The 72,089-nt window shown below is 40.6% G+C and overlaps 1 protein-coding gene and 1 pseudogene across 1 annotated transcript; both read right to left on the bottom strand.

Moving 5' to 3' along the window:
- On the bottom strand, nucleotides 23,988–63,706 carry LOC102176872 (alcohol dehydrogenase 4). Its single transcript, XM_018049290.1, has 9 exons — nucleotides 63,573–63,706; nucleotides 60,962–61,063; nucleotides 59,864–60,005; nucleotides 57,957–58,044; nucleotides 42,066–42,297; nucleotides 34,653–34,913; nucleotides 29,923–30,058; nucleotides 29,297–29,435; nucleotides 23,988–24,406 (listed from the first exon to the last, which is right to left on the bottom strand). Exons 1-9 carry the CDS (start codon nucleotides 63,588–63,590, stop codon nucleotides 24,382–24,384), a joined length of 1,143 nt encoding a protein of 380 aa, XP_017904779.1. The 5' UTR covers nucleotides 63,591–63,706; the 3' UTR covers nucleotides 23,988–24,381.
- LOC102180123 lies at nucleotides 65,428–66,120 on the bottom strand (annotated as a pseudogene).

Below are 72,089 nucleotides of genomic sequence, written 5' to 3'. Positions count from 1 at the left end.
GACTCTCAAGACTTCTCCAGCACCACAGTTCAAAAGCATCAATTCTTTGGCACTCAGCTTTCTTTATAGTCCAACTCTCACATTCATACATGCCTACTGGAAAAACTGTAGCCTTGACTAGATGGACCTTTGTTGACAAAGTAATGTCTCCGCTTTTTAATACGCTGTCTAGGTTGGTCATAACTTTCCTTCCAAGGAGTAAGTGTCTTTTAATTTCATGGCTGCAGTCACCATCTGCAGTGATTTTGGAGCCCCCCAAAATGAAGTCAGCCACTGTTTTCACTGTTTCCCCATCTGTTTGCCATGAAGTGATGGGACCATGATCTTCGTTTTCTGAATGTTGAGCTTTAAGCCAACTTTTTCACTCTCCTCTTTTACTTTCATCAAGAGGCTTTTTTGTTCTTCACTTTCTGCCATAAGGGTGGTGTCATCTGCATATCTGAGGTTATTGATATTTCTCCCGGCAATCTTGATTGCAGCTTGTGCTTATTCCAGCCCAGCATTTCTCATGATGCACTCTGCATATAAGTTAAATGAGCAGGGTGACAATATACAGCCTTGACGTACTCCTTTTCCTATTTGAAAGCAGTCTGTTGTTCCATGTCCCAGCTCTAACTGTTGCTTCCTGATCTGCATACAGATTTCTCAAGAGGCAGGTCAGGTGATCTGGTATTCCCATCTCTTTCAGAATTTTAGTTTATTGTGATCCACAGTCATTAACAGGCTAAAGAAGAAAACTCCTGTGATCATATTAATAGATGCAGAAAAAGCATTTGACAAAATCCAACAGCCATGCATGATGACAACTCTAGGAGTAGAGGGGAACATTCTCAAATTGATAAAGAATATCTACAACAAATCTACAGCTAACAACATACTTAATGATGAGAATGTAGAAGCTTTCCTATTAAAATCAGGCACCAGGGAAGGATATCCTCTCTGACCACTCCTTCTCAATATTACACTGGAAATCCTAGTTAATGCAGTAAGACAAGACAGTAAAAGATATCATGATAGGCAAGGAAGAAATAAAGTTGTCTTTGTTCACAGATGATATGACTGTATAGAAAATCTGTTGTTGTTTTTCAGTCACTAATTTGTATCTGTCTCTTTGTGACCTAATTTGTAAGAATTCTCAAAAAACTCATGGAACTAATTAATGACTATAGCAAAGTTGAAGGATATAGGTGGTATGCAAGAGTCCATTGCCTTCCTATAAACCAGACTTTCCTATATACCGGACTTTCCTATATACCAGCAACGAACAAGTGGAATTGGAAATTGAAAACAATACAATTTACAGTAGTATGGGGAAAATGAAATACTTGGGTTTAAGTTTAATAAGGTATGTATAAGATCTGTGAAGAAAAACTGCAAAAATCTGAAGAAAGAAGCAAGAATGAAATAAATGGAGAGATAGTCCATGATCACAGATAGGAAGACTTGATACCATCAAGATGCCATTTCTCCCTCTCTTGATTTATAGATTCAACACAATTCCAATAAAAATCTCAGCAAGGTATTATTTTTTTAAATTAATTTTAATTGGAGGCTAATTCTTTTACAGTATTGTGGTGGTTTTTGCCATACATTGACATGAATCAGCCATGGGTATATATGTGTCCCCCTGTCCCCAACCCCCTCCCCCACTTCCCTCCCCATCCCATCCCTCTGGATTGCCCCAGTGCAACAGCTTTGAGTGCCCTGTTTCATACATTGAACTTGGACTGGTCATCTCTTTCACATATGATAATATACATGTTTCACTGCTATTCTCTCAAATCACTCCACCCTCACCTTCTCCCTCAGAGTCCAAAAGTTTGTTCTTTACATCTGTGTCTCTTTTCCTGTCTGCATATAGGGTCATTGTTACCATATTTCTAAATTCCATGTATGTGTGTTAATATACTGTTTTGGTGTTTTTCTTTCTGACGTCACTCTGTATAATAGGCTCCAGTTTCATCCATCTCATTAGAACTGACTCAAATGCATTCTTTTTTATAGCTGAACAGTAATTCATTGTATATATGTACCACAACTTTCTTATCCATTTGTCTGCTGATGGACATCTAGGTTGCTTCCATGTTGTAGTTATTGTAAACAGTGGTGCAATGAACATTTAGGTACACCTATCCCTCTCAGTCTGGTTTCCTCAGTGTGTATGCCCAGCAGTGGGATAGCTGGGTCTTATGGCAGTTCTATTTCCAGCTTTTTAGGAATCTCCACACTGTTTTCCATAGTGGCTGTACTTGTTTGCATTGCCAACAAAAGTATAAGAGGGTTCCCTTTGCTCCACACCCTCTCCAGCTTTTATTGTTTGTAGACTTTTTGATGGCAGCCAGTCTGAACCGACATACCTCATTGTGGTTTTGATTTGCATTTCTCAGATAATGTGATGCTGAGCATCTTTTCATGTGTTTGTATGTCTTCTTTGGAGAACTGTCTGTTTAGTTCTTTGGCCCATTTTTTGATTGGATCATTTATTTTTCTGGTATTGAGCTGCATGAGCTGCTTGTATATTTTGGAGATTAATTCTTCGTCAGTTGTTTCATTTGCTATTATTTTCTCCCATTCTAAAGGCTGTCTTTTCACCTTGCTTATAGTTTCCATCATTGTGCCAAATCTTTTAAGTTTAATTAGGTCCCATTTGTTTATTTTTGCTTTTATTTCCATTACTCTAGGAGGTGGGTCATAGAGGATCTTGCTGTGAGTTATGTAAGAGAGTGTTTTGCCTATGTTTTCCTCTAGGAATTGTATAGCTTCTGGTCTTACATTTAGAAATTTAATCCATTTTGAGTTTTTTTGAGTGTGTGTGTGTATGGTGTTAGAAAGTGTCAGCAGTTATTTTTGTGCTGTTGACAAACTGACTCTGAAGTTTATATGAAGAGGCAAAAGACCCAGAATAGTCAACTCAATATTGAAGGAAAAGAGGAAAGTTGGAGGACTGACACTACCCAACCTCAAGACCTACTATAAAGCGATAATAAGACAGTGTGGTTATTGGGAAAAGCATAGGCAAATAGATCAGTGGAACACAATAGAGAGCCCAGACACAGACCCACGGAAATACAGTCAATGATCTTTGACAACTATCTAAGAAAATGCAATGGAGAAAATGTAGTCTTTTTGGTTAAAAAAAAAAAAAAGGTAACTGGAACAACTGGCCATTCACATGCCAGAAAAAAAAAAAAAAGAAACTAGACGCAAACTTCACAAAAATTAAAACCCGTAATGGATCATAGACCTGAATGTAAAATGCAAAACTATAAAAGCCCTAGAAGATAACATAGGAGAAAATCTAGATGACCTTGGCTATTGTGATGACTTTTAAAATACCAAAGGCATGAAAAAAAGAACAATTAATAAGCTGGACATCACTAATATAAAAAAATTCTGCTCTCTGAAGTACACTGTCAAGAGAATAGGACAAGCTACAGACAGAGATAATATCTGATACAGGACCATTTCCCAAAATATACAAAACTCTTAATAAGAAAACTAAAAACTCAATTGAAAAATGGGCAAAGATCAGAACAAATTGTTCATGAAAGTCACACCATGTTGCAACTAAGCATATAAAAAGGTATTCAACATCATATGTCATTTGGGAATTGCAAATTAAAAGAATAAGATACTACTACTCACTTATTAGGATGGCCAAAATCCAAAATCACCGAATGCAACAGGAATTCTCATTCATTGTTGATAGGAATGTGTAAGGGGACAGCCACTTTGGAAGACAGTTTGTTGATTTCCTATAAAACTAAACATTTTCTTACTATACTATCCAGCAATCCTGTTCCTTGATATTTACCCAGAGGTTCAAAACTAATGCCCACAAAGATTTATAGCAGCTTTACTCATAGTTGCCAAAACTTGGAAGCAACCAAGGTGTTCTTCAGCAAGTGAATGGATAAGTTGTGGCTCATCTAGACAATGCAGTATTCAGTTCAGTTCAGTCACTCAGTCATGTCCAACTCTTTGAAACCCCATGGACTGCAGCACGCCAGGCCTCCCTGTCCATCACCAACTCCCAGAGTTTACTCAAACTCATGTCCATTGACTTGGTGATGCCATCCAACCATCCCATCCTCTGTTGTCTGCTTCTCCTCCTGCCTTCAATCATTCCCAGCATCAGGATCTTTTCCAATGAGTCAGTTCTTCACATCAGGTGGCCAAAGTATTGGAGTTTCAGCTTCAGCATCAGCCCTTCCAATGAATATTCAGGAATGATTTCCTTTAGGATGGACTGGTTGGATCTCCTTGGAGTCCAAAGGACTCTCAAGAGTCTTCTCCAACACCACACTTCAAAAGCATCAAATCTTTGGCACTCACCTTTCTTCATAGTCCAACTCCCACATCCATACATGACTACTGGAAAAACCATAGCCTTGACTAGTGGACCTTTGTTGGCAAAGTAATGTCTCTGCTTTGCTGTCTATGCTGTCTAGGTTGGTCATAACTTTTCTTCCAAGAAGTAAGCTTCTTTTAATTTCATGGCTGCAGTCACCATCTGCGGTGATTTTGGAGCCCAAAATACAAAGTCTGACACTGCTTCCACTGTTCCCCATCTATTTCCCATGAAGTAATGGGACCAGATGCCGTGATCTTCGTTTTCTGAATGTTGAGCTTTAAGCCAACTTTTTCACTCTCCTCTTTCACTTTCATCAAGAGGCTCTTTAGTTCTTCTTCACTTTCTGCCATAAGGGTGGTGTCATCTGCATATCTGAGGTTACTGATATTTCTCCCAGCAATCTTGATTCCACCTTGTGCTTCTTCCAGCCCAGTGTTTCTCATGATGTACTCTGCATAAAAGTTAAGTAAGCAGGGTGTCAGTGTACAGCCTTGACGTACTCCTTTTCCTATTTGGAACCAGTCTGTTGTTCCATGTCCAGTTCTAACTGTTGCTTCCTGACCTGCATACAGATTTCTCAAGAGGCAGGTCAGGTGGTCTGGTATTCCAGTCTCTTTCAGAATTTTCCACAGTTTATTGTGATCCACACAGTCAAAGGCAGAAATAGATGTCAATAAAGCAGAAATAGATGTTTTTCGGGAACTCTCTTGCTTTTTCCATGATCCAGTGGATGTTGGCAATTTGATCTCTGGTTCCTCTGCCTTTTCTAAATCCAGCTTGAACATCTGGAAGTTCATGGTTCTCATATTGTTGAAGCCTGGCTTGGAGAATTTTGAGCATTACTTTACTAGCGTGTGAGATGAGTACAATTGTGCGGTAGTTTGAGCACTCTTTGGCATTGCCTTTCTTTGGGATTGGAATGAAAACTGACCTTTTCCAGTCCTGTGGCCACTGCTGAGTTTTCCAAATTTGGGAGCATCTTGAGTGCAGCACTTTCACAGCATCATCATTCAGGATTTGAAATAGCTCCACTGGAATTCCATCACCTCCTGTAGCTTTGTTCATAGTGATGCTTCCAAAGGCCCACTTGACTTCACATGCCAGGCTGTCTAGCTCTAGGTGAGTGATCACACTATCGTGATTATCTGGGTCATGAAGATCTTTTTTGTACAGTTCTCCTGTGTATTCTTGCTACCTCCTCTTAATCTCTTCTAATTAGGTATGGACCTAATCTTATGTTAGGTCCATACAATTTCTGCCCTTTATTGAGCCCATCTTTGCATGAAATGTTCCTTTGGTATCTCTAATTTTCTTGAAGAGATCTCTAGTCTTTCCCATTCTATTGTTTTCCTCTAATTCTTTGTACTTATCACTGAGGAAGGCTTTCTTATCTTTCCTTGCTGTTCTTTGGGACTCTGCATTCAAATGGGTATATCTTTCCTTTTCTCTTTTGCTTTTTGCTTCTCTTTTTTTCACAGCTATTTCTAAGGCCTCATCAGACAGCCATTTTGCTTTTTGCATTCTTTTTCTTAGGGATGGTTTTGATCCTTGTCTCCTGTACAGTGTCATGAACCTCCATCCATAGTTCCTCAGGCACTCTATCAGATCTAGTCCTTGAAATCTATTTCTCACTTCCAGTGTATAATTTTAAGGGATTTGATTTAGGTCATACATGAGTGGTCTAGTGGTTTTCCCTACTTTTTTCAATTTAAGCCTGAAATTGGCAATAAGGAGTTCATGATCTGAGCCACAGTCAGCTCCCAGTCTTGTTTTTGCTGACTGTATAGAACTTCTCCACCTTTGGCTGCAAAGAATATAATCTATCTGATTTCGGTGTTGACCATCTGGTGATGTCCTTGTGTTGAGTCTTCTCTTGTGTTGTTGGAAGAGAGTGTTTGCTATGACCAGTGCGTTCTCTTGAAAAAACTCTGTTAGCCTTTGACCTGCTTCATTTTGTACTCCAAGGCCAAATTTGCCTGTTACTCCAGGTGTTCCTTGACTTTCTACTTTTGCATTCCAGTCCCCTGTAATGAAAAGGACATCTTTTTTGGGTGTTAGTTCTAGAAGGTCTTATAGGTCTTCATAGAACCATTCAATTTCAGCTTCTTCAGCATTATTGGCGGGCCATAGAGTTGGATTACTGTGATATTGAATGGTTTGCCTTGGAAACAAACAGAGATTATTCTGTCATTTTTGAGATGGCATCCAAGTACTGCATTTTGGATTCTTTTGTTGACCATGATGGCTACTCCATTTCTTCTAAGGGATTCTTGCCCACAGTAGTAGATATGATGGTCATCTGAGTTAAATTCACCCTTTCCAGTCCATTTTAGTTCGCTGATTCCTAAAATCTTGATGTTCATTCTTGCCATCTCCTATTTAACCACTTCCAATTTACCTTGATTCATGGACTTAACATTCCAGGTTCATATGCAATATTCTTTAAAGCATCGGACTTTGCTTTCATCACCCATTGCATCCACAACTGGGCGTTGTTTTTGCTTTGGCTCCATCTCTTCCTTCTTTCTGGAGTTATTTCTTCACTGATCTCCAGTAGCATATTGGGCACCTACTGACCTGGGGAGTTCATCTTTCAATGTCCTATATTTTTGCCTTTCATACTGTTCATGGGGTTCTCAAGATAAGAATACTGAGGTGGTTTGCCGCTCCCTTCTCCAGTGGACTGCATTTTGTCAGAACTCTCCACCATGACGTGTCCATCTTGGGTGGACCTACAAGGCATGGCTCATAGTTTCACTGAGTTAGACAAGGCTGTGGTCCATGTGGTTAGATTGGTTAGTTTTCTGTGATTGTGGTTTTTAATCTGTCTGCCCTCTAGAGAAGGATAAGAGGCTTATGGAAGTTTCCTGATTGGAGAAATTGACTGAGGGGGAACCTGGGTCTTGTTCTGATGGGTGGGGCCAAGCTCAGTAAATCTTTAGTCCAATTTTCTGTTGATGGGTGGAGTTGTGTTCCCTCCCTGTTATTTGTAAGTAAGTTAGTTGCTCAGTAGTGCCCGACTCTTTGTGACCCCATGGAGTGCAGCCCACCAGGCTCCTCTGTCTGTGAGATTTTCCAGGCAAGGATACTGGAGTGGGTTGCCATTTCCTTCTCCAGGGGATCTTCCCAACCCAGGGATTGGACCCGGGTCTCCTGCACTGCAGGCAGGTTCTTTACCGACTGAGCTACAAGGGAAGCCAACTATGACTGAGGTAATAAAGATAATGGTGACCTCCTTCAAAAGGTCCCATGCATGTATACTATACTATACTATACTATACTGTACTATACTATACTATACTGTACTATACTCAGTGCCCCCAACCCTACAGCAGGCCACCACCGACCCATGCCTCTGCTGGAGATGCCTGGACACTCACAGGCAAGTCTGGGTCAGTCTCTTGCAGGGTCACTGCTCCTTTATCCTGAGTCCTGGTGCACACAAGGTTCTGTTTGTGCCTTCCTGTGCTCTCCACAGGACTATTTCCCAGTCCTGTGTAAGTTCTGATAGCTCTATAGTGGGGTTAATTACGACCTCCTCCAAGAGGGCTTATGCCATACCCAAGTCTGTGTCCAGAGCCCCTGTCCCTGTGGCAGTCCACTGCTGACCCATACCTCTGCAGGAGACACTCAAACACAGTTCTGTCTCAGTCTCTGTGGGATCCCTGGGTCCTGCTGCGCACAAGGTTTGTTTGAGCCCTCTAAGCATCTCTGGCAGGAATAGGGTTTGATTTTAAACATGAATTCGCCCCTCCTACTGTCTTGGTGGGGCTTCTCTTTTACCCTTGTACGTGGGGTATCACCTTACGGCCGTTCCACCACATGCAGCCTCCGCTCACTCCAGACAATGCAGTATTATTGAGCATTAATAAAGAATGAGCTATTAAACCCTGAAAAGTCATGGAAGAATCTTAGATGTGTATTATTAAGTGAAAGAAGACAATTTGAAAAGCCTACATGGTTACCTACTGTATATAATATTCTGGTTAGTGGGGAGAGAGGGATGAACAGAGAGTTTTTGAGGCAATGAAACTATTCTGTATGATACTACACAGTGGGTATGTATCATACTTTTGTCAGAACCCATAGAGTGTGCACCACCAAGGTGAACCTTAGCATGGAAGTATAGACTTTGGGTGATAATGATATGTCAGTGTAGTTCATGTGGCAAAATACCAGTATGGTGGGGAATATTGATAGTGGGAGAGGTTGTGTGTGTGGTAGGGAGCAAGAGGTATGTGGGAATGCTGTACTTTGTGCTCAGTTTTGCTTTGAACCCAAAACTGTTCTAAAAAAAAAAAGTGTATGAAAAAATAATAAGTCATAAGTAGATGTGTAAGTCACATCTACTTCTATGAGAAGGAAAAATTGATACAAGGTGAAATCAGAGGCCCTCAGTCTCATTAGAGAATTTGCTGCTGCTGCTACTGCTAAGTCGCTTCAGTCGTATCTGACTCTGTGCGACCCCATAGACGGCAGCCCACCAGGCTCCCCCGTCCCTGGGATTCTCCAGGTAAGAACACTGGAGTGGGTTGCCATTTCCTTCTCCAATGCATTAAAGTGAAAAGTGAAAGTGAAGTCACTCAGTCGTGCCCAACTCTTAGCGACCCCATGGACTGCAGCCTACCAGGCTCCTTCGTCCATGGGATTTTCCAGGCAAGAGTACTGGAGTGGGTTGCCATTGCCTTCTCCGGAGAATTTGCTAGTATGGACTAAATTAGAAATAGCCTGACCAGGTAGGAGATAACAGGTGATATTTTCCAAATACAGATAACAAAATGGGTGTAGCAGAAAAATATAGAAGTATTTGGGAACTTCACCCTCCTGGTGGCATATGGAAGCAGGCTTTTTGTTAAATTCTTGACCTACTATTCTCTCCAGTTCATTTAGTAGAAGAGAGGAAACAGTGAGTGACAGTGCTAACTTGTACTTAATTCTGACTCTTAAGAAAATAATTCAGCATATTTAAAAGGAAGGGCTTATTCTAGACTGTGACATGCAAGTAAGTGTTCACTAGACATAGTCAAACAGAATTCAAAATTTGAAGCATATTTCATAGAGCTTATAAGAAAGAAAAGTACTGAATGCATTGAAGGAACAGTTCATGAAGCCATAAATGTCTGCTACATCTTGAGGGGGACTTTTTTTGTTTTTCCAGCTTCAGTTGCCATTGCTTGGGTACATATTCCATCACAGGTGTAGAGACAGCCCTCACTATAGCCCCTATGAATTGGAACAGGAAACTATCTGAACTGAAGGGAGCCACAGATGGGTTAAACATGAGGGAGACAGGCATGGTTGGTAGTAAGTCTTTTAAATACTGCGGTCCAAAAGCTACCTACCAAACCCTTTCTATTGGGAAAACATACATATGCATAGCATACAGAGAAGGTAGGCATCTATTAATAGTTTGCAAATCTGAAAATTGTGCAGTTTTTCATGTTGCTTTTCAAGAAAAACACGTATAACAGGATTGAGAGGTCAGACACTTCTTAGGGTGGCTCTGTGATCCCAAAGAAGTACATTTTCTTTGTATTTTTTGTAAGTTATATGTTGTAAGTTATCGATTGTTGTAAGAAGCATGAGCATATATTTTTCTTGACTAGAACTATAGAGACTATGGAAAACTTGACAGGCTGAAGTGCAGGCATACCTCATTTTATTGTGCTTCACTTTATTGCACTGTACAGACATGGCATTTAAAAAAATTGAAGGTCTGTGGCAACCTTGTGTTGTCAGATGATAGTTATCACTTTTAAATGACAAAGTTAGCTATGAACATTTTTTAGCCATAATCCTATTGCAAACTTAATAGGCTGCAGTATGGTGTAAACATAACTTTTGTATGCACTGGGAAACAAAAAGTTCATGTGACTGACTTTATTACTATATTCACTTTATAGTGGTGGTCTGGAACCAAACCTGCAATATCTCTGAGCTATGCTTGTACAAGGGATAGTTGCATGATTAAATATAACATGAAATTAAAATGAGACTTCTTCAGAATGTCTCAGTTTTGGCTAAGAACTTCCAAGGTTAGGCAATATAGGTGTCAAAATTACTGCCATATTTTAAGGCAGGGTGCTGGAGTAGCTTTGTACGACATGCTAAGAGACAGAACATTTCTTCCATCAGCATTAGCTCATTTACTGTCTCTCAGCCACGTAAGGGAGAGCGAAGAATTCATGGGGAAGGGCAAAACTGGCTTGAAAGGAGAATTTCTTTGGAGTTGTGAGTGTGCTGTATATGCCTTTCCTACTTCCTGGTAAGAATGATGGAAACACTTAGCCCTCATCTGAAGTCAAGAGAAGAACAACAGTCAAAAAGCTTAAATATTTTCTCTGGAACTTGGAAGACTCAAGGTCTGTTATCTGAAATAAATTAAAAAAAAATTGTGGCTAGAGGCTGGCTAGAACATCTAGTCTGGTGGCAGAATGAAATAGAGCAGTTTAAAGGCGAGAGGGATGCAAATGTGTTTCCATGGACCAAAGGTGGAAACTGCAAAGGGATACAGTTATTAATCCCTTGAAGTTTGTTGATCCTTTGAAGAGTTTAACCAAAGAGATCCATCTGGAGAAGTAAGATGACCCTGGTGGAAGCCAAGGGCTGTCTTAATTGGTCAGCTGTAGAAAGAATCATTCCTTTAAAGGAACTGCAGATAGGACATCCCTATTAGGTCAGAGGATTCTTTGTGAAATCTATAGAAATTCCCCACTCAAGAAGGAACTCAGATTCTAAAGGATGCTATACCCAAAGGCCACCAGTGTTAGACATCAGTTGCAACAGTTGTGGTTGTATAAAACGTAGTCTTTTCTTCCAAATGTCTCCTCTTTTCTAGGCTGGACAGTTGAAGGAACTTGAAACAGCAGCTAGTATGCAATGAGAAGAGATGGAAGATGGAAGGGAGAAGAAGGAGGCCCCTCATTCCTTCCCTACTGCAGATCTAAATTCCTCTGGTAATAATGGCAGTCAAGCCGTGGTGATGGCCTCTGTCTAGGGTTGGGTTTGATGGTTTAGCCTGCAGCATCCTGAACCTGAGACAAGGAAAATGCTGACCACATCAGTTCTGCTGCATGGATTTGGACATAATTTCAAACCATAAATCTCTGAAAGTGTTTTCTAGTTTTCTTGATATTATTAGTTCTTGATATTAATAGTTTTCTGACCTAATATCCTTTTTTTAAGTCAAAGTATTTTTTATTTTTACTAAAAGAAAGTTTAAAAGAAATAAGGTAAACCACAACTGAAAGACTTTTTACTCTATTCTTTTCTCCATTTTCTTTTTTTTATGTTTATTTGTTATTTTATTTTATTTTTTTTAAGTTTATTTATTTTAATTGGAGGTTAATTACTTTACAATATTGTATTGGTTTTGCCATACATCAACATGAATCTGCCATAGGTATACACGTGTTCCCCATCATGAACCCCCCTCCCTCCTCCCTCCCCGTACCATCCCTCTGGGTTGTCTCAGTGCACCAGCCCTGAGCATCCAGTATCATGGCTCAAACCTGGACTGGTGATTCATTTCATATATAATATTATACATGTTTCAATGCCATTCTTCCAAATCATCCCACCCTCTCCCTCTCCCACAGAGTCCAAAAGACTGTTCTATACATCTGTGTCTCTTTTGCTGTCTTGCATACAGGGTTATATCCTTTTAATAAATTCTTTATCATTATAAATTAATCAGAATTTATTTCTATGACTTGCAATGAAATCAGTCAGTTTGTATCAGGAGTCTGCAAGAAGAGACCATCAAGGAAGTAGGTCAATCTGGGGATGAAAAATCTGACCTAATGGGGCTGAAAGCAAATGAAAACCCAGTTGATTCTAAAGAGTAGATTAAGTATGCAAGGGTGCAACAATTAATAAAAAATTAACTCTGATTTCTTGGAAGGAAGTATTGAAGGCAAAGCCTTGGGGATCACAAGATTTTTTCCATAGAAGAGTATTAAAAGAGATGATCATTCAAAGCCTGTGGGCATAGATGATTTCTTCTGAAAGTTCTGGACATTTTAATGAAACAGAATGGTAAATTCTGCTACTTAGTGATGTTGAGTATCTAGTTCAACTTCTCTGACATTCTCCTCTTTCTCTTCATGGTTGTGAGAGGGCTACTGCAGCTCCAGACTGTTGTGCCCTAACATAGTATCCAAAGGTAGGAAAGAAAGAAGTACAGTTGATTTGCAATGCTGTGTTAGTTTCCGGTATATAGCAAAGTGATTCGATTACTATCTCTATATATGTGTATATACATACATACACACACACACACATATATATATATATATATATATATATATATATATATACATAGTTGCTGTTTTTTAATTGCTCAGTAGTATCCAACTCTTTGTGACCCCATGGACTGCAGCACACCAGGCTTCCTTGTCCTTCACCATCTCCTGGAGCTTGCTCAGACTCATGTCCATTAAGTCAGTGATGCCATCCGTCCATCTCATCCTCTGTTGTCCCCTTCTCTCCTGCCCTCAATCTTTTCCAGCATCAGGGTCTTTTCCAGTGAGTCAGCTCTTCACAATAGGTGGCCAAAGTATTGGAGCTTAAGCTTCAGCATCAGCCCTTCCAATGAATATTCAGGACTGATTTCCTTTAGGATGGACTGGTTTGATCTCCTTGCAGCCCAAGGGACTCTCAAGAGTCTTCTCCAACACGACGGTTCAAAAGCATCAGTTCTTCAGTGCTCAGCCTTCTTTATTGTCCAACTCTCACATCCATACATGACTACTGAAAAAACTCATAGCTTTAACTATACAGATCTTTCTCAGCAAAGTAATGTGTACTTTTTAATACTCTATCTAGTTTTGTCATAGCTTTTCTTCCAAGGAGCAAGTGTCTTTTAATTTCATGGCTGCAGCCACCATCTGCATTGAGTTTGGGGCCCAAGAAAAAAAAATCTGTCACTGTTTCCATTGTTTCCCTTTTTATTTTCCATAAAGTGATGGCACTGGATGCCATGATCTTCATTTTTTGAATGTTGAGTTTTAAGCCAGCTTTTTCATTCTCCTCTTTCACCTTCATCAAGAGGCTCTTCAGTTCCTCTTTGGTTTTCTGCCATTAAATTGGTGTCTTCTGCATATCTGGGGTTATTGATATTTCTCCTTGCAGCCTTGATTCCAGCTTGTGCTTCATTCAGCCCAGTGTTTCTCATGATGTACTCTGCATATAAGTTAAATAAGCAGGGTGACAATATATAGTCTTAATATGCTCCTTCCCCAATTTGGAGCCAGTCCATTGTTCCATGTCCAATTCTAACTATTGCTTCTTGACCTGCATACAGGTTTCTCAGGAGGCAGGTAAGGGGATCTGGTATTCCCATCTCTTTAAGAATTTTCCACAGTTTGTTGTGATCCACACAGTCAAAGGCTTTAGCATAGTCAGTGAAACAGAAGTAGGTGTTTTTCTCTAGCTTTTTCTATGATCCAGTAGATTCTCTTGCTTTTTCTATGATCCAACAGATGTTGGCAATTTGGTCTTTGGTTCCTCTGTCTTTCTAAATCCATCTTGAACATCGGTGAGTTCTCTGTTCATGTACTGTTGAAGCCTAGCTTGGAGAATTTTGAGCATTACTTTGCTAACATGTGAAATAAGTGCAATTTGGCAGTAGTTGGGACATTCTTTGGCATTGCCTTTCTTTGGGATGTGTGTGTATGTGTGTGTGTGTGTCCTTATGTGCACACACTAAGTCACCTCAGTCTTGTCCAACTCTTTGCAACCCTATGGACTGTAGCCATCCAGTCTCCTCTGTCCATGGGGATTCTCCAGGCAGGAATACAAGAGTGGATTGCCATGCCTTCCTCCAGGGGATCTTCCCGACCCAGGAACTGAGCCCACGTCTCCTACATTTGCAGGCAGGTTCTTTACCACTAGCACCACCTTGGAAGCCCCATATATTTTATATATCAATATAACAATATATTTGTACCAATATATACATATTCTTTTTTATTTTCTATCATGGTTTGTTTCAGGATATTGAATATAACTCCCTGTGCTATACAGTACGACCTTATTATCTATTTTATTTATTTATACAAAATTTTCTTTTATATTGGAATATGGTTGATTAACATTGTTGTGTTAGTTTGAGGTATATAGCAAAGTGATTCAGTTATGCAAGTATCTATTTCAAACTCTTTTCCAATTTTGGTTATTATAGAACATTGAGCAGAGTTCCCTGTGCTATACAGTAGGACCCTGTTATTTATCTTTGTTATATATAGTAGTGTATATCTGCTAGTTCCAAATTCCTACTTTATCTCTCTCCTACCCTCTTTCCCCTTTGGTAGCCATAAGTTTGTTTTCTATGTCTGAATGTATGTTTCATAAATAAGTGCATTTGTGCCATATTTCAGATTACATATATAAGTGATATCAGATGGTATGTCTTTTTCTGACTTACTTCATTTAGTATGATAATTTCTAGTTGCATTCATGTTGCTGCAGAGACATACTTTCATTTATTTATTTATTTTTTGGCTGAGTAATATTCCATTGTGTATGTATACTGCATTTAGGTTGTTTTTCTGTCTTGGCTATTATGAATATTGCTGCTGTTAACCTAAGGGTGCATGTATTGTTTTGAATTAATAGTTTTGTCAGGATATACGCCCAGGAGTGGGATTGCTAGATCATATGGTAATTCTGCTTTTCCTCTTCATGGATCACTGCCTTGTCATGGCAGAGGGGCTTGCATAACTCGGTGAAGCTATGAGCCATGCTGTGCAGGGCCACCCAAGACAGACGGGTCATAGTGAGGAGTTCTGACAAAATGTGGTCCACTGGAGAAGGAAATGGCAACCCACTCCAGTATTCTTGCCTAGAGAACCCCATAGTGAAAGTGAAAGTGAAAGTGAAGTCGCTCAGTCGAGTCCGACTCTTTGCGACCCCATGGACTGTAGCCCACCAGGCTCTTCCATCCATGGGATTCTCTAGGCAAGAGTACTGGGTTGCCATTTCCTCCAGGGGATCTTCCTGACCCAGGGATCGAACCCGGGTCTCCTGCATTCCAGGCAGACGCTTTAACCTCTGAGCCACCAGGGAAGCCCCAGAGAACCCCATGGACAGTATGAAAAAACAAAAAATATGATCCTGGAAGATGAGCCTCTCAGGTCAGAAGGCGTTTGGTATGCTACTGGGGAAGAGTGGAGGGCAGTTACTAGTAGCTCTGGAAAGAATGAAATGATTGGGCCAAAGCGGAAACAGAGCTCAGTTTTTATGTGTCTGGTGGTGAAAGTAAAGTCCAATGCTGTAAAGAACATTGCATAGGAACTGGGAATATTAGGTCCATGAATCAAGGCAAATTGGAAGTGGTCAAGCAGGAGATGGCAAGATTGAACATCAACATCTTAGGAATCAGTGAACTAAAATGGACAAGAATGGGTGAGTTTAATTTGGATGACAATTATATCTACTCCTGTGGGCAAGGATCCCTTCGAAGAAATGGGTATCCCTCATAATCAACAAAAGAGTCTGAAATGCAGTATTTGGGTGCAGTGTCAACAATGACAGAATGATGTTTGTTCATTTCCAGGGCAAACCATTTGAAATCACAGTACAATTTTTAGTTTTCTGAGGAACTCCCATACTGTTTTCCCCGGTGGCTGCACCAGCTTAGATTCCCACCAACAGTATAGGAGAGTTCTTTTCCTCCACACACACACTCTCTAGCATTTGTTATTTGTAGACTTAAAAAAATAATTAATTTATTTTAATTGGAGGCTGATTACTTTACAGTATTGTAGTGGTTTTTGCCATACATTAACACGAATCAGCCATGGGTGCACATGTGTCCCCCATCCTGAACCCCACTTCCCCCTCCCTCCCAATCCCATCCCTCTGGGTTGTCCCAGTGCACCGGCTTTGAGTGCCCTGTTTCATGCATCAAACTTGGACTGGTCATCTATTTCACATATGGTAATGTACATGTTTTAATGCTATTCTCTCAAATCATCCCACTCTTGCCTTCTCCCTCAGAGTCCAAAAGCCTGTTCATTATATCTGTGTCTCTTTTGCTGTCTAGCATATAGGGTCATCATTACCATCTTTCTAAATTCCATACATGTGCTTTAATATACTGTACTGTTTTTTAATGATTTGATAGATAGTGTGCCTGATGAACTATGGAATGAGGTTTGTGACATTGTACAGGAGACAGGGATCAAGACCATCCCCATGGAAAAGAAATGCAAAAAAGCAAAATGGCTGTCTGGGGAGGCCTTACAAATAGCTGTGAAAAGAAGAGAAGCAAAAAGCCAAGGAGAAAAGGAAAGATATAAGCATCTGAATGCAGAGTTCCAAAGAATAGCAAGAAGAGATAAGAAAGCCTTCTTCAGAGATCAATGCAAAGAAATAGAGGAAAACAACAGAATGGGAAAGACTAGAGATCTCTTCAAGAAAATAAGAGATACCAAGGGAACATTTCATGCGAAGATGGGCTCGATAAAGGACAGAAATGGTATGGACCTAACAGAAGCAGAAGATATTAAGAAGAGGTGGCAAGAATACACAGAAGAACTGTACAAAAAAGATCTTCATGACCCAGATAATCATGATGGTGTGATCACTCATCTAGAGTCAGACATCCGGAAATGTGAAGGCAAGTGGGCCTTAGGAAGCATCACTACGAACAAAGCTAGTGGAGGTGATGGAATTCCAGTGGAGCTGTTTCAAATCCTGAAAGATGATGCTGTAAAAGTGCTGCACTCAATATGCCAGCACATTTGGAAAACTCAGCAATGGCCACAGAACTGGAAAAGGTCAGTTTTCATTCCAATCCCAAAGAAAGGCAATGCCAAAGAATGCTCAAACTACTGCACAGTTGCACTCATCTCACATGCTAGTAAAGTAATGCTCAAAATTCTCCAAGCCAGGCTTCAGCAATACGTGAACTGTGAACTCCCTGATGTTCAAGCTGGTTTTAGAAAAGGCAGAGGAACCAGAGATCAAATTGCCAACATCTGCTGGATCATGGAAAAAGCAAGAGAGTTCCCGAAAAACATCTATTTCTGCTTTATTGACTATGCCAAAGCCTTTGACTGTGTGGATCCCGCAGCCTTTGACTGTGTGGAAAATTCTGAAAGAGATGGGAATACCAGACCACCTGACCTGCCTCTTGAGAAATCTGTATGCAGGTCAGGAAGCAACAGTCAGAACTGGATATGGAACAACAGACTGGTTCCAAATAGGAAAAGGAGTACATCAAGGCTGTATATTGTCATCCTGCTTATTTAACTTACATGCAGAGTACATCATGAGAAACGCTGGGTTGGAAGAAACACAAGGTGGAATCAAGATTGCTGGGAGAAATATCAATCACCTCAGATATGCAGATGACACCACCCTTATGGCAGAAAGTGAAGAGGAACTAAAAATCCTCTTGATGAAAGTGAAAGAGGAGAGTGAAAAAGTTGGCATAAAGCTCAACATTCCGAAAACGAAGATCATGGCATCCGGTCCCATCACTTCATGGCAAATAGATGGGGAAACAGTGGAAACAGTGTCAAATTTTATTTTTCTGGGCTCCAAAATCACTGCAGACGGTGACTGCAGCCATGAAATTAAAAGACGCTTACTTCTTGGAAGAAAAGTTATGACCAACCTAGATAGCATATTCAAAAGCAGAGACATTACTTTGCCGACTAAGGTCCATCTAGTCAAGGCTATGGTTTTTCCTGTGGTCATGTATGGATGTGAGAGTTGGACTGTGAAGAAAGCTGAGCACCGATGTATTGATGCTTTTGAAGTGTGGTGTTGGAGAAGACTCTTGAGAGTCCCTTGGACTGCAAGGAGATCCAACCAATCCATTCTGAAGGAGATCAGCCATGGGATTTCTTTGGAAGGAAGGATGCTAAAGCTGAAACTCCAGTACTTTGGCCACCTCACGCGAAGAGTTGACTCATTGGAAAAGACTCTGATGCTGGGAGGGATTGGGGGCAGGAGGAGAAGGGGACGACAGAGGATGAGATGGCTGGATGGCATCACTGACTCAATGGACATGAGTCTGAGTGAACTCCGGGAATTGGTGACGGACAGGGAGGCCTGGCGTGCTGCAATTCATGGGGTCGCAAAGAGTCAGACACGACTGAGCGACTGAACTGAACTGATTCTGAATGGTGTGAGGTGGTACCTCTTTGTAGTTTTGAGTTGCATTTCTCTAATAATTAGCAGTGTTGAGCATCTTTTCTTGTGCCTATTGACCATCTGTATTTTTTTCTTTGGAGAAATGTCCATTTAGGTCACGAAGACTTTTATTTTTAAGGTCAGGTTCTGAAATTTTATTATAGTATAAGTAGGCCTATAAAAAGAGTTTTAATGATGGAAATGGAGAAAGGGATAAAAATGTTATTTAATAACAATAAAATAAAGAGGCTATTGTTTTCGTTCTTCTATTTTTATTTTACTTTTTGGCCATATTGTGTGGCGTGCAGGATCTTAATTCCCTGACCAGGAATAGAACTTGCATCACCCTGCAGTGGATACATGGAGTCTTAACTACTGGACCACCAAGAAAGTCTCTCCTTTTTTTTTTGTTAAATGCCTAATATACTAACAAATTCTTTCTAAAAAGACCCTGAAACTTCAGAGAAGAAAAATGGTCTATCCTTGGGTTTAAGTTATAGAATATGTGCATTCTGGCTTAATAGCATTCCAGAGAGGAAATATTTAGGGCTTTTACACAGTTCAATATTTGTCAACAATGGAGATAATTGACTAAAGAATATACAAATGTAACCTGCATTTAAAGGTATATTATTCAGAATAGGTGTTTCTCAGACTGCATATGGAATATTGAGTTTAATAATACTTAACAATATGTAATTAGGAATAAAGAGGACATGGTGGTAAGGGAGAAAGAATTGTGTTAGGCGGCTTCAGCTAGCAGAGGGACTGAATTTTGTGATGCTAAATAGGAAAAGGAGTACGTCAAGGCTTTATATTGTCATCCTGCTTATTTAACTTACATGCAGAGTACATCATGAGAAACACTGGGCTGGAAGAAGCACAAGGTGGAATCAAGATTGCTGGGAGAAATATCAATCACCTCAGATATGCAGATGACACCACCCTTATGGCAGAAAGTGAAGAGGAACTAAAAATCCTCTTGATGAAAGTGAAAGAGGAGAGTGAAAAAGTTGGTTTAAAGCTCAACATTCAGAAAACAAAGATCACGGCATCTGGTCCCATCACTTCATGGGAAATAGATGGGGAACAGTGGAAGCAGTGTCAGACTTTGTATTTTGGGCTCCAAAATCACTGTAGATGGTGATTGCAGCCATGAAATTAAAGACACTCCTTGGAAGGAAAGTTATGACCAACCTAGATAGCATATTCAAAAGCAGAGACATTACTTTGCCAACAAAGGTCCGTCTAGTCAAGGCTATGGTTTTTCCAGTGGTCATGTATGGGTGTGAGAGTTGGACTGTGAAGAAAGCTGAGCGCCGAAGAATTGATGCTTTTGAAGTGTGGTGTTGGAGAAGACTCTTGAGAGTCCCTTGGACTGCAAGGAGATCCAACCAGTGCACCTGAAGGAGATCAGTCCTGGGTGTTCATTGAAGGGACTGATGCTGAAGCTGAAACTCCAATACTTTGGCCACCTCATTGGAAAGAAGAGTTGGCTCATTGGAAAAGACCCTGATGCTGGGAGAGATTGGGGGCAGGAGGAGAAGGGGACGACAGAGGATGAGATGGCTGGATGGCATCACTGACTTGATGGACATGAGTTTGACTGAACTCCGGGAGTTGGTGATGGACAGGGAGGCCTGGCGTGCTGCAATTCATGGGGTCGCAAAGAGTCGGACACAACTGAGCGACTGAACTGAACTGAGAGACTGAACTGAACTGAGAGAACAGAACTAGGGAGGCAAACTTTAGTTTTAGCCATAAAGAAAAATTTGACCTCTTTGCAAAGCACCTAAAGAATTTTAAAAATGGCCTTGCCTTCAAAAAGCTGTGGTCCAGTGATAATTTTGAAGAATCAGATTAAATAATGCACATGAAAGTACTTTTAAAAATGTCAACTATGATATATGTTAAAGTTGCTGTTGTCTCCCTGAATTCTTTTTCTCAAACGAAGTGTGTGAAAGTGTTAGTTGCTTAGTAGTGTCCAACTCTGTGACCCCATGGACTGTAGCCTGCCAGGCTCCTCTGTCCACACAATTCTCCAGGCAAATATACTGGAGTGGGTTGCCATTTCCTACTCTGGGGAATCTTCCCAACCCAGGGATTGAACCCCAGTCTCCCACAGTGCAGGCAGATTCTTTACTGTCTAAGCCACCAGGGTAGCCCATTTTCTCAAAGAAAATAGATGGAAAGATATTAAAGAAACAAACACCAGAGGGCATTGTGGTAGCGTTTAGAAAACAATGACAGTCCAAGACAGTTTGAAGACAGTTAATACATGTTAAAAAATCATTTTTTTTCCTTCTAAGGAGAAGTGATGGCATTGCTTTTATCCAGGTATTATTCACCCTGTTAACTGGCATTCTTAAAGATTTCTAATAATTGCAGGTCACAATATCCTTAGAAAACACACCTGTGTATCTTACTATGTTAGAGAATACAAACCTTTACCTGGTGGATTTTTCATCTCATATTTTTATTTTGGAGGGGTCAAATTCCATTTCAGTTTTGTTTCAGTGCATTTGTGCCCTAGAAATACTATAACTTGTATTGCTCCTAGTATTTCAAAAAGTAACATTTTAGGGAATTTTCCGGTGGTTGGTCCAATGATTAGGACTTGGAGCTCCCACTGCTGGTTAGATCCCACAAGCCAAGAGGCACAGCCAAAAAAATCCCGGTAACACTTTGGAGAGGGATGAATTGAGAGTTTGGGGCTAGCAGATGCAAACTATTGTATGTAGAATGGATAAACAACAAGGTCCTCCTGGATAGCACAGGGAAATATATTCAATATCCTATAATAAACCATAATGAAAAAGCAAAAAATCTTAAAGTAACATTTAAAAAGTAACAGATGACTATTAGAGCCCTCAAGAAAACCATACAGTTGTCAGTAGTTGGCAGATTATTTTTTATGTCTCTAAAGTGCAGGTTTTAAATGGAAGTTTTCTGCATATTAGCAAATGAATTATTGTTGCATGATTTTTATTGTTTCTGGAGTATTCTGTAAAAACTCAGCATTATTACTTACCTTAAGAAGGGGCTATTTGGATAACTTTGACATTAGATGTACATTTTGGAGAATTATGCTATTTAAATTCACTAGTAATTTCAACTGGGGACCTGGATGAGAAAAAAGGCCTTTGTTGCTAAAGGAATGATAATGGTTAAGCCTTAAACTCCATATATATCACCCTGAATTTTCACTGATTTCATAAATATTCCCAGCATCTTTGTTAGGAATAATGAGACTTTTTTTGTTTTTCAAATCAAAGAAGCAGATATGGAAAAATAGAAGACTGATAGAGGCAGGGATGGTGAGCATGAGTGTTTGGAGAGAGAGAGGGAAACTACTGCTTCACAGCTTAGTTAATTGTTATTAACCTAGTTATTAATTTTACTAATTAACTTTATTAGTTAATATTTTAATTAATTAATATTACTAATTAAAAATAATATTCCTAATGGCTATTCCAAGTTATTAGGGTTAGATTTGCATTTCTCTGTATAGGAAAAGAGGGCTATAGAAATGTTTTGGAAAAATTTCATTCAAAAGGTCTAATACAAACTATTCGGAGACTTGTTGAAGGAGGAAACAGACAGAACAGGCTCCATCTTGAAAGCTGGACTCCATCTTGGGCTGGACTGTGGACTTTGAGCTGTATGCCCAGTATCTATGGAGACGACATACCAACTAGAAAACCAGACCCCCACCCCCTCCATGGAAGAGCCCCAAGGATCGTACCTGGACTCTCCATCACCTAAAAGAATACCCTAATTATCTGTGTAACCAAATAGAATCATAAATTCTATTATGCTTATTGGGGTATGACCACAGGCCTATTGATAATTGTCCACTGTTAACTACCTAGGCTTAAGGCATATGAATCACAGCTTAACTTTGATTGTATCTTTCTTTTCATTTGTTCAGACTAGTTTCAGGGAATTTGGGGAGGCAGGTTTGAGTGGGTACACTTAGGGTATATAGTGAAGTGAAGTCGCTCAGTCGTGTCCAGCTCTTTGCGACCCCATGGACTGTAGCCTACCAGGATCCTCTGTCCATGGGATTTTCCAGGCAATAGTACTGGAGTGGATTGCCATTATATATAAGGTTTTCACAAAAACTGGTCGGGGTCCTTGGCTAAGAGGAGACTCTGCCTTGGGCCTGCCGGTGTAATAAACTGCACTCTGCTATCTGCATTGTCCTTCTGAGTGAGTTCGTTTCCTGGAACGTGTGGCTACAACATTGTGAGGATAAATTTTGGTATCAGACACCATGTATCCATTGAGCATTTCTAATAGAAGGGTGGATTCAAGGATTGTTCTACCTTTAAGGAGCTTACCAACATAGACTTGAAAATAACAATGGAAGAAGCTGCATGCGGTAAGGTTTCACTAAAGACACAAAGAGCCAAAGGAGATCAGGGAATAAATACAGCTTTGTGGCTGCCAAGATCTGAGAGGAGGTGGGTCTCAAGCTAGACCTGGGAAGGACTGAGGAAGCCAAGGAGAGGAGGGCAGGGCATGAGGAGAAGGAAGAGAACTAACATAGGGAATAGCATGAGAAAGGGCAACCACACATGGGGTGCATCCTATCCCCCACAATGCCGACAAAGGGAGCCTTTACTGATGGATCGACTGGCTGCTATTTCTAATGAGAGAATTTAAATAAACAGAAATATAGGTTTCTACTTTGAGATATTACTACCTTCCTCAGCCGAAACTTCAGAGAAGTTTATCTTCTCTCAGAGTTCAGTGTGTTGTAAACATTAAAAACAAACAAACAAAACCCCAAACTGGTAGATTTCAGAAATTATGCTAAACTGAGAAATAGTCTTTGTTTCTCTGATCTGAATTATTATCTATCTTAAACTGTCCATTGTAAAATCTGTTAGTATAATAGTTTGAAAACTCTCATTTTGCTTTTCATATAAATCTTATTGTCTATTATGTCCTACAACTATTAATAGCTTTATTTACATTTATAATAAGTACATTGTTCTTTGTCATTTCTAGTATACATCTGTAACTCTATCTCTGTTTTATAAATAAGTTTATTTGTAATAGTTATTTAGATTCCACATAAAAGCAATATATATTTGTCAAAAAAAGGAAAATAGATTAATTGAGTAATTAATAGATTATTTAGTACAACTTTAGTAAATAGATGTTCACATTGTACCTTGTGATAATTCTGAAATAAAAGGGAGACTTATTTAATAAAAACAGAAATTAGAGAGTATAAATATATTTTCTTAAAAAAAAAATATATACACTCATTTATATAGTTTCTGATATCCCACTACTTGTGATTATAGTTCACAGTGGTGAAGTGGAGCTAAGAGAAATTAACAGGTATTAAAATTATTTAGCAGCTAATTAAGGAAGAGTAGCTTGTTACTTATTTTAAATTGTGTTACATATATGATGTGTGTTTTAAAGATACATGTATCTTATTACAGTCTACATATCAATAATGATTTTTTTCTGGTAAAAAGATTTTTATTATGGAAAAATTAAAACATATACAACAGTAGAGAGAGCAGTATAATGAAACCCCATATATCTCTCACCCCACCTAAAAAATTATAAACATATAGACAATCTAGTTTAATTTGTGACCCCTTCATTCCCCACTTCCAGCTCTCAGAACTAGTTTTAAACAATATCCAAACATCATATGACTCTCTTCATAAACATATCAACTATCAAGGTTATTCAACATAGGAAATATTGATGTATTTTATAGCTATTTAATATTGAGTATTAACTGTAAATATCTGTTTAAACTCATGGCTATCATTATTCATCATATCAGGTAATGGATTAACAAGACAGGTTCAGATTTAGTCAGCTAGTATTCCAAATTGTTCCTGGTGTTGTCAAAAGAGCAGGACTGTCCGAATGCTGTTAATAATAATAAAACAACAATCAGTATAATTTGCATGGTAAATTTCACCAAAATCCACAAATAATTTTTTTTGTTTGTTCCAAGATTGGGTTTAATATTTCTGTATAGATACCTACTTTGCTAAGCCTAATTTCTTTTATCTTGTCACCCACTTCCATTCATGACATTACTAATATTTCATATGGTGTTAGTAACCTGGGGAAAAATTGGAGACCCTCACTTGACTCTGGGCAAAGTTCTTGTTGCCCACTGGTGTTATAGAGAAGTAGAGCACTCCACTACAGTGGAGACTGTAGTGTGATTTTTGTCTTGGGGTAACTGTTCTTGGCTCTCCTGTAGCTTAGAGAAAATTGGGCATCAAAAAAATTAGTGGTTGATGTGTTAGAATGCTGCTTTCGGAGAATTCAAAGATTTCTACTCCTTCAATATATACAGTCTTCTCCTGGACCTTACTGTTGGAGCTGTGAAATCCCTGGCGTCAGCAGGTTGCCAGCATACATACTGTTTTCACCCAGGACCTGGAGCTACACCTTCCGATGGAAGGAGAACTTCTGTGGCCTTTCTGCACCATAAGTCAGGGTCAGTGTATCTTAAGAGGCCAACTGGGTGCTGTGTTCCCTCCACTACCTTGCTACTATGCAGTTAGTATGGCAGGAGGGTCTAACCGCAATTGTACTTCTTGTTCCTGTATGGTATCAGCATACCTGGATGTATCAGCATCCCTGGGGAGGCCCATCCTCTGCCTTCTCTTTTGCCACCTTTCTAGCTGTGTGGGCAGTCAACTGGTTTTCTTGGTGAGCCGGGGGGAAGCAGGAGACCTCATTCAGGTGGTCTACCCCTTGGCCTCCATTCTCCACTGATTATCAGGCCTACATGGTATAGTGCGGGAGTTTTGCCCAGGTATTGGTAAAGTAGTGCAACATTTTCCATTTGGCTGCTACGTAGTAGTCCTTGTGGATATATGCCATGACTGAGAAAAGAGTGCTGGAGGAGCTATGAATGCCGGTAAGGCTCTAAAGTGAAAGTGAAAGTTGCTCAGTCATGTCCAAGGCTCTGCAACCCCATGGACTGCAGCCTGCCAGGCTCCTCTGTCCATGGAATTCTCCAGGCCACAATACCAGAGTGCATAACTGTTCTCTTCTCCAGGGGATCTTCCCAACCCAGGGGTCAAACCCAGGTCTCCCACATTGCAGGCAGATTCTTAACCATCTGAGTCACTAGAGGAGCCCAGTAAGGCCCTAAATCCTAATCCAACTCCTAATGTGCTGAATACTACTTACAGGGTTATTGAGATGGTACAAGATATTGTGGGGCTTACACACTAAATTACTCTGTGTAGCTTAAAGAATAATGCTTATTTTTCCTGTTATTTTTTTTTTTTTCTCTAGAAAATCTTCACTTTGCAATAGCTAGGAAGTAAAGCAACTTTATATCTGTATAGATTAGTTTCAGGTTAGCTCCTAACCACTGTTACGATCCCAGAAAAAGACTGAGTGAAGTCAAGATATTAGGAAAAGTGTGGACAGGGAGAGACCTTGTAAAAAGGAAGGAAGGAGAGCCCAGAAAGAGCAGCGAGTGGGAAGGGACTCATGAGAAGGAACAGAATGCAGTTTGTCATAAACCGAACTCAAGGATCCCTGGGGGGTGGCTCAGACAGAGCCCACACATTCCACCCCTGTGCTGCTGTCATTCGCTGGACTTCTTTCTTTTGCAGAAAGAGCTCTGCAACTTTAAAATAGAGGTCTAAAAGTAAGGGCTATGACAGATAGTTATGGTCATTGTCAGTGCCCACAGATAATTAGAAACATTTGGGAGAAAGAACTACCTCTACCTAACTCTTAAAACACAACCATGTGTGCAATGTTACCGCTCAATTGTAGGCACGATTTTCTGGCAGAATCGACTGCCTCCTGGAAGAGCAGAGGCCTTTGCCCACCTGTAGAACTTGTCTGACCTTGATGTCTCTCTCATTGAGCTTGTCATTACTCTTGATACAGAAGATGTCTTATGTGGCCAATTCAGTATAGCTCAGGGGTGTCCAGGTCTCTGCCTTTGATGTAGTTTGATGTATTTCTGGTAGTATTCTGGATTCAGATCTTTATCCATAGGCTCCTTCTGTGAGTGTTTTACAGGACTGGACAGCTGCGTGTCCACCGTGAAGGCCTCAGGGTAGAGGTATATGCACTTTCACCCACTTGATATTCAATGACATGCTTGGTAACTGAACCGTAGGGAACTCGGCCATCCAGGTGCTCAAGCTGCTCTGTGATCTTGGGAATTTCTTGTTGCCTCATTTCAGTCAGATACGCACAGCTTGTGTAGACTTTTTACTTTTCCTCCATCAGCTGAGTTTTTGGCGGGAACTCAAATCTCTCATAGTCTTGATCATACCACTGCTTGTGGATATAAGTCTCCCTATCATCCTCTGCCATCAGGGCATCAGAATCCATGCCCCCTCCAAGGCCTAGTTTTCTGACAGGACTTTCTAGACCTTTATTTTGCTGTGAATGTGTGAAAAGCTACATGTCCTCACATTTGCCTACTAGGAACAGCTCCAAGAGGTCTGATGTGATATCATCCAGGTACTGTCTGCACTGAATGCACTTCAGAGGGTGGGTCTTGGAGGACACCACTGTTTTAGTTTGAGCTGTTTTTTCTTTTTCTCAGTTGGGTCTTTGGATGTAGTTTTCCATCTCTTCTCCTCTCTGCTGGCACTTTAATCTTGGACTTCCAGTTTCCAGAATTTTTCATCCTCATCTTTGTAATGAGAAACTTGTGATTTTACTCTTTCAGGTTATTTTTCTTCATGTCTCTGGCAGCTAGAGTCTTTGGGTTGTCTTTTGTGTTTCTTTCCATCTTTCTCATCTCCTTTATCCATTTCAGCCTGAACTTCTGGTTCTGTGTGGCTCCTCCTTAGATTTCTGTTTAGGTATTGGTTCTTTGCTTGACTTCTAAATCTCTTCATGTCTTTGTTCTTCCATTTCCAAGTGTGTTACAGGTTTTACTCTTTCTGGTTCTTCTGCAGCAAGTGGTCTAGCAACTGGTTCTCTGGATGTGACTTTATGTCTTTTTTCCTCTTGGTCCTTTTCTTCTTCATTGACAAAACTGTCCAATTTTGGTCTTTCAATTTCTTCCTCAGGTCTCCTTGTGAAATGAGATGTGATGGTGGTCTGCCTGCTAGTTTGCCTTATAATCCTGGGTGGGCCTAAACTTTGTTTCTCATCAGACTTGCTTTTTCTCAGTATACAAAGTTTAGAAACGAGTTTGGGGGACTCGTTTTCCTCTGCTGTTCTCATTCTGCAGTCTTTACCGCTTGTTTTCTAGACATCCATTCACTTCCCAACTGAAAGCCTGAGCTCTGTTCTCCAAGGACAGATCTTTATATAAAAAGGATTTGATTTTACCCAAGTAGCCCTCCACTGATGATTCTTCTGTATGTAATTTACATAATCACATAACTGCTTCTTTATTTCTGTTTGCAGAAATTCATGCAAGAGATTCAGTTTCTTCTTCACACATTCCTTTTCTGTTAAGCTATCTGAAAGCACAGGGAGTCTGCTCTCAAACTGCAAAGAAAATTATCTTCACCTCACTCAGCAGGGATGATTCCCTTTCTTTTTATTGACGTTCCTTTTGATATGTTGCAGTGAACACATTTGCAAATTAGGAAGTTCATATAGTAGAGATATTTTCTCAGGTTTCTTCCTCAGGAAATATCCTGGGTCTTCACACTGTGGACCTATTTTCTTCTTTTGCAACATTTATTCTCTGCTTCAGATTCCTGTCATTTAACTGTATGGTTTTCCCCTGCCTCTTTTGTGATATATTTTCTTTTTGTTGCCTTTTTGCATTTTCTCTATTCAATACTGTTTCTGGTGTTTTGTCCTTTGCTCCCGTTGACCTGTGCTGTGGTTATTTTAACCAAAATCATTGATCCTAGTCTTGCTCCCCTGTTACTAGGGATCCCATAATTGGGACACTTTTATAAATCAGTTCTTAGGGTCTATGCCAAGAGAGAACAACATATCTGAAATTGTAGATTTGAATTACTTACAGGATACCCATGACAAACCTAGAAAATGAGAAAGTTGGGAGATCCTTGAAGTATTGGACATCTGCCCCCCACTGCTCACATTTTCATGGTTTTCATTTGAATCTGATAATGAAGGGCCTGGAGTGGGCCTTCTATGTCAATTGCAGACCACAGTGATTCCAGATCCAGGGCAATAATGTACCAAAGGAACCTGACATTATAATCTAGAAATCACTCTCTCTCCAGAGTAGTCCCAACTGAGTTAAAAATTGTTTACAAAGGGGAAAATGTGTGTCAGTTTATACCATCACTCTATTTTGGAACAGTGTATGGAAATCAACTCTGAATATTCATTGGAAGGACTGATGATGAAGCTGAAGCTCCAATACTTTGGCTACCTGATGTGAAGAGCTGACTCACTGGAAAAACCCTGATGCTGGGAAAGATTGAGGGCAGGAAGAGAAGTGGGCGACAGAGAGGATGAGATGGTTAGATGGCATCCCTGACTCAGTGGACATAACTTTGAGCAAAGAGAGAGTGAGTTAGTGAAAGAGAGAGAAGATACAGTGAAGGACTGTCTGGGAGATAGTGAAAGACAAGGGAAGCCTAGTGTGGTGCAGTCCATGGAGTCAAAAAGAATCAGACATGACTTAATATACTCCATGTATATTTGGGAGATAGAGTAGGAAGCTTTTCTTTTTTCCAAATGGCCACTATTTAATCTTTTAAGGGTTTTGAGTACTTCTGATAATGTGGAAGTGTCAGAAAAGAAAAACTGGTTAGTTTTCAACATCAAATGAAATTAGAATCATTGTAAAGATTTTTCAGACTGCTCACTCATCTGGTAATTTACCTTTTTCCTTGGTACATTAGGTCAAATGCCTCATTGACTTTGTCAAAAGGTAGGGTATGGGAGACCAATGCATCCAAATCCAATTTTTCATTCTTGTAGTCAGCAGCCAGCTTTGGAACAGAAGTGGTACCTTTCCAACCTGTAATTGCCCAAAATGTCAAATAAACACATGGATCTTGACATGAAGGGATAGTTTAACCAGTGTTTGTCAAATGAACAAAATTTTTAGGTCAGATATGGGTTGTTTCAAATAGATTATCCCTCTGCCATCTTTAATTTTCTTGTGTGTGTATTTTTAATTTATTAAATTTTTTCTTCAAGAGAAAAATTCAAGATTATTTTCTATTTCTAGATAAGGAATTATCTCAGTTTGATCCAAGTCTACCTTTTGTTCCCTTATGTTGGTCTATTTTAATGTAAATTGAATTTCAATTTGCAAATTACAGTTATCCTTCTATAAAAATTCTGTTTACTTTCAAGTAACCAATAGAATAAATAGCTTTCATGTAGTCTTCAGATATGTTCTAGGCACTCAATATTTTAAAAAATAATTTTTCTTTCCTTTCAGTAAACTTCATTATAATAATTTGAGTACTACTGTGAAGAAAAAGAAAATAAAAACTGACCACCAAAGCTTGTTCCAGTTAGAGTGCGGCCCATTAATAGCTCCACTGCAGAAACATTCAATCCATTGTCACCAACGTTTACTCCAATGATAGTGCATACTCCCCAGCCTACTGTTACACTGTCCAGGGCTGCTCTCTGGAAAGTCAAACAAAAAAAGATTAGCTGAGTAGGTAGAAAAGTAGAACATGAACTGCAATGTGGGTGTGTTCAATGCTCCCGGGAAAATTTACACAACTCTGCATTATGACCTTATGGTCATAATATAGACTGAGACTTGCACTTATGTTCTGTTTCAGATAGCACATCCAATAAAATTCTGAACATCATCAAAAATGATATTTAAACAAAACAAAACATATTTTACTCTGTTTAATACCATAGTTACGCTGAACCTATAGTGTATTTCATTGTATGTCAAGAAAAATACACATACATGAAGTTAAGGAAAGATCTATAGACGATATTGTAAACTAGAATCAACAAGTTTTTGACCATCTACAATGGAATGTGCAAAGATATTTGCAATTCCAGAGGCTTAGGATCCAAATTAAGTCATGAAGAGAGAGTGAATAAGTAAATATGAGGCATATACTGTAACTTAATAGATCTCAATGTAGGATAAATTAAAAGAAATGCTATTTAAAACAGAAGACAAAACAGTTAAACAGAAAATGACAGTGGCTGCTGCTCATCAAACATTTCATCTGCTTCCCTATAGTTTTTAGCTCTCCTGCGGTTACATAGAGTCCCATGACTAGTTCTGGGCTACAGGCCAGAGTGATGTGTTCCATTTCCTGGCCAAAATGGAAAAGCCAGTGGGCAACCTGCCAGCTATCCCTTCTGCTCTAACAACCACGAGAACCTCGTGTTAAGATTGTAAAGCCATAAATTAGAACTTCCTTCATTGCTAAGTCACCACGTGGAAAACAGGGACCCAGAGGATTTGCACTGATCTTTGCATGATAGAAGAAAAAATATTGTTATCTTAACCCACTGCAGGTTTGGAGTGAATATGAAATGCCTAGATTGAAAACATAAATAAGTTTAAGAAAAATGTAAACTTGTGGATGGCCATTTCACATAGAAGCCCTGTGGTATAGTTGAACATTTAAAAATCTTTTGAGACTAATATTATAGAAGAAAAGTATAATTTACCCCATATCCTTTGCCATGCATGCTTAGTCACTTCAGTTGTGTCCGACTCTCTGCGACCCCGTGGACCGTGGCCCGCCAGGCTCCTCTGTCCGTGGGATTCTCCAGGCAAGAATACTGGAGTGGGTTGCCATTTCCTTCTCCAGTGATAAAGTGTGAAATGAGTGAAGTGAATAAAGTGAAGTCGCTCAGTTGTGTCCCACTCTTTGTGACCCCATGGATTGTAGCCTACCAGGCTCCTCTGTCCATGGGATTTTCCAGGCAAGGGTACTGGAGTGGGTTGCCATTTTCTTCTCCTTTGCCATAGTACGTAGTCAACTTGATTCTCACTTGTCAAGGTGACTTTTACTTCTACAGAAGTTCCACTAGAAATACTGTTCCTTTTCATCGCCGATCACTATATGAAAGAAGCAGTCTGAAGTATGGTATATTCTCTCCCTCTTCTCTCGCTGTCTCTGTCTGTCTTACTAGGGATGGAAAATGACCTAGAACTTTTAGAATGTGTTTTGAAATCTTTATTTGAATATGTGTTTATTTATAGTTTTGAAAATTTCTAACATTTCTAAATAGCAACTCTTTTACTTTTACACTTCTTGTATGGCAGAAGCATTTTTGTTTAATGCATATTGTGCTGAATAACCCACAAAGAGAGGAAAACAACACAGGCACTGCTTGTTACCTTAAGGGAGCTGCTTAGATTATTCCCATTTTGGGTTTGGCTGTGCTATATGGCTTAGGGATCTTAGTTCTCTGGCCAGGGATTGAACCTGTGCCCTCTGCAGTGACAGTGTGGAGTCTTAACCACTGGACTGCCAAGGAACCCTCCTCTTTATTTTTAAATTTAATGTCTTTCCTATTGCCCTTTTCTCCATTTCTGAGCTTTTCTCCAAGCAGGGAATTGACCTCCATAAATATGACTTAGTTAAATGGGTATTATATGCAAATACAGGGTTTTATTTAGTAGCCTCTGATAAGTTTTGATGAGAATTATTTTTAATTCTCAAAATCTTATAAAATTATCCATTACTGTAAACTTCTAATTGTTTTGTTGGATTTCTTAGGCTGCTTTAGAGCATTAGAAATCATCAGAATGAAGTTCATACCCATTACTGGAATGTCTTCCACAACCTAGAAATTTAGCTTTCCTTTCCCTTGGTGGAAGGGTAGGCAGCTCATTTTTTGTGGTTAAATAAACCCATCTCTTTTTATTTGGATTCTCTAGTGTGATTCTGTTCCATGATTTAAAATACATTTCTTGGTGTAATAAATAAGATAATAATGGAACCTGAAAGATTTAGATCAGTGGTTCTCAGCTTGAGAAACTTGTAAAGAGTATTAGTACCTTGGTCCCCAGTGCATGAGAATATCCTAGGTATGGGTCTATTCGTTGACACTGAAAAACAACTCCCTAGATACTTCTAAAGTATAGCCAGTTTTGAGAATCTCTGTACTAGAAAAATAAGGTTAAATGGGCTGAATTTTAGTGTTTGTGAAACAAGTGAGCTGTGGGAAGTGGAGGAGTGGATGTGGCACATTGCAGTCCTCAGGTTCCAAGGACAATTTAAAAAGTAGGGCCTGAAGCTTTGGATGCAGGGGAGCAGTGCAGGACGAGGAGCCCTCCCTGCATGAATTTCAGTAATAGCATTTATTGAGTCCTTCCCAGGTGGTGCAGTGGTAAAGAATCTGTCTGCCAATGCAGAAAACACAGGTCAGGAAGATCTCCTAGATGAGGAAATTGCAATCCACTCCAGTACACTTGCCTAGGAAATCACATAGACAGAGGAGCCTGGTGGGCTACAGTCTGTGGGGTCACAAAGAGTCAGACAGGACTGAGCAACTGAGCACATATGCGCATATGCTTATTACCGGCCAGAGCCTCTCTCTCTCTTTTTCTTTTCCTTGGAATGCCCTCTTCTGAGGTTTTTATTTATTTATTTTTTAATTTTTATTTTTACTTATTTTACTTTACAATACTGTATTGGTTTTGCCATACATTGACATGAATCCACCTGTTAAGCAGTTGCACCATTTGCAGTGAAACCATTCTGAGCGGCAAGACCCAGGAAGGGCAGCCTATTGCTCTCAGCAGCTCTTCCCAATTTCCATTCTCTCCTGGGGAAGACATGTCAGGTGAGAACTGAGGAGAAGAATTAGCAAAGCCTGCTCCTGGGAGATTGAAGTACAGAAATGCATTCTTTATAGCCTCCCAGTGCCCAGTTGTGTCCGCCTCTTTGCACCCCTGGTATTCAGATGGTAAAGAATCTGCCAGCAGTGTGGAGACCCAGGTTCAATCCCTGGGTTGGGAAGATCCCCTGGAGAAGGGAAAGGTGACCCACTCCAGTATTCTTGCCTGGGAAATTCCATGGACAGAGGATCCTGGTGGGCTACAGTCCATGGGGTCACAAAGAGTCAAACACGACTTAGTGACTAACATACACACACACACTTTGCAACCCTTTTGACTGTAGCCCACCAGGCTCCTCTGTCCATGGGATTTCCCAGGCAAGAATACTGGAGTGGGTTGCCATTTCCTTCTCCAGGGATTACACCCTCGCCTCTTGTGTCTCCTGCATTGGTAGGTGGGTTCTTTACCACTAGTGCCACCTGGAAAGCCTCTCCTTAGAGGAGAGTTTTAGGAGCCAGGCTGAGTGAAGGTGTAAATAAAAAGGAAGAGTGTCATAACTATTAATGTTCACAGTTCTCACTAATGAAATAAGACTCCATATGCAGAAAATTTAGTTGATGATTTCTCTAGTCATCTTGTTAAAAAAACAAAACAAACTCTTCCTAATGTTGTCTTTGAGCAAATATGCATTAGGTGAGTATTTGCTGGAGACTGAGGCTGCGCACTCTGGAGGCTAACTAATCCCTGTGTTGCCTGTTGGCTCTTTATCCCATCTTTTGGAGCAGAACATACAAGACTAGAGGTGTGGGTTTGCAATCATGCAGTTGCTCAGGACCCTACACTTAGAAGGGCCCTCCTTTCCTGTCCTGAGAGGAGAAGAAATCTGAATGAATCAAAATTGTAGTGTTTAGGAAAAAAGGATTTAGATATAATTTTGCAGCTTGTTGATTTTTTAATTGAAAATTTCACACATAATTTGGACCTAATTCTGCAGACCGTTTATTTAGATCTAATGGACAGAACTGGCTTGTTTGCAGGTTGCTAACCTCTCCTGCCTGTACTTTAATGTGAAAGTGGATACCTTTGGCTGTTAGGAGGGACACCAGTCACCCTGTCTATTCCCTCTTCTAGGACTGCCTTTTCTTTTTCCCCCACTTCTCATAGGCATAATTTAATTTGTAAGTTTTCTCTTAATGTTTTTGCTGAATTTCATGTGAAAGAATAAACAAATGTTAATAACACATCAATATTAAGTAGTAATTAGCAATATAACAAGAATTAATTACATGTTATATAATGTATAATGCATCTAATATATTAATAAGTATTGTTTATATAAACTTAACATATATACATAAATATAAATATTAAATATAAGCATATTAATATATTTTCAATGTTAATTATGTCAATAAGCAATATTTATTATATCTTATTATAAAAAATACATACCATGATTTTAGCTCCTCCTACACACTCAAAGGCAAAGTCCACACCTCCATTGGTCATTTCAACGATGACCTCTTGAATGGGTTTGTCTAGGTCTTTAGGATTGAGGCAGTCAGTGGCTCCAAGGGCTTTGGCCTTTGTAAACTTCTCACTATTGATGTCAATAGCTATGATTCGGGAAGCTCCTGATGCTTTACAACCCATTACAGCAGAGAGACCGACACCTCCTAGGCCAAAGATGGCACAGGTAGAACCAGGTGTGACCTGCAGGCAAGAACATTATAAATTAACTTTTCAAGCAGCTGGTCCCATTTTTGAAAAAAGGACAGAGTGAAGCGGGAGCAAAAAAAGGGACAGAGTTAAGTGGGGGCAGGAACAGATATATTAAAGCCTGTCTGTTGTAAAGCTAAATGATATAGCTAAATGGGGGAAATTTGCCAATGTGAAAATATATGAATCACTGGCTAAATTTGAAGAAACATTTGAGGGCTATTAGAATTAGAATTATCAGCTCATAATTCTACAAACTCAAGTAAAAATCATTCTCTTGTCTTCCTTTTCCCTTTAGTGTTATGAGAACAAAAACTGAAGCCCAGACATTTTAAAGGGCTTATTGGTTTCTTTTTAAAATAGATCTTCCCTGGTGGCTCAGACGGTAAAGCGTCTGCCTACAATGCAGGAGACCTGGGTTCAATCCCTGGGTCAGGAATATCTCCTGGAGAAGGAAATGGCAACCTACTCCAGTATTCTTGCCTGGAAAATCCCATGGACGGAGGAGCCTGGTAGGCTACAGCCCGTGGGGTTGCAAAGAGTTGGACAAGACTGAGCAACTTCACTTTAAATAGATCACAAGCCCCAATGTCGCAGGACTATTTACATATGAATATACGTATATGTATAACTGACTCATTTCACTGTACACCTGAAACTAACACAACATTGTAAATCAACTATATTGCATTATAAAATAAAAAATTAAATTTAACTTAGATATAGATCAAAAAAGTCACAAGTAATTTGACATCTGTATTTCTAATAAGTTTTTTTTGTTTTTTTTTGGTATTAATGTTGTGATTGGTTTTGAATGACCAATAATATGCCTCTGAATATGAATTAATGTTATCATCCTAAATCATCACTTCATTCAAATGGAACAAAGAAGGTATGTTTTTGCATGGTATTGAAAGATTTTTATTATCTTGGTCCTATATCTTTCAACTTCTCCATAATAATCCCAGTATTACAACTACAGCCAAATGTTGCAGTTTTCTTTCCCCATGCCTTAGTTCATGCTATTCCCTCAGCTTGATGTGCTTTTCACCTTATTTCCTTTAGTCACAATATAATCTGTATGTCTAGATCTAACTTAAATCACACTCCACCCTTGAAATGTTTCTTGATTCTACAATTAGAAATTAGTACCCATCTTTTTGCATTTTCTATATCATTTAATTCGAAATTAGTTTTGAATGATTTTGTGTGTGTGCACGTGGACTAAAGTCCTTGAGGGCATATAATCTTTAATATTGATATCAACTAGTCTTCTGTATGTTTTGTCTGTAGTAAATGTTTGTTACATTGAATTCAACAGAAACATAATATGTGAAATGACAAGGAAAGCTGCAGTAACTGGAATATGCTATTTTGTAGAGTGGTATAGTGGGAAAAATACTATACAGAGATGTGTTCGATTAATATTTTCCAGTGGTGATAAGAACCTGTTAGAATTAAAAGCATAAACACAAGAGAAAGAGAAAATGTGTCCAGGAAAAGTCCTTGATATATTCTAATTTGAAAACAAAACCATTAAGGAAAGAGAGACTTTTTTACTTTAGTTTACATGTCATACTCTGGAGAAGGCAATGGCACCCCGCTCCAGTACTCTTGCCTGGAAAATCCCATGGATGGAGGAGCCTGGTAGGCTGCAGTTCATGGGGTCACTAAGAGTTGGACACGACTGAGTGACTTCACTTTCGCTTTTCACTTTCATGCATTGGAGAAGGAAATGGGAACCCACTCCAGTGTTCTTGCCTTGAGAATCCCAGGAATGGGGGAGCCTGGTGGGCTGCTGTCTATGGGGTCACACAGAGCCAGACATGACTGAAGTGACTTAGCAGCCGCAGCAGCAGCAGCAGACATGAATACACTGGCTTTTGCCACTCAGGGAAAAAGAATATATATATTTTGCAAATATTCAGAACACTGTTCTATACATACTGTGTAATCTTTACTATGATACTGTGGCATGAGTTTAGTATATTTCCAAATATATTTCTCCAGAGACTGTTATAAATTTCACCAGTAAGTCTAACTGGAAGTAGACATGCATTTTTCTCATTGAAGCAATGTTGTACACAGTTGTCGTGCATAGCTTACAACAGTGCATAAACTGAATACACTGTACCAATTGTGTTATAAACTGGACATTTGTGTGTAAAAGTGTCTTTAATTGCAGTTTGGGGTGGGGGGTCATTATAAAGTATTGTTTCTTTTTTTGTTTGTGTTAGTTGCTTAGTCGTGTCCGACTCTATACAACCCCATCGACTGTAGCCCACCAGGCTTCTCTATCCATGGGATTCTCCAGGCAAGAATACTGGAGTGGATTGCCATGCCCTTCTCCTAGAGATCTTCCCGATCCAGGGATTGAAGCCCAGTCTCCTGCATTGCAGGTGAATTCTTTACCATCTGAGCTACAAGGGAAGGTTTTCAGGTATCAGTCAATCAGTCAGTCAGTTCAGTCACTCAGTTGTGTCCGACTCTTTGCGACCCCATGAATCACAGCACGCCAGGCCTCCCTGTCCATCACCATCTCCCGGAGTTCACTCAGACTCGCGTCCATCGAGTCCGTGATGCCATCCAGGCACCTAATCCTCTGTCGTCCCCTTCTCCTCCTGCCCCCAATCCCTCCCAGCATCAGAGTCTTTTCCAATGAGTCAACTCTTCACATGAGGTGGCCAAAGTACTGGACTTTCAGCTTTAGCATCATTCCTTCCAAAGAAATCCCAGGGCTGATCTCCTTCAGGATGGATTGGTTGGATCTCCTTGCAGTCCAAGGGACTCTCAAGAGTCTTCTCCAACACCACAGTTCAAAAGCATCAATTCTTCGGTGCTCAGCCTTCTTCACAGTCCAACTCTCACATCCATACATGACCACTGGAAAAACCATAGCCTTGACTAGATGGACCTTAGTCAGCAAAGTAATGTCTCTGCTTTTGAATATGCTATCTAGGTTGGTCAAAACTTTTCTTCCAAGGAGTAAGCGTCTTTTGATTTCATGGCTGCAGTCACCATCTGCAGTGATTTTGGAGCCCCCCAAAATAAAGTCTGACACTGTTTCCACTGTTTCCCCGTCTATTTCCCATGAAGTGATGGGACCAGATGCCATGATCTTCGTTTTCTGAATGTTGAGCTTTAAGCCCACTTTTTCACTCTCCTCTTTTACTTTCATCAAGAGGCTTTTTAGTTCCTCTTCAATTTCTGCCATAAGGGTGGTATCTGTATATCTGAGGTTATTGATATTTCTCCCAGCAGTCTTGATTCCAGCCTGTGTTTCTTCCAGCCCAGCGTTTCTCATGATGTACTCTGCATATAAGTTATATGAGCAGGGTGACAATATACAGCCTTGACGTACTCCTTTTCCTATTTGGAACCAGTCTGTTGTTCCATGTCCAGTTCTAACTGTTGCTTCCTGACCTGCAAACAGATTTCTCAAGAGGCAGATCAGGTGGTCTGGTATTCCCATCTCTTTCAGTATTTTCCACAGTTTATTGTGATCCACACAGTCAAAGGCTTTGGCATAGTCAATAAAGCAGAAATAGATGTTTTTCGGGAACTCTCTTGCTTTTTCCATGATCCAGCGGAGGTTGGCAATTTGATCTTATAATCCCAATTAAAAATAGAGCTTTAAATAGTGTGTGATTATCTATCTACAGGCAACACTCTTAGGACATTTTTATGCTTTCAGAGATCTCTATGAAATGTAAGTAATTTGGCAATAAAAGATGCAAACAGATTGAAAAGAACAAGGAGTTCTGGTGATGCTGGGGGAATGGTCCTTAATAATTAATCAGAGTTATTGCATCACTTTTCTTCTCAGAGGTAAATTAAAAATTACTAAAGCTCTTGCCTTTTTCTAGATTACTGACAATTCACTTCTTTTTACTTGCTCCTATCAAATTTATTTCTCTTTTTTGAGTATGTCATGAGGTGGATTAGCTGTTCTTCAGCATCAGGAAGAACAGATTCTGGGAATTTAGGTAAGCTTTGACTAGATTTTTTTTTTTTTTAGTTTTTTATTTTTTAAATTTTAAAATCTTTAATTCTTACATGCGTTCCCAAACATGAACCCCCCTCCCACCTCCCTCCCCATAACATCTCTCTGGGTCATCCCCACGCACCAGCCCCAAGCATGCTGTATCCTGTGTCAGACATAGACTGGCGATTCAATTCTTACATGATAGTATACATGTTAGAATGCCATTCTCCCAAATCATCCCACCCTCTCCCTCTCCCTCTGAGTCCAAAAGTCCATTATACACATCTGTGTCTTTTTTCCTGTCTTGCATACAGGGTCGTCATTGCGATCTTCCTAAATTCCATATATATGTGTTAGTATACTATATTGGTGTTTTTCTTTCTGGCTTACTTCACTCTGTATAATCGGCTCCAGTTTCATCCATCTCATCAGAACTGATTCAAATGAATTCTTTTTAACGGCTGAGTAATACTCCATTGTGTATATGTACCACAGCTTTCTTATCCATTCATCTGCTGATGGACATCTAGGTTGTTTCCATGTCCTGGCTATTGTAAACAGTGCTGCGATGAACATTGGGGTACACGTGTCTCTTTCAATTCTGGTTTCCTCAGTGTGTATGCCCAGCAGTGGGATTGCTGGGTCATAAGGTAGTTCTATTTGCAATAAAAATATGGAATGCTTCATGAATTTGCGTGTCATCCTTGCGCAGGGGCCATGCTAATCTTCTCTGTATCGTTCCAATTTTAGTATATGTGCTGCCGAAGCGAGCACAGCTTTGACTAGATTTAAAAGAAAATTATGGCTGAATCTCAAGGCTTAATATCCCTGAAGAAAGACTCCAGTGGTAGAAGGTGATAGTCGACATGGAGTCCAGAAAAGGGCAGGGTGAAAAGGTGGCTGTGGTGGTGGTGGTGCTGGCGATTGTAGCCAAGAACAGTAATTCTTTCCTGTGTCTCCAGTGTTATCTAGAGGAAAATATGCCTGGACTTCCAGGGTCACATCAGCTTTTAACTCCTCCCAGCTAACAATGCCCTTCCTGTAGGAGCCTTCAGATTATAGTTTCACTTCCCATATAGTCTTAAATTTTTGCTAATGAATAAATGAATGAATCAATTTTTAGAAAGAGATAATATACTGAGATCCAAGAATAGCATCCCTATCTGCTTGACTGATACAATTCTCAACAAAAAGTTGTATCTTGATATTTTGGCTACTAGATCAGCCTTTTATTTTGGTTAGGCTAACTTCATTTTCTTGACACTGAACAACTCTATGTGATCTTATAAAAAAGAACAGTTGGAATGCAAAGCTGAGGACCAAGCCTCACCAAGATGTTTTAGGGATTACATATGAACCCAGCTTTATTCATTCACTTGCTGAAAACTTTCCAACCTCATACTATGTGCCAGGCACAAGGCTAGGCTCCAGAGCCATCACGATGAACAAGAGAGAATTCTTGTCCTTATGGAGCAAATCATCTAATAAGAAGGAGAAATAAGTGGGAAATATCTCCATAGTGTGATAAGAAGGAAGAAAGGGATAAATACAGATACTTTAGGGGAAACTGTGAGGGATGCCCAATGCATGCCTGGGAGGATGGAGTAGGTTTCCAATGGGAAGTGGCAAATAACTGGAGTCAGACAGAAGAAGTGGGGGGGCTTTCCAGGCAGTGTTGGTGGGAGCCAGGTGTGAAAAGTCTAGAGGCCATATTTAGAACCCAGAGCCTGGGGGTCAGGCCCAGGGGAACAGCGAGCCATGAAAGGAAATAGAAAGGATGACTAGCATATTGAAGGAAAAGGGGACTACTTAAAGGGGAATGAAATCTCCAGATTTTGTTGTTTAGGAAGACCACTCTGGTTGCATTTTGCGGTTTAGAGTTAAGGGATAAAGATTGATGTCAAGGAGGTTCAAATGAGGTCACCAGTATTCTTGCCTGGGAAATCGCACGGACAGAGGAGCCTTGTGGGCTACAATCCATTGGGTTGCAAAGAGTTGGAGACAACTTAGCAACTGAGCATGCAAAATCCTGCAGAAGTGGTAGAGTGGGGTTTGAACCTACATGTGCCTGACTCTGGCAGCTCTGTGCTTTCTCTCAGCCTCCTGAAGCTCAGAATGAGGCCCTTGAAATAGGCAGAGAGCGAGCGCTAGTGGACGGATGGAGAGAGGGAGAAAGGGTAACTGAGGACAGGACGACAAGAAAGATGGATAGTGTGCTCAGATCTGCCTGTGGGGGAGCGCTTGGAGGCAAGGGGGTGGGTTCACCTATCCAGCGTGCTGCATGGGGACAGCGAGGGCAGCCTGGGGACCAGCTTCTCAGGTGGCACCAGAGGGAGGAGGAAGTGGGAGTGGATGGAAGGGGAGCCTTTGCTTGCAGGCAGGCAGTACAAATTAAAAAAAAAAAAAAAAAAAAGGAGGTCGTTTGAAGCATCCAAGTGATAGTGAGATCTCTCTAGTCTGTCAGTTGAAGAGCTTTGTAAAAGCTTCTAAATTCTAACATGGAATTTCAGGGACACATCTTGCCACCATCAGGACTGCCATCTGAGACCCTCCCTTGAAGCCACATAGGGGCAAAGTGAGACATAGAGATGAATTACTACACTTGAGAGAGAGGAAATGGCAACCCACTCCAGTATTCTTGCCTGGAGAATCCCATGGACAGAGGAACCTGGCTACAAACAGTTCACGGGGTCGGACACGACTGAGCGACTTCACTTTCTTTCACTTTCACTTTCTAATCTGCTGCATCAAGGAGAAACTAGGTGGCTATATGGGTGTAGTTTCTGTTGTCTCTTGACCGGATCTGCTGCTCCAGGACAAGGGACATATTTAGGGGACATGTTTAAGCAGACTGTACTTAAATCAGGGATAGTCAATAATCTAACATAGTAGTAAAGGAAAGGAAATGAACATGAACTGGGTGCCAGCTATATGCTAGCCTCTGGGCCAGATGCCTTGCATATGTAATATGATTTAATTATCCCCACAACTATTTGTGGTAGATATTACAGTAGAGAGAGGAGTGGAGAGGGTAAATATCTTGCCTAGAGTCACCAAGGTAATAAATGACAGAGCCAGTTTTTGAAGATAAATCTGGCTGCTTTATCATGCTGCCTCCCAGTGATATCTGTCTTACACAGCCTGGTGATTAACCATTTTACCTTGGCATTGTTGATGACAGCTCCATAGCCAGTTGAAAATGCACATCCAAGCAGACAAACTCTCTCTAAATTGGCATCGTCCTCTAGTTTGGCAAGGTTGACATCTGAGACCACAGTGTATTGACTGAAGGTACTGGTCCCCATGAAATGGTAAATTGGTTTTCCTTTGCAGGTAAACCTACTAGTTCCATCTTCCATTAATTTTTGATCACCAACAGGATTTTTAAAATTCCTAGGGAAAAAAAGATACAAAAAAGGGAAAGTTGATGGACAACTGATAACTTTCCTGAAGAAAAGTACCTACCAGCTCCCTGATGCAAGCACCTACCTTCCCCAGTTTGGACTATTTTCAAGTAAATCTCAGACATCACTGTTTCATCTGTAAATATTTCAGTATGTGTCTCTAAAAGATGCTTTTAATTCTACAGATTTCATTTGGTTGGTATGTCTCTAATGTCTCTTGATTTATAGGTTCTCACCCTATCCCTTGTTTGTTCCCCTGCAGTTTTTTTGTTGAATAAATAGTTATTTGTCCTACAGAATTTTCTTCAATCTAGATTTTTCTGATTATGTTCCTGTAATCTGGTTTAACATATTTCTCCATCACTGTATTTCCCCTAAACTAGTATTTTTGATTTAAATGTTTGATCTGATTCGAATTTTATGTTTTTGTAGGAATATTGCTAAAACAGTGTAGTTTATTTTCTCCTGGAGGCATGTAATAGCTCATCTCTTTGTGATCCTGGAAAGAACTGATGGTCATTGTCAAAATCTGTTATTTCATTAGAGGTTTGCAAAAGGGTCTATTCATTTTTTGAATATCTGCAACAACCCTGTGAAGTAGGTATTATTATTGTCTCCTTTTTATAGATGAGTAAATTGAGGCACAGTATGGGCAGAAGAGCCTGGAGGGCTATGGTGCATTGAGTCGCAAAGAGTCCAACATGGCTGTAGCCACTGAGCACGCATGCATGCATAGATATGAGTAGTAAAATTTTAGCTTCTGAAATAACTAGTTTCAGTTAGCATTAAAGATAAATATTTCGTTTCTATAGTCTAAGTAAAAAATAAGGCAATTAAGATTTTTGACTCCGGATCCAGACTGCCTAGGTTCAAAATCTAGCTCCAATCCGTGTGGCCTTGGAATAAATTACTGTGACACATTGCATTTCTCTCTCATCCTCTGTAGAAGTGAGAGGGTAACAGGCAGGTAAGGAACTGAAAATCAGTCTGGGATGCCATCAGGTATATCCCTGATGCATCTCCACCCCGCCTCGGTGGTAGAACCGGGAGGTATGAGTATGGTGCCTGCGTCAGTAAGGGACAGGCTAAGTCAGACCAGGGAAGGAAAGCTTCGGTGGAAAGTCTGTCTACATCCCCATCTAGAGCAGGGAGGGACGCCTCCGGTAGAAAGATGGCACTGGTCACTTTTTCCTCTCTTACAGATGGGAGCTAACAATTCCAGCCTCACTCCTTTGAACTGTATCCTGAAAAACTGGGGTAGATTTGATCCTTAGAGCTTAAAGACGGTATGCCTGATCTTCCTATGTGGTACTGCATGGCCACGGTATCCATTGGAGGAAGGCAAACGGTGGCCAGTTGGAGGGTCTCTTAATTATAATACTATTTTACAATTAGACCAGTTCTGTAGAAAACAAGGGGAATGGGTAGAAGTAGCATATGTGTTGACCTTTTTCTCTGCAAGACATGCCAGACTTATGTCCTAAGGGTGTAGATTTGGGTATGAAACCTTCAGCTCCCTCCTGTCCTCCTAATTTGCCCCTGTACCCAGGGCTCCAAACTGAAAGTCAGCTCCCCCCCGTCCCCGCCCAGAAGGGTTGCCTCAGTAGAAACCCAAACTGAGATTCAAACTGCCCAAGTAGAGGTCCAAACAACCCCTGGCTTGTTATGACCTCAGACTATGCTGGTTTCAAAGAAATTCAGACAGTTGAAGTAAGAGAAGCTCAGACAGCTGTAAGGTGAGTGCAGAGGGAAAAAGAGTGAGCTGGGCAGTCAGGCAAGTAAAAGGAAATTTATTAGAGGGAAAAGAGAGAGTGACTGGCTCTTAAGGAGAACCAGTGTTCTCTCTTTCTGACAGAGTCCTTCTTATACCAGTGAAAAATTCTGTGAAGAGATGGTCACATAGCCAGAGGTCTGGAATCTGGTGGTCTTGCAGCTTTGAGAAGATAAGTGCCAGTGAGATAACAGGATGCCATTTGGGCAATTTGGTCAGTCTCACAGATCACTGTGATTTTATTCTTCATTTGCAAGGTCGACATAATGAGCCATCTTATCAATGAGACCCCATGTGGGCCCTATCATTCCAGCCTTTTTGATTTCGGATAAGGGCCAAAGGTCAATCTTCTGTAACTGCTTCCCTCAGGACAGGGGCATCATGGGGGTAAGATAAAACATTGTAGGGGTTAGATAAGAAAAGGTTGGAATGTGGGTCAAGGGGATTTGTGTGGGGTCAAAGTGTTTGATAATCTGAGTGAGTTAGAAGTAGCTCATGGATAGTTCAGTTGGTGAAGGCTTGTAAGCGGTCTTGCCACTGTAAGAGTTACCCTGGGCTCCATAGAGGTAATGAGAGTCGGGGCCTGGGGCCCTGGGCACCTTCAGTCTTCAGTGGCAAGTCTGTGGAAGCTGGGCAGAGCTGGTCGGAGGACTCCTGCTCGGAACCAGGAGGGGAATGTCCGGATCCCTGGAGGTGGACTTGGGCAGTTGACCTTCCAATGTCCTGTTATGCCACAGCTGGGACATGAACCTGGAGGGGGCCTTGGCTTTAGGCACGAGAGGGTCCAGTGGCCTTCTTTGCCGCATTTGAAGCAGGGTCCAGGTGGCTTCCTTTCTTTGTTGGTTGATGGTGGCTTGGAGCCACGTAGGGCAAGGGCTAAAAGGTGGCATTTCGCCTGATCTCTCTGGGCCTTCTCTAGCTTTGACTATTCTTCCCGGTTATTGAAACTCTTAAAGGCTAAATTTAAAAGGTCTTGTTGAGGGGTTTGAGGGCCTTCTGCCTTTTTTAGTTTCTTTCGGATATCTGGGGACAACTGGGAGATAAAATTGGTGTTAAGGACAATGGTGCCCTCTGCTGAAGTGGGGTCTAATTTTGTATATTTTTGTAGTGGTTCTGTTAACCTGGCTAGAAATTGTACTGGGTTTTCATCTAGCCCTTGAGTTATTTCCTGGAGCTTATCAAAGTTGACGGCTTTATGCCCTGCCTTTTTTTTTTTTTTTTTTTTAATGCCCTGCCTTTTGAAGGCCCACAGTGAGACAAGCAACCATGTGATTATGGGGTACTCATCCAGGTCTCCCTGCCTGATAATCCCAGTTGGGATCTTCTTGGGTGACAGCTGTCGCCCCTATGGGCTTCGGGTCATCTGTCATATGTATCTCATCAGCATGCACCTGAAAGGCTTGCCATACTCATTCTTTCTCTTCTGGGAGAAGAGTGGAGGAAAGTGATGTAAATATCATGCCAGGTTAAGTCATAAGACTGGGTAAGACACTTGAATTCTTTTAGATAATTATCCAGGTATGAGGAGAAGGAGCCAAGATGCTTTTCAGTCTGAGATAGATCGTGAGAGAGAATGGGACATGAACCCTAACAATGCCTTCTGCTCCAGCTACTTCCCCTGAAGGGAGGACTGGAGCAGGGGAAGGAGTGGGGTCCTGCAGTGAAGTTTCCCATTTTAAAGTTGTTCAGGACTGGCTATGGGGAGGAAATCTAGGGAGGTCTGGGTAAAGCCTTGGGACCCTCAGGGTAGAGGGTGGGGCTGAGAACTCAGAGCTTATTACAGGCAAAGCCTGGGGAGGGGAGTTGGGAGCTGCCTTCAGAAAGAGGGAGAGAAGAGGGGATGTAAGGTGGAGGCTGTGGAACTGGATCTGGAGCAACTGCAAGGGGATTGGGAGTGATAAGGGGTAGTCTGTGGTTGGAAGGGTCAAGGAAGAAGAAGAAAAGTCTGAACAGGAATTGAGAGACATTGTATTAGGAGGATGTGGCCCAGAGAAGGCTAAAAGTATTTGAGAAGTAGAACAGGATTCACAGAGAAAGGGTTGAGAGCGGAGAAAGAAAGCCTGAACATAAGGGATTTCTAACCACTTGCCATTGTGGCGGCAGATGGTATCAAGGTCCCATCAGTTCAGTGGCTCAGTCGTGTCCAACTCTTTGTGACCCCATGAATTGCAGGACGCCAGGCCTCCCTGTCCATCACCAACTCCTGGAGTTCTCTCAGACTCACGTTCATTGAATCAGTGATGTCATCCAGCCACCTCATCCTCTGTCATCCCCTTCTCCTCCTGCCCCCAATCCATGCCAGCATCAGAGTCTTTTCCAATGAGTCAACTCTTCGCATGAGGTGGCCAAAGTACTGGAGTTTCAGCTTTAGCATCATTCCTTCCAAAGAAATCCCAGGGCTGATCTCCCTCAGAATGGACTGGTTGGATCTCCTTGCAGTCCAAGGGACTCTCAAGAGTCTTCTCCAACACCACAGTTCAAAAGCATCAATACTTCGGTGCTCAGCCTTTTTCACAGTCCAACTCTCACATCCATAAATGACCACAGGAAAAACCATAGCCTTGACTAGACGGACCTTAGTCGGCAAAGTAATGTCTCTGGTTTTGAATATGCTGTCTAGGTTGGTCATAACTTTTCTTCCAAGGAGTAAGCGTCTTTTAATTTTATGGCTGCAGTCACCATCTGCAGTGATTTTGGAGCCCCCCGAAAAAGAGTCTGCCACTGCTTCCACTGTTTCCCTGTCTATTTGCCATGAAGTGATGGGACCGGATGCCATGATCTTCGTTTTCTGAATGTTGAGCTTTAAGTCAACTTTTTCACTCTCCTCTTTCACTCTCATCAAGAGGCTTTTTAGTTCCTCTTCACTTTCTGCCATAAGGGTGGTATACCTCTGTATATCTGAGGTTATTGATATTCTCCCAGCAATCTTGATTCCAGCTTGTGTTTCTTCCAGTCCAGCATTTCTCATGATGTACTCTGCATATAAGTTAAATAAGCAGGATGACAATATACAGCCTTGACGTACTCCTTTTCCTATTTGGAACCAGTCTGTTATTCCATGTCCAGTTCTAACTGTTGCTTCCTGACCTGCATACAGATTTCTCAAGAGGCAGGTCAGGTGGTCTGGTATTCCCATCTCTTTCAGAATTTTCCACAGTTAATTGTGATCCACACAGTCAAAGGCTTTGGCATAGTCAATAAATCAGAAATAGATGTTTTTCGGGAACTCTCTTGCTTTTTCCATGAGCCAGCGGAGGTTGGCAATTTGATCTCTGGTTCCTCTGTCTTTCCTAAAACATCAGCTTGAACATCAGGGAGTTCACAGTTCACGTATTGCTGAAGCCTGGCTTGGAGAATTTTGAGCATTACTTTACTAGCAGGTGAGATGAGTGCAATTGTGTGGTAGTTTGAGCATTCTTTGGCATTGCCTTTCTTTGGGATTGGAAAGAAAACTGACCTTTTCCAGTCCTGTGGCCACTGCTGAGTTTTCCAAATTTGCTGGCATATTGAGTGCAGCACTTTCACAGTATCGTCTTTCAGGATTTGAAATAGCCCCACTGGAATTCCATCACCTCCACTAGCTTTGTTCGTAGTGATGCTTTCTAAGGCCCACTTGACTTCACATTCCACGTTGTCTGGCTCTAAATGAGTGATCACGCCATTATGATTATCCAGGTCGTGAAGATCTTTTTTGTATAGTTCTTCTGTGTATTCTTGCCACCTCTTCTTAATATCTTCTTCTTCTGTTAGGTCCATAGAGGAGCTCTTCCACTTTGAAGGTCAGGAAGGGTAGTGGTGAGGAGATATCCTTCGTCCAAGGTAAGGAGCAGCGGATGTGCTTTGCTGGAGCAGCTGTGAAGAGATACCCCATGCAAGGTAAGAGAAACCCAAGTAAGATGGTAGGTGTTGCAAGAGGGCATCAGAAGGCAGACACACTGAAACCATACTCACAGAAAACTAGTCAATCTAATCACACTAGGTCCACAGCCTTGTGTAACTCAATGAAACCAAGCCATGCGTGCAGGGCAACCCAAGACAGGCGGGTCATGGTGGAGAGGTGGTCCACTGGAGAAGGGAATGGCAAACCACTTCAGTATTCTTGCCTTGAGAACCCCATGAACAGTATGAGAAAGCAAAATAGTAGGATACTGGATGAGGAACTCCCCAGGTCAGTAGGTGCCCAATATGCTACTGGAGATCAGTAGAGGAATAACTCCAGAAAGAATGAAGGGATGGAGCCAAAGCAAAAACAATACCCAGCTGTGGATGTGACTGGTGATAGAAACAAAGTCTAATGCTGTAAAGAGCAATATTGCATAGGAACCTGGAATGTCAGGTCCATGAATCAAGGCAAATTGGAAGTGGTCAAACAAGAGATGGCAAGAGTGAACGTCGACGTTCTAGAAATCAGCGAGCTAAAATGGACTGGAATGGGTGAATTTAACTCACATGACCATTATATCTACTACTGTGGGCAAGAATCCCTCAGAAGAAATGGAGTAGTCATCATGGTCAGCAAAAGAGTCTGAAATGCAGTACCTGGATGCAATCTCAAAAATGACAGAATGATCTCTGTTCATTTCCAAGGCAAACCATTCAATATCACAGTTATCCAAGTCTATGCCCCAACCAGTAATGCTGAAGAAGCTGAAGGTGAACGGTTCTATGAAGACCTAGAAGACCTTGTAGACCAAACATCCAAAAAAGATGTCCTTTTCATTATAGGGGACTAGAATGCAAAAGTAGGAAGTCAAGAAACACCTGGAGTAACAAGCAAATTTGGCCTTGGAATGGGGAATGAAGCAGGGCAAAGACTAATAGAGTTTTGCCAAGAAAATGCACTGGTCATAGCAAACACCCTCTTCCAACAACACAAGAGAAGATTCTACACATGAACATCACCAGATGGTCAACACCGGAATCAGATTGATTCTGTTCTTTGCAGCCAAAGATGGAGAAGCTCTATAAAGTCAGCAAAAATAAGACCGGGAGCTGACTGTGGCTCAGATCATGAACTCCTTATTACCAAATTCAGACTTAAATTAAAGAAAGTAGAGAAAACCGCTAGACCATTTAGGTATGACCTAAATCAAATCCCTTATGATTACATAGTGGAAGTGAGAAATAGATTTAAGGGCCTAGATCTGATAGATAGAGTGCCTGATGAACTAGGGAAAGAGGTTCGTGACATTGTACAGGAGACAGGGATCAAGACCATCCCCATGGAAAAGAAATGCAAAAAAGCAAAATGGCTGTCTGGGGAGGCCTTACAAATAGCTGAGAAAAGAAGAGAGGTGAAAAGCAAAGGAGAAAAGGAAAGATATAGCATTTGAATGCAGAGTTCCAAAGAATAGCAAGAAGAGATAAGAAAGCCTTCTTCAGTGATCAAGGTTCCATAGAGTATTATAATTGAGAGTTCTGTTTTCTGGCCATTGGAGCCTGTTATCAAGTGTATTGTGCCAGCCAGTGTTAGTATTGTAAATAAGCCTTTTTGGTCTTATCTCCCCTTGGAAGCCCAAGGCTTTTAGGTTTTGGAGAAGGCATCTTCAGTTCAGTTCAGTCGCTCAGTCTAGTCTGACTCTTTGCGACCCCATGAATCGCAGCACGCCAGGCCTCCCTGTCCATCACCATCTCCCAGAGTTCACTCAGACTCACGTCCATCGAGTCCGTGATGCCATCCGGCCATCTCATCCTCGGTCGCCCCCTTTTCCTCCTGCCCCCAATCCCTCCCAGCATCAGGGACTTTTCCAATGAGTTAGCTCTTCACATAAGGTGGCCAAAGTACTGGAGTTTCAGCTTTAGCATCATTCCTTCCAAAGAAATCCCAGGGCTGATCTCCTTCAGAATGGACTAGTTGGATCTCCTTGCAGTCCAAGGGACTCTCAAGAGTCTTCTCCAACACCACAGTTCAAAAACATCAATTCTTCAGTGCTCAGCCTTCTTCACAGTCCATCTCTCACATCCATACATGACCGCAGGAAAAACCATAGCCTTGACTAGACAGACCTTAGTAGGCAAAGTAATGTTTCTGGTTTTGAATATGCTACCTAGGTTGGTCATAACTTTTCTTCAAGGAGTAAGTGTCTTTTAATTTCATGGCTGCAGTCACCATCTGCAGTGATTTTGGAGCCCCCCAAAATAAAGTCTGACACTGTTTCCACTGTTTCCCCGTCTATTTCCCATGAAGTGATGGGACCAGATGCCATGATCTTCGTTTTCTGAATGTTGAGCTTTAAGCCCACTTTTTCACTCTCCTCTTTCACTTTCATCAAGAGGCTTTTTAGCTCCTCTTCACTTTCTGCCATAAGGGTGGTGTCATCTGCATATCTGAGGTTATTGAGATTTCTCCCGGCAATCTTGATTCCAGCTTGTGTTTCTTCCAGTCCAGCGTTTCTCTTGATGTACTCTGCATATAAGTTAAATAAGCAGGGTGACAATATACAGCCTTGACGTACTCCTTTTCCTATTTGAAACCAGTCTGTTGTTCCATGTCCAGTTCGAACTGTTGCTTCCTGATCTGCATACAGTTTTCTCAAAAGGCAAGTCAGGTGGTCTGGTATTCCAATCTCTTTCAGAGTTTTCCACAGTTTATTGTGATCCACACAGTCAAAGGCTTTGGCATAGTCAATAAATCAGAAATAGATGTTTTTCGGGAACTCTCTTGCTTTTTCCATGATCCAGCAGATGTTGGCAATTTGATCTCTGGTTCCTCTGTCTTTTCTAAAACCAGCTTGAACATCAGGGAGTTCATGGTTCACGTATTGCTGAAGACTGGCTTGGAGAGTTTTGAGCATTACTTTACTAGCATGTGAGATGAGTGCAAATGTGTGGTAGTTTGAGCATTCTTTGGCATTGCCTTTCTTTGGGATGGGAATGAAAACGGACCTTTTCCTGTCCTGTGGCCATTGCTGAGTTTTCCAAATTTGCTGGCATATTGAGTGCAGCACTTTCACAGCATCATCTTTCAGGATTTGAAACAGCTCCACTGGAATTCCATCACCTCCACTGGCTTTGTTCATAGTGATGCTTTCTAAGGCCCACTTGACTTCACATTCCAAGATGTCTGACTCTAGATTAGTGATCACATCATCATGATTATCTGGGTCGTGAAGATCTTTTTTGTACAGTTCTTCCGTGCATTTGTGCCACCGCTTCTTAATATCTTCTGCTTCTGTTAGGTCCATACCACTTCTGTCCTTTATCAAGCCCATCTTTGCATGAAACGTTCCATTGGTATCTCTAATTTTCTTGAAGAGATCTCTAGTCTTTCCCATTCTGTTCTTTTCCTCTATTTCTTTGCATTGATCTCTGAAGAAGGCTTTCTTATCTCTTCTTCCTGTTCTTTGGAACTCTGCATTCAGATGCTTATATCTTTCCTTTTCTCCTTTGCTTTTCACCTCTCTTCTTTTCACAGCTTTTTGTAAGGCCTCCCCAGACAACCATTTTGCTTTTTTGGCATTTCTTTTCCATGGGGATGGTCTTGATCCCTGTCTCCTGTACAATGTCACGAACCTCTTTCCCTTGTTCATCAGGCACTCTATCTATCAGATCTAGGCCCTTAAATCTATTTCTCACTTCCACTATGTAATCATAAGGCATTTGATTTAGGTCATACCTAAATGGTCTAGCGGTTTTCTCTACTTTCTTTAATTTAAGTCTGAATTTGGTAATAAGGAGTTCATGATCTGAGCCACAGTCAGCTCCCGGTCTTATTTTTGCTGACTTTATAGAGCTTCTCCATCTTTGGCTGCAAAGAACAGAATCAATCTGATTCCGGTGTTGACCATCTGGTTATGTCCATGTGTAGAATCTTCTCTTGTGTTGTTGGAAGAGGGTATTTGCTATGACCAGTGCATTTTCTTGGCAAAACTCTATTAGGCATCTTAGAGGAGTAGATTTTGACGGCTAGGATTGAGAATTTCCCATTGTGGCTGAATAGGGAGGTTAGACAAGGGTAAGAGCGAGGAGATAGGTCTGAGAGAATAGGCATCCCCATTCTCAGGACACTCTCAGGGAGTAATAATTGTCTGCTTTGTAATGGGAGTCCCCTATTTCAAAATCAGATGAGGCACGAGGCCCAGGGCCCGAGGACTGTGGGGATCCTCATGCCTAGTGCTAGGAATTGGAATAGAGGAGAGAGAGAGAGTCTGAGGGAATGGGATTTCTCTCACTCTCATAACTGATGGATGAAATGTGGGCTGGTATATGGATGTCACTCCAGCAAGGCAAGTGGAGAGTCCCATCCTGGAGGTCATCTCAGTTTCTTGGCAAGGTCCAAGGGAGGGGACCACTGGAGGTGGGCTTGTGAGAGGAGCCCACCCAGTTGTGGTGGATCTTCCCTCCCAGGGAAGATCAATTTCCTTTTTCTTGCCTGACTGCCCTGCTTGCTCTCTTTTTCTCTGTACTCGTCTTACAATGTGGGACCTGCTGCTGCTGCTAAGTCACTTTAGTCATGTTTGACTCTGTGCAACCCCATAGACAGCAGCCAACCAGGCTCCCCCGTCCTTGGGATTCCTCAGGCAAGAACACTGGAGTGGGTTGCCATTTCCTTCTCCAATACAATGTGGGCTCTATCAACAGCAAAAGCTAAGGGTAACATACAGGATGAGATGGAAGACAGGAGACAAAGAGATAAAGAAAAGTAGGTTTCTCCAGTCTATCCCTGGGATCATATGCGCAGAGCAGCCAGAGGGGCTGAGGAATAGCCACACAAGCTGTTGCATCTTCATGAAGCACCCACTGGGAGAAATAATCAGTCTATGAGAGTTAATAAGCCCTTTTCTTATCAAGAAATACAAAGAATCAAGGAGGATCTAGGAGACTGTTTAGAGCACCTAGAAAAATATATTAGCGCTTTTAAGGGTGTTACTCTGCTTTATGACCTTACTTGGCAGAGTGTGATGTATGTCTTGGGACAAACACTAACTCCTTCCTCAAAAACTCAAGTTTTGGGGAAAGCGGTTGCTTATGGAGATGAATGGCTTGGTAACGAATCAGTAGGGAAGATAGAGGACAAGATAGCCACCCTCCCCACTAAGAATCAGGAGGTCCCAACTATAGAATGAGATTGGGACTGTAACACAGCTAAAGAAAGATGGGATCAGAGTCATTTTGTTAGATGTGTTTTTGAAGGACTCAGGCAAACACGTGACTTTAAAATAAGTCTTTAAACTATGCCAAACTGGCAAACAGAAAACAGAACAGGAAGAGAAGGAAGCTCCTGGTGAATTCCTAGATAGACTGAGGGAAGCCCTTTGCAGATTCACCGAGACTGATCCCGAAAATGAAGAGGGAAGAGTGAACTTAAAAGATAGATTTTTCCCTCAATCGGCTCCAGATATCTGCTGTAAGCTATTAAAACAGGCATATTGGCCAGATCAGTCTTTAGATAATCTGTTGCCACAGGCTCAGACAGTCTATTCTGGCAGGGAATATGAGGAAAAGAAAGGCAGAGAATGACAAAAGAACAGGCGGAAGACCTTGTAATGGCTGTCTGAACCATTCTTAAACAGCCCGAGAAAAATTCCCAGAGGGACCCAGGTGAAAAGGGATAGGCTTGCTATTCCTGTGGAAAGGAGGGGCACCTCAAACAGGATTGCCCTCAGGCATCTAAGTCGCCCCTGGCTCCATGTCCGGTCTGCAAGGGACCACACTGGAGGAGAGACTGCCCTCAGAGGCATAGGTTTCAGGGGTCAGACTCCCAAGACAATCAGGATTGAAGGTGCCCAGGGGTCCCCACACAAGCTCCCGTCCTAATTTACATCTGAGGAACTCTGAGTATTAATAACTGTAGGGGTGCCAATCCGTCGATTTCCTTTTGGACACTGGGGCAACTTACTCTGTGCTTACTGAAGCCCCTGGCCCACTTTCTCCCAGATCTGCTTCTGTAATGGGACTGTCTGGATGAGCCAAATGTTATTATTTCAGTATGCATTTTCATACGAGTTTCAAACTCTGCTATTTTCATACGAGTTTCTGATCATACTAGAGTCTCCATTATCCATTTTCGGGAGGGATATAGTGAGTAAGGTCCATGCCTGTTTTTGTGAATATGGAGCCCTACCTTTCTCTCCCTTTAATTGGACAAAATGTAAATCCGAGAGTGTTGGCTGATGGAAAGTCTGGGGGTCAAGCACAAAACGCTATTCCTGTAGTTGTCAAGCTCGAATACCCACACTTATTTTCACATAAAAAGCAGTATCCACTGAAACCTGAGGTTAAGGGAGAGTTAAAACCCATTATTGAGAATTTAAAGGAGCTGGGGCTATTAATTCCCTGTAACAATCCATGCAACATTCCTATTCTGGGTATAAAGAAGTCAAATGATAAATGGAGACTAGTTCAAGATTTACAAACAATAAATGAGGCTGTAGTTCCTTTACACCCCATGGTGCCTAATCCTTATACTCTATTGTCTGAAATTCCTGAACGAGTCAAATATTTTTCAGTCATTTATTTGAAGTTTGCTTTCTGAGTTAAACCTATATTAAATCATCCTCTACCTATGACTTTAAGACAATTGAGAGGATTTTTTGGAATCATAGGGTACTGCTGCATTTGGATTCCCAGTTATGGGGAACTTGCCTGGCCTTTGTATAAGCTTATAACTGAAACTCAACAAGCCCAAACTGACAAACTGCTTTGGTCTCCATATACTCAAAGGCTTTTAAGGCTCTTCAGACTGCTCTCCTGCAAGCTCTAGCTTTGAGCTTGCCCGCAGGGTCAGAAATTAACTTGTTTGTCACTGAAAGAAAAGGTATGGCCTTGGGATTTTTGACACAACCCCGAAGGCCTCACCAGCAGCCTACAGGAGTGTATTCTTAAACTCTAAGGTTAATATTTGGATGACAGACAGTTGGCTTCTTAAATATCAGTCATTGTTGTTAGAAGGACAAATAACTAATCTTAAAGTTTGTGGAAACTTAAATCCTGCCACTTTCCTTCCTGAAAAGGAAAATGAGACACCTGATCATGATTGTTCCCAATTTCTAACTTTATGCAGCTTGGGAAGATCTGATGGATACCCCATTAGACAGTCCTGACATGGAAATATTTATAGATGGCAGTTCTTTTGTTCGGGATGGGAAGCATAAAGCAGGTTATGCCATGGTAACGGCTAAACAGGTTTTAGAAGCAAAATCTCTCCCAGGGAACAAGTGCTCAGCTAGTGGAGATTGTGATTCTGGCTCTTGAGTTAAGCAATGGGCAGTGAGTAAATATCTACACTGATTCTAAGTAGGCTTATTTGACTTTTCATGCTCATGCTGCAAATTGGAAAGAAAGACCATTTAAAATAGCAACAGGAGAACCTATTAAAAACATTTCAGAGAGATTGAGAGACTTTTAACTGCTATATATTGTCCTAAAGAAGTAGCTGTTATGCATTGCAAAGGGCACAGCAGGGACAGGAGTAAAGGAGCCAAGGGTAATCAGCTGGCTGTCAAGTCAGAAAGGTGGCACTTAAGGAAACCCCTTCACTGCAGAGGACTTTGATCTGGACAGGTCCTGTGGATAAGGAAAACCACAATACACTGAGGAAGAATTAGAAAGATATGAGAAAAGAGGAGCAAAGTTTACTGATAAAGAATGGTTACAGTCTGAGGATGGACGATCAGTAATTCCTGAAAATGCTCAATGGAAAAGTTTTCCTAAAGCCTTGGAATTAACCAATTATGTAACTCAGCTCTCAGCTTTTCAACAGGCATTAAAGGAACTCTGGGAGGTAACTCCTGACCCAGCCTCTGAGTAAAAGAGCTTCTGTTTGAGCCAAGAACAGAGGTCCTGACAAAAGCATTGGGATCTGGGGGCCAATCCCTCAAGCCCCTCTGGGAAGGCCCTTACCAGGTTATTCTTTCTACTCCCACAGCTGTCAAAGTGCCAGGAATTGATTCGTGGGTGCACCACACTTGAGTTAAGAAGTAGCACCCTGACCAGAACTAAGTGATGTCATTTTATGCCTTTACTTTCTATGCTCTTACTTCGTACTTTTCAGATGGGCCTGATAATTTATGTGAGTGTGTTTCTGCTGACTCCAAAATTCCTGAGTCTGCTGTTTGATCCTCGAGATTATGCCTTCCTGTCCTGGGCTCACTCCCACACTGCATTCCACAATCTATGTAACTACTGGGTCAGTGGAGTGCCCCCTCTTCATCAGTGGATGGCTTCCCGTGGTGGGAGTCCTTCCACTTCAGGGAAAGGACTTTCTCCAAATCTGTGACTACCTTCGATAACAACAATCATGTGATGCCTCATTAATCTGTTGACATCTAACAATCCTAAAATCAACAGGTGCAACACTTTGTACTTTAACTATGGACATAATGTGACTTTTTGCTTATGGTTCTGTTTTTGCTGTTTGCTCCCTGCAAAACAGCAGTGTAACTGCTGTAGCTGGATTTCTTTCTAGTTGCATGGAGGTTTTTAAGTTACAAATGGTTGCTCAAACTCCTGTTGACTGACGCAGCTTCCTCCAACTACTACTTGGGGCCCCTGGATCAGAGACCCTCAATATGAAGGTTAGGAGAATAGGCTGCCTCACCAATTTAGGGACAATGCCCCTTACCAGCTTGGAAGCAGTTACAGAATGAGAATGACTCCCCTTTCCCTAGGCAACATAATTCTCCTAAAAGAAAAGGCGGGAATGAGAGCGTAAAAGGCAAGAAGGCCAGGGGTCTCCAAACGGAGGTAACGGGCTGCAAGTGTCAGATTTTTAATCTCTCTCTTAAGTGGCAGAAGGAAACAACTACAAGTGTCAGATTTTTTCCCCCTTTCTCTATACAAACTTAAAAGGAGGTTTCTCTTAAAATTCTGTGTTGACATGACAACACCAGGCTCCACCTGAACCTAACTTTTCTCAAACCTTGAGCAAACCAATGCATTTTTCTTATGAAAATATTTCTCTTAAGCTACGTTAATGAACTATGTATTTACCCTAGAGTCTGTCTTCAAGTAGCTTCCACCTAATTCAGAACCCAATATATTTTACTCATACAATTGTTCTCCTAATCTATGTTAATGAAACCATATATTTGCTTGGAAACCTGCCTTTCTTCAAGATTCATGGCAATAGTTTTATGGCCCGGGATGACTCACTTGTGCCAATGTTATCTCAAAATGCTTGTTGTGGGTGAGAGGCCTGGTACCACTCTGAGTTTTGAGACATTTCCTTTCTCTGATTAGCAGCCTGCTAGAAACTATATAATATCCCACTAAAGACTAGTGGGCGGTGGTGGGGGAGGCACTCTGTCTGCCCTCTTCTGATATCTATGTCAGACGCTTTCTCTCTTTTAAACTTTAATAAAACTTTATTACACAAAAGCTCTGAGTAATCAAGCCTTGTCACTGGCCCCAGACTGAATTCCTCTTCTCTGGAGGCCAAGAATCCCAGTCTTTCATGGCTCAGCAACAACCCTGAGTAGCTATTATTCTCAATTTGGCACTTATCATTTTCTTTACTATATTCAGATAAACCATAAACAATACAGTATATGGTATTGTTATTGTATATGGCTAAATATATGTCATAAACTCACTTCTTTCCCTTACCATTATATGTGTGAGATTATTCTGGGTTGAAACATTCAGAGCAAGTTTAGCCATTCTCACTTTTATATGGTAATTCCATTGTGTTACTACACAATGATTGTTAATATGTTCTCCTATTGATAGACATTTGCCCTATTTTCAATTTCTTGTTATTACAATGTGGCAGTGATCACACTAGTACATGTCCTTTTGTGTGATTTTGCAATGGCTTCTTATACACACCAAGAATTGGTGGGTACAGAATGTGAACATTTTCAACTCCATTTAGGTATGCCAATATACTGCTCAAAATATTTGTACCAGCTATCTTACTAATAGCTTATAGAGCTTACTTGAGTTTTCCACAAAAATTTGTGCGTGGACTCAGACAGAACTTGCATTTTCCACATTGAGGTGCGTAGAGTGGAATTACTTTGTCACCTAGAAAAAAAAGGCCATGTGTTGGATGATGCGTGGTTGTTACTTATAAATAGTTTTCACCAGGTGAATTGGTGGAAAACACTATTCTTTATCGTATATATCTTATATTCGGCAGGAAGTATAGGTAGCTACAATACTTTGTTAACCTACAAGACTGCTGATTCTCCCAAGTACTGCATATGTTATCTTTTTTTTTCCTCTTTTTTTCTGGGCTGGACAGTCAAGCAACACATCTGTATTGATACCATCAGGTGCAGAATCCTGTCTGACACTCTGTTGTCCTTGCAACACTCTGCATCATGACTAATATTTACTATATCATGCCTATTATTTATTACATTTGTAAACACCTCAATTATAGGAGATGTGGGCAATAGGCTTGATATGGAGAGTAAATTATATATCATCTCCATGTTTCACCATAGTTCACTCAAATTCTACATTTTTCTACTTTTTATTCAATTTGAATTTAACAAAGACTTCTAGCCTCTGATGACTAAAGTCCAATAATGATAACTGACATTTGTTCAACCTTTAGTATGTGTCAGTCACCATTCTAACTGTTTGCATATATTATCTCTTTAATTCTCAGAACAACTCTTTGAGATGGGTACTATTTTATCCCCATTTTAGAAAATGGAAATCTAAATTGAGTCACAGAAAAGTGACTTAGCTAACTAAGGTTACACAGCCAGTAAGTGGCAGAGCTGTGCCTTAATTGGCTGGACTTCTTTGTAGATTCCAAATTTTGAAGAGCGATTTGCTTCTATAATCTTGTTTGGAATAGAAATGTGATGAGACATTAAAGCCCTTGGCGTGTCATAGCTCTCGGGTCTTGGACAGACCGTGTTATAGCTCTTAGACAAATCAGTGTTACAGTTCTATTTTATTTCGAAAATAGGAGGAAAATCCATCCTCTAGGCATGAGGGCATGCCGACCCAAAGACGCGAAGAGAAGAGTACCCCAGTGCGCGGGAGAGAGAGAGAGACCCCTGGCCCTTTGGCTCCTCTTTTCATATGTCTTTTCCTCCCCCTGGGCCTGCTGTATGTAAATTGGGCTAGCCAGGAGTGCTGTTTGTTCTACCTGAGGTCCTCACTGTGGTCCTTGGACTTTCCGTTTTCTATTTTCGCGGGCTTGTCCCTTTCCTTGTCTTTTAGCCACCTCCATTCTGGACTCCTGTTTCCTATTCTAACTACCTAACAGAAAGATACTAATATACCTCTCAATTTGGAACATCTTCATTAAAGGAGGAAAGAAGGATATGGTTCATCCTAGATAAGTGACAATTGCCTAGCTCATATTCCAGTATTTGGTGGATCTGTTACAACATGTAAAGTAAATAATTTCGGCTATTGGCATGCTTTATATATATTTATCTTACAAGTTCCCAAGAACACGTTTCAGCTAACATGGACATATGCATAATATTTCCCACTTAAGCTACCTAAGGGTCTTCAGTCTTTATATATTAAAATAGTTCTGTTTTATTTAGAGAAGTTTGCTGTAAATTGTCATCTGTGCCCCCATGGAGGCTTCAGTGTAAGCTCACTTTGTAGCTTTGCTTTGTAGGACAACTTCTCAGTGCTGGATGTAAATAAAGTGACTGTGTTCTCCAGATTTCATTAGACAGTTCTGACTGCAGATATTCTGCCTCATTGCTAGATTGTGATAGATTGTGTGTCTTAGTTTTGCTTTGGAAAAGATGGTCCCCTTATGTAAGTAGAGATCGATTATAGCATGCAAAGGCAAGACTGTAGCAGAAATTATCCCTGAAATACCCTGATGTTTCTGTTTAATTGGAACCAGAAATTAAAATACCTGGTTTGAAGTTGGTCACTCCTGGCCCAACACTTTCCACAACTCCTGCAGCCTCATGGCCAAGAATCACTGGAAAAAACCCCCCCTCAAATTGAGGATGGAGGATATGGGCATCAGAATGGCACAGGGCAGTGGCAATTATCTGCAAAGCAATCACAGACTTGAGTCCTGTTTCTGTAATTATATCATTAGGGTGGTTAGGATGATTTTAGGCCAATGACACCTTGAAACTTAACAACACTCATTGAGGTCAATAAAAGAACTGCATTTTGAAAAATAAAAGGAACAGTTAAAAATATATTAGGATATATTCTTTCCTCTTAATGCATCTTTGTTTTCTTCCTTTCACTGTCCCTGAAAAATCACACAGAGAATTGGCAGTCACTGTCTCTAGGACAGGAGAAATCAAAGGTAATAAAATCTATTAGAGGGAGTGCAGGGAACACAGTCTTCCAGGGCTTGTTCAGATTTTATTGACACTAAATGAAATATAATTGAGGTAATAAACTTTTATAGTTAAAAGGGCTATATCAAATAAAGGATTATCTTAATTAATTAGAAAGTATCCCTGCATTATTCTTCAAGATTCTGTTCATGAGGATATCTCATTCATTCTCAGGCAAAAACTCTTACTGGGTGATCCTGAGGAAAAATATAAGCCAGGTCAACTGTAGGGAAAATAGAGAAATTGACCCACCTTGTCATCTATGATGCCTCTCTGCTCAATACTGTCTCTTCTTTCCTGCCCTCTCGCTTCTGTTCCCTCCTGTGAGCACCCAAGACCCTTAGCACTTCAGATCTTTTCTTATTTTGAACCAAACTCTCAATCTTCCTTTTAAAACATCTGTCAATAACTGGCAACTGGAAAACAAAAAGAAAACCTACCTAATTCTAATCTAATGTAAATTCCTGTGTCTGATTCTTATAATTTATCCTTCCTGGGAATAAATACCTGTTTTTGATGTGAACCTAAAAACGTAATCCCCCTCAGTGGGAAACTTCTGAGACTCTCAGTCAAACCACATAGGTTTGACCTGACCAAAGCCAAGTCAGCATTTGGTGTCTTGTTTATCCTGCCCTGGGAAAGTCCATACTTACCTGAATTCGAACTTCATGATCCTTGGGGGGAGCTACTTCAACCTCTTCAATGCTGAGGGGCTTGTTTGCTTCCCAGGCGATAGCTGCTTTGCATATAATAATCTGAGAAAAAGGGAGAAAGGAGGAAAGGGGCAGGGGGAAAGGACAAAAGGGAGGAAGAAAGAGAAAGAAAAATATCGTGGAAAAAAGTGAAAGAACATGTTGATACCATTATTTCATGAAAGAGAGATTTGGGGTTTGTGGCTGGATGTTATACATAGTTATTATAAAGACAAGGGACCTTACTTGACAATAGGAAGTCAAAGTCTACATTATAGTCATTGCACTTTTAATTTTTGAAAAGAACAGGTGTATTAAAATTTACCTTAATGTAAGGCCTTGAGTTTTCTGCCTCTCCAGAACAGAGGATAAATTTATAGGATTTGGAGAGAGTAGATGACCAATAAGTATTTTATGATTGAGCGATTGATTTATCAGCTCTGTATTACCCGAATCCTTATTGCTAGAGCGGATGTGTTTTACAACTTTGCTACTCAAAATGTGAACCTCCTTGACACCAGCAACATCACCTGGGAACTTGCCAGAGCTATAAGCCCTGTCCAAAATCCACTGAATCAAAACCTGCTTTTGAACAAGATCCCCATGTGATTCATATGCACAAAAAAGTTTAAGAAATGAGGCTTACATAATTATTAAATTTATCAGTGGAATGTACATTAAAGATTTGTCCCTTTGAAATCTGGATACAAATATATGAAAAGAAATGAAGCATTAAAGATTCCATAATCTATAATTTTAGCCCCTTAAAGTTTTATTTTTAATTTTAAATATAGGTAATATTGAAGGAAAGTAGAAAGAAATAAACCTATACTTCATTCTAATGCTACTATGTTTACTTTTGGTATGATATTCCTAGTCTTTGTTCCCATGAACAAGTATTTTTGATACTTGTTATGCAATTTAAATTGTATTTTAAATATCATTAGCCTTATTATAAGTGAAACATAGAAATGCAAATAAGAAAAAACCCCACAAAACCCATCTGTAATTTTGTCTTCTACTTTATGATTTTGAGGTAGATCCTTTGAGCTTTTTCACTTGGGACAAAATTGCATGTAATATTTTTAATCTCTTTTCTACTTATTAATATACAATGAATATTTTCCATATTCTTTTCTAAAATGTTAACAAATACAAATTTTATGATTATGGCACAGGTACTGAAATCTCTCTTTTTGGGCCACTATAAATAGTATTTGATTGAACACCCTTGAAGTAAGCATTTTGGCAAATTCAATTATTTTCTAGAATAAATTCCTAGCATGGAGGTCACTCATATCCTTTTGATCATCTTTATTTTTTTTCTTCAGATTTGTTAAAATATGATTGATATACAGCCCTGTGTAAGTTCAAGGGGTATATAGGATAATGATCTGACATACATACATGATGAAATGATTACTACAGTGGGGTTAGTGAACTTCCATCATCTCATATGACATAAAATTAAAGGAAGAAATAAAATTTTTCCTGTGATAACTCTTAGGATTTACCTTAACAGCTTTTAAGTATAACATACAGCAGTGTTGATTAGATTTAGCATGTTGTACATTATATCTCTACTACATACTTGTCTTATAACTGGAGGTTTGGAAGTTTGTACCTTTTGACTAACTTCATGCAATTCTTCCTCTCCATCCCCCCCTCAACCCCCACGCCCCTCACCCCCACCCTGCTTCTGGTAACCACAAACCCGACCTCTTTTTCTATTTGGTTTTGAAGTATAATTGGTCTCTGCTTTTAAAATATTCTGTCTAGATTGGTGATAGCTTTTCTTCCAAGGAGCAAGCATCTTTTAATTTCTTGGCTGCAGTCACCTTCTGCAGTAATTTTGGAGCCTAAGAAAGTAAAATCTCTCACTGTTTCCATTGTTTCCCCATCTATTTGCATGAAATGATGGGGTCGGATGCCATGATCTTAGTTTTCTGAATGTTCAGTTTTAAAATCATTGGAAGGAATGATGCTGAAGCTGAAACTCCAATACTTTGGCCACCTGATGTGCAGAACTGACTCATTGGAAAAGACCCTGATGCTGGGAAAGATTGAAGGTGGGAAGAGAAGGGGATGACAGAGGTTGAGATGGTTGGATGGCATCACCGACTCGATGGACATGAGTTTGAGTAAGCTCTGGGAGTTGGTGATGGACAGGGAAGCCTGGCATGCAGCGGTCCACGGGGTCACAAATAGTCGGACACGACTGAGTGACAGAACTGAACTGAACGTTCATTGTGTGTGTGTGTGTATATATACCACATCTTCTTTATCCATACATCTCTTGATGGGGACTTAGCTTCTTTTTCTGGCTGGCCATGTGGCATGCAGAATCTTAGTTCCTTGACCAGGAATCGAACCCGTGCCCCTGCAGTAGAAGCTCAGAGTCCTAACCACTGGACCTCCAGGGAATTCCCTGGGACTTAGCTTTTGATCAGCTTTAAATTGCTGCTTTCTGAGAGCAATACCCAAGGAAACTTCTTTTAGCAGATGTACAAAGAGACATGCACAAACACAAAATCCCCAAAGAATTGATCAAAGAAATGGTATATTTGCTTACTTTTCCCTTGGTGCCCATTTTCTTTGGGAAATTTGCCTTGGAAGTTTCTCTCTGATTTAAGAAGCTCTTCTACTTCTATCCAGGGTGCTCTATATCCTGTAATGAATTGACTTTGAATAAATACCATTTTAGCTCTTGTGTTCTCCAATCATTTTCTCTCCTTTTTTGTTTGCTGTAATCTGAAACTTTGCCCATCTCTTCACGTCATCATTTGTGCTATCTTGTTTCAGCTGCAAACCCTCATTTCTTCCAAATGTTATTGGGAGATTTTTGTTTACTTGTTTTTTTTTTTCCTTTATTGCAAAATATAAGATAACATAGAAAAGGTCATTAAACTTATTGGTTAAGTCAACAGTTAATTATAAAGGTCATTAAACCTATTAGATAAGTTATCAAATAATTATAAAATTAAAAAACATCTCCAGTTCCTCAGAATCCCTTCTATATCCACCCTTCTCTTTCACAATCCTAGTAATAATTTCCTTGCATTTCTTTTATGATTTATGCTTCTCTATACAATATAGTTTAGTTTTACAGATTAGAAGTTATATGGATAGAGTCATAGGGCATGTGTTCTTTCATGGCTTTTTTCCCTCTCACCTATTTTTGTGAGATTTAGCCACATTGCCTGTAGCTATACTTTATTTTAATTATTGTAGAGTATTCCATTATATGTACTGACCACAACTTTTTTCATCAATTTTGTGTTTTATAGTGAATCAGGATTGCTTAAAAATTCCTTTCATGTATTCTTGTTGTGTTTGTGCTTGAGTTTCCTTAGGGAAAGTTCAGGGCTTTTATGCAACCAACATACCCTATTAAGGCGAAGCCAACTGTTAAAATATTGAAATACTTTTCATCCTGTTGGTAAAAAGCCATAGTATTCTACTATTTTCTCCAGAGAGATAGTAGAACTATCTTTATATTAGTTAAATATCTTTATATTAGTTAAAACTTTAACAAATATTTTATTATTGACTAAGTTTTTCTATTACAATGTTTAAAAGTATGATTTATACTCTTCATTTCTACTTTCTCACTACTCATGTTTTCACTTTTCTACTTGTCTGGTTTCTGTCTCTCTCTATTTTTCTTTTCTTTTTTTTTATTTTTATGTTTACTTTATTCTGCTTTACAATACTGTATTGGTTTTGCCATACATTGACATGAATCAGCCATGGGTGTACAAGAGTTCCCAATCTTGAACCCCTCTCCCACCTCCCACCCCATATAATTTGGAAAATTGTCAGTGGCCTCATTTTTTAAAAAGTGACATTTAAAAATTTCTTTCTAGTGTTTGATTTTTCTAGCATTTCTTATTTTATTTTTATGACTTCTTTCTCTTTAATCCAAACTTTTTCCAGGAGTTTCTGTTTGTTCCTAGATGTTTCTGTTTTTTAAGATGTTTCTATTTTAATAGTGTTCACAGAATAATTTCATCTTCTTTCTTGACTCCAGGCTCCTTTCTCTAGCTTGCCTGTTTTGGCACTAGCATCTCCATTCTTCTGAAACCCCGCTTGACCTTGCTTTCTGCATTATTTACAAGCTTTGTGTATTTTACCTCTCGTGTGCCTTTCATTTCCTTCTTTCTGTTTTTGTTATCACATGTAGATAAGCTACATAAGAGTAATCTTACTTATTGCTTATGTCATCACAATAGCCTTTTTAAAAAAACTGATTTTCCTCTGCAGAGCTCCCTCTGCCAGTCTGTGTTTCAAAATGTTGTTAGTTGGGTATTCTGTCTCTCTCTTTTTTTTTTTTTTTTTTCAGCTGTGTACATAGGGTTCTTTATTCTCCACAGAGTGACACATGCTAAGGTGGGTTGGGCTTGGGCTGACATCCCCATATCTACAGAACTGAATAAAGTGGGTCTCTGAGAAGAAGTCTGATTTGCCTTGATGTGGAGGGGAGCTGGGGAGGATGGAGATGGATATGACAACCAGGATGTGTTCAGTCCTGTGCTGGTTCTGGCCTGGAATGTAGGGAGTTATGGCAGCTCTCACGGTGGTCACTTCCAGGCAGGGGTGGCCTGCCAGGCTTGGAGGGCCTTCTGTACCACATCTTCCCACTGGGCATCTGATATCTCATGAGCCCAGGCAGGAACCCCTGGCGCAGGCAGGCTTATGCCAGCCATCGTCCTTTTCACCAGCTCTACATGTTCTGGGTCCATGGGAATAGAGCTGTGGTTGTTCAATGCTGTAGCTCCCTGCTTATCTTCGTCCTCACTTTCTAGTGGTGGGTCTGGCAAATGAAGCCCCAGGGCCTCGGTCTGATCTTGAATATCAGCAACTACATCTTCTCCATCCCCCATTGGTGCCAGTTCCACCTCCTCTGACTCAGGATCTTGGTTCAGAGGCTGGTAGGAGTAGCCAGCTGGTCCTGCCCCTCTTTCCTCTTGTTCTTCCTCTGGTTCCTCACTGCTCCAATCCCCAGTGCCTTCCATGGGACCCCGATGTGGCCCCAGTTCCTCAGTCTGATTGGGGAAGATACATTCAGGACCCACGGTGTCTCCCCCTAGAACTACTGCTGCCATTGGGCAGGGGCCGCTCAGAGCCCACAACCCAACCCTAGATGAGTATTTTTCCCACAATTTTTATTATATCATTCTCTTGGTCTAACACCATCAAGAACTCTCTAATCCCTAATGAATTCTCATTCTGGCATTCAAGACTATTTATCTACAACCCAGGCTGTGTTTCAAAACTTATCTTCCAGCCTTCCTCCAATGTACTGTGTGCCTGACTTCCTGCCTCCATGATTTTATCTAAACTGGTTCCCCTGATTAGAACCAACCTACTGCTGCCAGTTCTGCCTCCTAAACTAACATATTCTTGTTTTAAAAGATTTATTTATTTTTGCTTGCACTGGGTCTTCCTTGCTGTGTGCCAGCTTTCTCTAGTTGTGGTGGAGTTGGGGAGCTATGCTTTAGTTGCGGTTGTGCGCTTCTCATTGCGGTGACTTCTCCTGTGAAGCATGTGCTCTAGGGCACCTGAGCTCAGTAGTTGTGGCACACACCCTTAGTTGCCCTGCAGCATGTGGGGCAAGTGGGGCATGATCCCTTTCCAGACCAAGAATCATTGAACCAGTGTCCCCTGCATTCGTAGGTGGATTCTTAATCTCTGGACCACCAGGGAAGCCCTGAACTTGTTCAGGACCTTAAGAACATATTCTTAAGGTTCCTTTTCTGATACTTATCTTGCTAGACAAGAAGCTAGAAATTCAGAGCTAGAAATTCAGGATGATCTTTTCCCTCTTTGAATCCCTACAGCATTCATTGTGTTTCCATCCCCTTATTGCTCACACATAGATAGCTACATGAAGCAAAACTACTCCGTCTCCAGCCTCCAGTGTCCTTAACTATAATGCTTGTATTTACTTACATTTTACACCCTTCAGAGAGTACTTCAGAGTCCTGAAAGATATGAGGTACTTAATAAATTCTGGGTAAATTGAGTATTTACCTTGGAAACCCAATATGCTTCAACATATTTTCTGAATGTTAGGTATTTACCTTCTTTCTGCCTTTCTTTTTGTGCTGCACTTTGATGAACTTCTTTGAAGATGGGGACTGTCTTTTATATGCTTTCATGAAAAACCTGCGAAGAAGTGTTTTGAGTGGAAACATGATAAGAGATATTGAAATGGTAGAACCCTGGGATTTTGAATGTGAAGGTGTCTTCCAATTCTAAAATTAATATTGTAGATTCTTTCCATGAGGATGGCTTTACCTTTTCTAATAGTTGATTTGCGGACTGGTAGTTCTCAAAATTTCCAATGTTATATGTGTTTAAAAGTATAATCTCTCACCCGCTGAATTAGTATATACATTATTTTAATAGTAATTCATTAATCTCAGTATAAATACCCAGACAACATATTTGGAATCCATGGTTCAAACTGAATTTATTGTGTTTCTACACAAACTAGCTCTTGCTTTTCAATGCATGTTTTCTCTATTTCCTATATCTAATTATGTTTCTCTGATTTTAGCTTTTTTTTTTTTACAAGTTAAAATCTCTGATATTAGTTGAGTTTAGTTCCTCAGTCATGTCTGACTGTTTGTGACCCATGGACTGCAGCATGCCAGGCCTCCCTGTCCATCACCAACTCCTGGAGTTTACCCAAACTCATATCCATTGAGTTGGTGATGCCATCCAACCATCTCAACCTCTGTCATCCCCTTCTCCTCCCACCTTCAATCTTTCCCAGCATCAGGGTCTTTTCCAATGAGTTAGCTCTTCATATCAGGTGGTGGAAGTATTGGAGTTTAAGCTTTAGCATCAGTCCTACCAATGAACATCCAGGACTGATTTCCTTTAAGATGGACTGGTTGGATCTCCTTGCAGTCCAAGAAAAGAGTCTTCTCCAACACCACAGTTCAAACCATCAGTTCTTTGGCACTCAGCTTTCTTTATAGTCCAACTCTCACATCCATATATGACTCCTGGAAAAACCATAGCCTTTGTTAGCAACGTAATGTCTCTGTTTTTTAATATGCTGTCTATGTTGGTCAAAACTTTCCTTCCAAGGAGTAAGCATCTTTTAATTTCATGGCTGCAATCACCATCTGCAGTGATTTTGGAGCCCCTAGAAATAAAATAAGCCACTGTTTCCACTGTTTCCTCATCTATTTCCCATATGTATACATGTATATCTGATTCACTTTGCTGTACAGCAGAAACTAACATTGTGAAACAACTATACTTCAATAAAAATTAATTAGTAAAAAATTTGCTGCTAATCCAACAACTAATTTTTTCAGAAATCACCAATATCATACACTGTAACGGAATGTGCATGACAGATGGGATATAAGCTTGCCTTTCATTATTAAACTGACTGTGTAGTTGAAAATGTCTGTAAAAAAATAATGCTTCTATATCTCAGTAGAGTTCAAATTATGAAATTCATGTTGTGCTTCATGGCAGCTTTCCTGTTAACTTATTAATTTCAAAATTATTGGCTGTGCTTAATATCAACTCCTGACTTTTAACAAAGAAAGCCTAAACATTAAAAAAAAAAAAGTAGACTGCAATTTCTTAACATTTCCCTCATTTGTCCTTCTAGTCACATGACTACCATTGTAGTTTATTTCTTCAGTATTTCTTCTTTGTTTTTAAAAAATGGGATAAATTTAGCATAAAACTCACCATTTGACCATTTTAAAGTATGCAGTTTAGTGATTGTTAAATATATTCACAATATTATGCAGCCATCGTGAATACTAATTCCAGAATTTTTTCATCACCCTGAAAAGAAACCCCATACTTAGTAGTTTATTTATCCCTTTGCCTATCCTTATGGCAACCGCTAATCCACTTTCTGTCTTTGTAAATTTGCCTGTCCTGGAAACTTTATTTAAATGGAATCTTACAGTGTATGGCCTTTTGCATTTTCACTTATCATAATGTTTTCAAGTTTCATTCATATTGTAACATGTATGTCCTCAGTATGTCCTTGTTTTTTATTGACAAGTAATATTTTATTGTATGGATATACCACTATTTATTTATATTTTTTCAGCTGATGAATATACTTTTTCACTTATTGGCTGTTATAAATAAATATTCTGCTAAAATATTCATGTACAAGTTTTTTCATGTCGGAAACATATCTTTTCAATTCTTTTGAGTATATAGCTAAGAATGAAATTGCTAAGTTAACTGTGTGTAACTTTTGAGCAACTGCCAAAGGTTTTGTCATGGTTGCGCCATTAACTTTTCCACTAGCAATGTATGAGGCTTCCAGTTTCTCTACTCTCCATCAACACTTGCTATTGTTTTTTTCTCTTTCATTGTAGCCATCCTAGCAGGTGTGAAATAATATTCCTCACTATTTCTTAAGTGGTATTTCTCTCACAACTTCTTCATTGACCTCCTGGTCTCTTACTTCTTCAGAATAGATTTCCAAAGGGACATTAAAATCATTTAATTTCCTATTCAAAAATCTAAATGGTTGCATAATAGATCTATCAAATTAGGTATGAATTTGCTATCCTGTAACTCAAGGATTTTTAATCTACTAATATGTATGGAGCTACACTTTTGTTGCTAATGCATTAGTTTTCAACAAAGCTGAAAAATTCAGCTGTCACCTGACTATCTCTTAATATTGTCCTTTTACCTGACTTTGTTAATTTTGTTTCTTGTACCTCCACTTCTGTAGGTGAAATTATTACTTTTCCTTCAAGGCTTATCTTAGAAATCATTTTCCAAATGAAGCCTCTTCTGATCCTTCCATTCTTTCCTTTCTTTTGAACATCCAGAGTAATTGGTATGTTTTTTACATCATCTATCTTATTCTGCCTTATAATCTGAAACACTGAGTTCTTTCTTTGACCTTCCTCCTTAGCACAATGACTTACTCATCTTGTGTCCCTGCAGTGCCTTACACATATAAAATATTAAATAATGATCAACTAATTTGAAATTGTTCAGTGGTTTAACAGATATTAGATGAACTTTTTGAGGTACAGAGTGCTGTGTGGTACTGAAGTGGAGCAGGACCCTATGCTCCTTATTCCTCATGTCCTCTGCCAGCCTTTTGTCTGTGGAAAAACTTTAGCCAAAGGATAAATTTAATCAGAAGTGAGAAAAAGCAAAAGCAAAGGAAAACAATCGGACAAGACTAATGAAAATTTTGCACCTTGTTTTATGTCCTTGGATACTGTCCAGTGTCTCTTGGTTTATAGTCTATGGGAACTTGGATAGAATTTGTACCCTGCTGTTGTGTGAAAATTGTATAAATCTTAAATTATGTTGTATTGGTTCATGGTGCTTTTCAGGCATACACTATCCTTCTACTTTTCTGTGTATTCATTGTATTAATTTTTGAGAGTTTGATACTGAAATGCCAACTAAAAATCTTAATTTAAAAAAAAGAGTAGGGGGGAACAAGATGGCAGATGAGTAGGTGGACATGGAGTACATCTCTCTCCATGGACACATCAAGAATACATACACCTTCAGACACACAAATGCTTGCAGGACACCAGCTGAGAGTGGACAGGAGTACCTGACCAGTGGAAAAGAATATATAGAACCATGCAAAACTCAGTAGGGCCCAGGAACTAGAGGGAAAAACAGGAGTGTTGGTAGGACTGGACCTGCCATCAGCGGGTGGGAGAATTGAAGCAGGGGTTCAATCCCCACATTGAGATAATTGTCTGAGTCAGAGGAGAAACATTTAAGGCTGAGAGTGAAACAGCTGACCTGTGGCAGCCTAAATGGAATGAGAATCAGACAGTCCTTGCCACAGCCATACATACCCCGGACAGGAACCCTGGTTCCCCGGAAGGTGCAGTGGCTGGGAGCTGGAGTTTAGGGATTGTGGAGCAATCCCAGAGTGAGGGCTGCTGTTGACTGCAGAGAGACAGATTGAGGGGATGTGAAGGAGGAGATCATGGTGGGAAATGCTGGTGGAGGAAAGCCAGGCAGCCATGGAAGCAAGGCAGTACTGCTAAGTCACATGCAGAGGGTGGAGCCATCACCATAGCCTCTCTCTCCCCACTCGCCAGCATTGGCAGGTGGAGAGGCTGGCCCATCAAACACGTGATGCACTGAACTACAGAGTAGGACCCCACCCAGGGTGCCCCTTTAAGGGCCTGATGCACCGATCAGTAGAGAAGGACCCCAAGCAAGGGAGCCCTCTAAGTACCTGAATGGGCAGAGCTATGGAGAAAGACTGGCCAAAGAGGCCTTCTGTTTGTCAGCTACAAGAGGCTCGAAAAAAGACTCTGATAGGGCCATAACTCCTGCACCTGAGGCAGTCCATGTCCCTGCACACTTGGCACCACCAGGGTCCCCGCAAGCCAAGCAGCTGTGCCACCCTCACGCTCAATTCTCACTGGGGCAGAGCTGCCACAGGCAAAGAAAGTCATGCATCGATGTGTGCAGGGTCGCTCCACTCGTGTTGGACTCTTTGTGACCTGTAGACTGTGTGGCCTGGCAGGCTGCTCTATCAGGGAGAGGGTGTCTCCAAGTAAGAATGCTGGAGCGTACTGGCCAATACTTGTTGCCGTACCCTTCTAGAGCACTATATTTCCTGTTGCCCTGGCTGTCAACTCCCCTGAGTAGCCCTGTGACCCAAGCAGCTGCACCACCTCCACGCCTGGCCCTCACAGGGGCAAACCCAAGTCCTCCAGGGCAGCCTCAGGAGCAAACCCCAGTGGATGACCCACATGTAGAGGTGGACATAAAACCACAATTGAAAACCAGGGGCAGTATGGCTAAGGGAGAAGACCCAAAACCTTCCCACCAGCTGTACAAGCTGCAGATTAAATCCACATGATCAACTAGGCAGACTGTGTCTGTGGAATATATAAAAGGTCATTGAGAACTCCCACAGAAGAAAACGCACTAGTTCTGATAGCTGTGGACATTGGAGGCAAGAATACACAGGAGTAGGACCAGATTAGAATCTGAGCTGCCCCCACAGTAGGTCCAGAGCTCAGCACAGTGTTGGAGGGCCTCCTAGGGAGGTAAGGTGTCCTGTGACTCCCAGCGAGGGAAAGGACTC

Source organism: Capra hircus, chromosome 6, assembly GCF_001704415.2.
Source record: "Capra hircus breed San Clemente chromosome 6, ASM170441v1, whole genome shotgun sequence".
In the NCBI taxonomy this organism is placed as follows: Eukaryota; Metazoa; Chordata; class Mammalia; order Artiodactyla; family Bovidae; genus Capra; species Capra hircus.
The sequence above is the reverse complement of the archived record's forward strand: the minus strand, read 5'-3'. Positions and strand labels throughout refer to the sequence as shown.

Coding starts and splice junctions, on each gene's coding strand:
- LOC102176872 (XM_018049290.1), bottom strand. Junction 60,006..60,961: donor ATCATGAAGTTCGAATTCAG/GTAAGTATGGAC, acceptor ATTGCTTTGCAG/ATAATTGCCACTGCCCTGTG. Junction 34,914..42,065: donor CTGTCATCAACAATGCCAAG/GTAAAATGGTTA, acceptor TCTTGCCTGCAG/GTCACACCTGGTTCTACCTG.